Below are 72,089 nucleotides of genomic sequence, written 5' to 3' on the forward strand. Positions count from 1 at the left end.
TTTTTTCACTCAATGCCACCACATAATATTCTTGGTATTGTTTGACTAATACAGCATATTTACAGACAATACAGAGATAAATAAGACGCAAACTTTACTGGAGGACATTTTACTCTGGCTATATCTTACAATGATGTTTCAGAAGCAGGAGAGCAAGATCATGTGATATTGCTCACTTCCTGTGAAGCTGTACACAGGATCTGACAGCATTAACCCCTTATAGTACTGTCATAACTAATATTACTGTCATAATAAACGCATGAGTTGGCCATGCGACTCCTTCGGCTTGCACCGCAATTCAGTAAGATCATGGCTGATCGGACTGTGGCATTAACTCCACTTTTCTGACTGCCTGCATAAACCCTCCATGCCCCCACCCCTCCCTTAACATCACCCTTAACCCCTTGTTGATCAAAGCCTATCCAACGTAACCTTGAATAGATTCAATGTCTTAATTGCTGCCTGGAGAAGAGTATTCCAAAGACTAATGACCCTCTGAGGAAAGGAATTTCTCCTCAACTCCATCTTTTATATAAAACCCTTCATTTTTAAACTGTGCCTCCAATGCTCGTTTGCCCCAGAAGTGAAGGCATCCACTTAGCATCTCCCCTAGCAAGTCGCTTCAGAATCTTAAGTGTTTCTATAAGACCAGCTCTCATTTTTCAAAACTCCAGTTGGTATAGGCCGAACTTGCTCAACATTTCCTCATAAGAACACACTTTCATCCCAGGAATAAACCGAGTGAACATTCTCTGGCCGCTTTCTATTGCAAGTATATATATCCCTCCTTAAGTAAGGAGGCCAAGCTGCGCACTCCACTCTCAGTATATGCTCATCAATGGACTGTGTAGTTGAAGCAAGACTTGTTTACATATATACTCAACATACTCAATCTTTCCTGCAATAAAGACAAATGCTCTATTTGTCTTCCTAATTACTTGCTGTACACACACCATCTCCTTTGCACACGTGAGGACACCATCTCGGTCACTAGCGCCCAGTGGCAGAACAATGTTCTAGCTACAAGGTGCGCTATAGCAACTTGCTTTTAATCATGTGGCTTGCCGGCAATACCCATATCTAGGAATGATTTAAACAAATTTTTGTCCATTTTTCATTTCTGTTGCTTTACCAGCAAATCAGACAGTAAATTCGAGCTCTCAAGTAGCAGAGGTATGATTTAACGACCAAAAAATCGAAGTCCTGCTTTGGGCGTGTGTAGTGGGTGCCAGCAATGCCAGGAATGACCCAAAAATCAAAATGGGCTCTTTTATTTTTCGGCCTCAGTCAGGAGCCCCCTGACAGAGACTGGGATGCCATTTCTAAATGATGCCCCGATCTCTCAAACCCCTTGGACGCCCCACCACAGCCTCCTGACTCCTCCAATTTACCTCTCAGATGGTCCTTGAGCACCCTTTACCCCAACTCTTAAGAACAAGACGTCCCAAGACCGATCCCTGGCAATGCCACCATGACACCCTCCCAGTTCTATGTGGTAATGCCAAGGTGCCAGGCTGGCAGTGCCAATGCGCCTGGGTGCCAGAAGTGCCAGGGTGTCACCCTGCCCAGAGCCTGACCACCGAGGCCTCCGATGGTCTGGTAAACTCCCCCGATTGCCATTACGTCTGGTCCACGTTTGTATGGACCAGTGGTAAACGGTAACATGGAGAGGTTTCCTAAGCATGGGCCTCTGGAGAACTGGGCACCAATCTATTTAAATGAGCCTAGGCTCACTTGATTGTGTAAATATGGATCTCGCCCAGTGAGTGCCCGACCCAGACTGTGACTTCTCTCAGTGTCGCAAATCTCGTGAGAGGCCTCTCATGAGAATTAACGGCCTCGCCGCATCACCGAGCCGGGCGTGACGAGGCCATTCGATTGTATCTCTGATCTCTGTTGTTAAAACAGGAGGTTGTGGTAAAGTTGAACCCAGCTAAGATTCAATTCCAAGACTTGTTACTTTGAGTCCTGGCTTTGTCCCTCAAAGGCCGTTCAGAAGGATTTTTCTGTGGATGACAAATGTTTTAATCATTACTATTTAAAACAACTGAAAATAACCTCAAATTTCACATGTTAGAATATTCTGAAACTATTACCTGTCTGCACAATGTCAAACTGCGGAGCCAGCAGTAAGATGCTGCAGATCACAGTGAGAAGCTGAAACTCCATGATTTGGACAGAGTGGGTTGAGTTGTTTCACTGTTGATTTCTCGCTGTGACTCGTGACTTCAGTCTCCTCCGGATCAGCGGAATCAAGTGGACTCTTCACTCTCTGATTGAACCTGGTACATTTATAGTGGGTGTTCCAGCCACTGCACTCTGTCTGACTCAGAGATGCGCCAATGTGACTCCAACTGGAAAACCAAAGGCGTCAACCTTAACTATGTTATCAGTTTCTCAAACCAAAATAAAGTGCAGTCACTGATGCATATAACTTACAAAATGTTTAATATCACTGGTGCATGTTTTATATCACTGCAAAATAATTTGCCCAAAATAGATATTTTTGCTCTGTACTATTATTTAGCCCACAGTATGTCTATTCATTTCAGTTAGAAGTTTAAGTAATTTTTGAATATTCCTGCCACATAATTTGATAGCTGTAAAAACCAAAAACAGTGTGGACATGTGAAAACAAGCAGTTGCATAGGTTATGTGAATTAGGCTGCAGAAATACACACAGTTCCTGTGTTTGTATTGGTTTATGAATAGAAAGGCATCTAACACTCAAAGGGTACCCACTGGTTGAGCTGATCTCAAAATGGGCTCTTGAATATTTTTTAATGGAAGAAACTATGGGCGGGATTCTCCCATCCTGTGGCAGAGTGTCCACGCCTCCGTAAACATCGTCGCGTTTTACGACGGCGTGAATGGGCCGCTCCCACGACTAATTCTGGCTCCTACAGGGGGCAGCACAGTGCTGGAGCGGTTTGAACTGTGCGCCACGGGATCCGGGCATGCGCAGTGGTGCCGGCGCCAACGAGGACATGCGCTGTGGCACCGGAGCCAACGTGCGCATGCGCAGTGGCCTCCTACAACGCACCGGCCCTGACGCAACATGGATCAGGACTACAGGGGCTGGCGCGTAAGAAAGGAAGCCCCCAGTCACAGAGGCCGGCCCGCCGATCAGTGGGCCCCAATCGCTGGCCAGGCCACATCGGAGCCCCCCCCCCCCCCAAGGTAGTACCCTCCCTTCCCCCCGCAAAGACTGCCACCCGATCCTTTCACGCCGAGGTCCCGCTGGCCCAGAGCAGGTTAGAACGGCGCCGGCAGAACTCGACTCTTTCCTTACGGCTGTTCAGCCCATATGGGGCGGAGAATCAGTGGCACCGGCCGCGTAGAGCGACCCGTGACCCGTGCCACACCAACTACGCCGGCTTCAATGGTGCCGATTCTCCGCGGAGAATCGCATGCCGTCGTCAGGGCAGCGTGGCGGAATTCACGCGGCCCGCCGCCGATTCTCCAACCCGGCGCAGGGTTAGAGAATCCCGACCTATAGCTTTAAATCCAAGGGGGTAGAAATTGGTCCCAGATGGGACAGAGCAGCAAAATGAGTGATGTTAGAGTGGTGGTTAGCACTGCTGCCTCACAGTGCCAGGGACCTTGGTTCAATTCTGGCCTTTGGTGGAGTTTGCACGTTCTCCTGTGTCTGCATGGATTTCTTCTGGTGCTCCTGTTTCGTCCCATAATCCAAAGATATGCAGTTTAGGTGGATTGGCCATGCCAAATTGCCCCTTTGTGTCCAGGAATGTACAGGGTAGATTACAGGGAGAGGGCGGGGGCATGGGCCTAGGTTGGGTGCTATTTTGGAAGGTCAGTGCAGATCCTTCAAGCTGAATAGCCGCACCTGTACTGTAAGAATTCTGTGGCTCTATGAATCAGCTAATTATGATACTTTGTGTCCAATATTACTTTTCATTGCAGTCTGCGGAATTGAAGATCAGGCCAAGTGTATGATAACTGATCTGATCTGAAGGGCAGCACGGTAGCATGGTGGTTAGCATAAATGCTTCACAGCTCCAGGGTCCCAGGTTCAGTTCCCGGCTGGGTCACTGTCTGTGCGGAGTCTGCACGTCCTCCCCGTGTGTGCGTGGGTTTCCTCCGGGTGCTCCGGTTTCCTCCCACAGTCCAAATATGTGCGGGTTAGGTGGATTGGCCATGCTAAATTGCCCGTAGTGTCCTAAAAAAAAAGTAAGGTTGGGGGGGGGGGGGTTTGTTGGGTTACGGGTATAGGGTGGATATGTGGGTTTGAGTGGGGTGATCATTGCTCGGCACAACATCGAGGGCCGAAGGGCCTATTCTGTGCTGTACTGTTGTATGTTCTATGTTCTATGATGTCACTTGTCTTGCAACATGGTCAGTGACAAATGTTGACACCAATGAGGTGGAGGTTATAATGCGTTAACTGTTACTGATCTTATATTATCTTCAAAGATTAATGTGGTATTCTTTGTGTTTCTAACTTCAGGTTGGTTGGCGTAGTGTTCACAAAGACCACAAAATAGCTTTAACTTGAGCAAAGCTATAAATTTATTATTACTACTAATTTGGATTTGACACATACTCCTAATACACAGTTTATCATTTGCATATAATCTACACTCACCTAAAACAAATCTCTAAACTATTATAAACTATGATCTTCTCTCACTCACACTATCTTTTCTTCAGTCTGTACACAAGCTAACTCCTTCACTTATATACTTGTAACACTAGCTCCCTCCAGTGGCTAATCTAGAAATTTTGCTAACCCTTGCAGTTCTTACATTTATGATCATACCACATCCCCTTTCTATGGAAAAGAAAAATTATTATAAACATTGTGACATTTTCTTTGAACGTTACATGAGCTTGTGTTAATCATGAACTTGTTACCACTTTTTACATTCAGTTGCAAAGAGGTTTGCTGATCACTTTGTTGATGATAAATGTATAATTATATGGTCATTACAAATATTAATCTGTTTGTTGGTTTCCTTGTTCTTTGATCTCAGTGGTGTCTTCAAAGTATGCAATTGATTTTCCATATTGCCTTGCTGTATAGGTGACAAGTAAGGCTTAGGAAAGTCAATGTCCTTGAAGATGTTATCTTGATCTATATCATTTTGAGGTTGAGACATAACATGATATTTTATCCACGACAGGGCTCTTCTGTTTCATCTGAAATTAGAATCTTGTTCAGTCTGAACTAAGTACGCTCTGGGTGCAACTTGTCTTCGAACTTTAGCTATGTGTTGCCATCCACCATCAGGGTTTTGTATACATACATTGTCTTCTTCTTTCAATTTTGATCGAGGTTTTGTTTGCTTGTCATAGTTCTCTTTCTGTTTCTGTTTTCTTGATCTGATAAATTGTTTATCTCTTGATTATCCTTATCTGGAATAGTTATCTCAGGTAACATGGTGCAAATTATTCTACCCATTAACATCTGAGCAGGTGATAATCCAGATGACAGTGGTGTTGCTCTGTACATCAACAATGCCAAAGATAAATCTTTGTTGTTATCGATTGCTTTATGGAACAATTTTTTGATTATTCCTCCACCCTTCTCTGCTTTACCATTTGATTGAGGATACAGTGGGCTTGATGTGATGTGATTAAAGTTGTACTTTTCTGCAAACTGTGTCTACTCCCAGCTTGTGAAACAAGGACCATTCTCAGAGACAACGTGTAATGGTATCCCATGGCGTACAAAAATGGATTTTGCTGCACGTATGACAGATCTTGCTGTCAAATCATTCAGCGCATCACCTTGGGATAGTTGGAATATTAGTTGATGATGACTAGTTTGTCACGACCTTGAACGTAGAACAAATCCATTCCAATTTTGATCCATGAATTGGTGATGAGTTTATTTTCTTCCATACTTTCTTTGCACTGCAAAGGTTGATGGATTTAGCAGATTGTGCATTCCTGTACATATTGATCAACACCCCTGTTGATTCCAGGTCAGTACACAGATTGCCTTGCCCGTCTAAAACATTTTTCTATACCCTGATGACCCTTGTGAATCTGTTTCAGAATTCCTTGTCAGAAGCATGCAGAAATGACTATCCTATCTCCTTTGAGTAGGAAACCATCTATTACTGTCAGGTCATCTTTGATATTTCGAAAGGTGGAGCAACATCCATTGGGCCATCCTTCTCTGAGTTTTTGATTACCCTCTGATGCGTCAAATCCTTTGCTGTTTCTTCTTTGATGATTCATAGTTTTCGGTCAAATGCTGGTAGCATCTCGGCAATAAATGAAGCTTGTGCTTCCACTATGTGTACTATATCTGTATCTGGTGTGCCAGTATCAGTGGTAGCTCTGGATAAGGTATCCGCAACAACTAAGTCTTCCCTTGGCTCTTCATGCTGGTCAGCTGGAGTCTTGGTTGTGTGACCCCTTTCAACTAGGTTCAATCTTTTGCAAACATCCACCCAATTAGCAATGACTTATCATCTTCCTCTATCGCAAAGCCAATTGGCATTTCGATGTTGTGTCGCCATTTCTAACAACATGATGGCAATATCCTCTTGTGGCTTTAGTGTTACCATTATAATCAGTCAGCCAACAAGTAGATTTCTGTGTTAGCGATGTCCTATATGTTCGTCTTAAATTTGTTTCTGTGAATATTTGCATCTGCTCCTGAATCAATTTTAAATGGTATTTCTGGGCCATTTATTTCTAATTATACAGTCCACTGTTTAATTATCTTTGAGAACTGTTGTACTGGTTTGTCATTACAATCCAGAAAATTAATCCTAGTGACTGCTTCAATCTTGAAAGTATCCTTTAGTGTGTATGGCGAGAAATCTTCATTTTCTGTTCAGATACTTGACTTTTTATCTTCACTCTGAACACTTTGGATCCTTCTTTTGTCATGGTAGGATTTTAAAAAATTTGGTTACTGGAGAAGCTGCTGCAAAATGACAATGTGCTGCAATGTAGTTGAACTTGCAGCATTAGAACATTGTTTGTCTCTTGCCAGACTATTTTATTTTACTGTGGGCGTGGCCACAGCGTGTACATGTCATCTCGCTCGTGATGTCGCAATCAAAATGGCTGCCAACCATTGTACGCAGTTTTCTGTGTTGCGACACAGCATTAATGGTGTCAGCCACTGTCGTGTTAGGTACACTGGTCCAACACTGGCTGCAACTTAGATCAGAAAGATCCTCCAGACCTTGAAGTTAGTTCAATCAGGTTTATTGAACTAATAGCACAGTTAGCACAGTTCTCTCTGAGCTCGACTCTCTGCTAACTTAAGTGTGGTTACACTGTCTGACTGAACCAGACTAGCTCTTAACCATGTGGTGGAGGTGTAAGATTGTAACAACACCCTTGACTGACTCTCTAGATGTTCATCAGTGGAACGAGGCGGAGTGTGAGTGCCTCGTGTCTTTTATAGTCAGATCCTACCTCTGAGTGCCCTGCCTGCTTATTGGTCATATCCTGCTCTCTATGTCCATTAGCTGCTTGTCTGTATATAATTATGTGTGTGTCTGCATATCATGACAGTCACATTTTCCGATTTCGCGCTCTTTCCGTTTGCCACAAACTCCGCATATTCAGAGGATGCTTGTTCATTCGCTTTGCACATATCAATCACGTTTTCTAGCAGAAAAATCGGTCATCTTAGCATTTTCTCACGCAAACGTTTGTCATTTATCCCAAATACAACTTGAGCATGCAGCATTGAATCGACAGCGGAGAAAAAGTTACACAATTGCGTTCTGAACTTTAAAGCTATTATGTCAGAATCTACCGACTCCCCTTTTAGCTGCAGATTTTACCTGAACATGTCGCGCTCACTCACCTCATTCACCTGCTCCTTGCTCTCTGCATCGAACTTCTGCAGCCATCTGTTATATTTTGTTGTGCCCTCATCAGCAGTAAATCCAAAGGAATTATAAAGCTCTAATGCTTGTGTTCCAACCGAATTTAGAATAGCACAGTTAGCACAGTTCTCTGTGAGTTCAACTCTCTGCTAACATAAGTGTGGTTACTCTGTCTGACTGAACCAGACTAGCTCTTAACCATGTGGTGGAGGTGTGAGATTGTAACAACACCCTTGACTGACTCTCTAGATGTTCATCAGTGGAAAGAGGTGGAGTGTGAGTGCCTCATGTCTTTTATAGTCAGTTGCAGTTTCCTCTGAGTTTCCTGCATGCTTATTGGTCATGTCCTGTTCTCTGTGTCCATTAGCTGCTTGTCCGTATATAATTACGTGTGTGTCTGCATAACTTGACATCTTCCCTTTTTTTATGTTTGGATGACAGATGTGAAAGTATTTACAAGAATAAGCCAATATTAACATATTTACATGCAGTGGATGTGAACATGACGTACATGTGAAAACAGCTGTCTAATGCAAGAACACAGAACATAGCAAACAGAACAAATGTTCATAAGTCCAGTCTCTGTGGCTTGCATCTGATCCTGGTCGACCGCCGGAGAGATAGTGGTGGGGACGACAGCGCCTTGATGGGCGGGATTGAAGCCTGACCGGTGGCCTCGTGAGTCGAGGTATAAGGAGGTAGCAAAACAACAGAAGGAAACGGAGAAGAAAGGGGTTGCAGGCAGGCAACTTTGTGCAGTGCCCGTCTGTTTCGTCGCACAACAGAACCATCAGCCAGACGCACAACATACGAGCGGGAGGCAGCCTGTCGAACAACGACAGCTGGAGCTGACCAGCGTCCATCAGGGATCTTGACCCGAACAATGTCTGACAGGGATAACACGGGCAAATCGGTGGCATGAGCATTATAACCCTGTTTGTGCCGGTCTCAGAGCTGCTGCACCTTCTGCAGCACCAGGAGGTAATCCAGGTTGGGCATGTGTATGGCTGGAAGTGTCATTCGCAGGTCCCTGTTCATCAGGAGTTGAGCCGGCGACATGCCAGTGGACAGTGTACGCAAGCAGCGCAAGATGAATGTCAGACGCAGAATCCACGGCCTTGCAGATGAGCTGCTTCACTATGTGCACCCCTTTCTCAACTTTTCCGTTTGACTGCGGATAGTGTTGGCTAGACGTGACATGTTTGAACTGATACGACTGGGCAAACAGAGACCATTCATGGCTGCTGAAGCACAGGCCATTGTCACTCATGACAGTGAGTGGGATAAATGCTTGGAGAACATTTGAAGATTGAAGAAACAATCACGCCGCTACATAGAACAGAAATTCCACACAGAAGACAAATCATAAGATGGAGACAGTCCAGAAGCCTGACTACTTCAGGACAAACAGTAAACTCTGTCAAAATGGAGCATTCTTTAAACAACAGCTTCTTGATGTTTTCCTATATACCTCCGCAGTAGAAAATGCTTCCGATCAGAGAAAACGGCCGCAAAGTGCCGTTCTGGGGAACCAAGGCACCGATTGGCACGGCCGCACCACGGCCGTGCCAAGGGTGCCATGGGCCCGTGATCAGTGGGCACCGATCGCGGGCAGCGGGTCCAAACCCCGCGCACTCTTTGTTCCTCTGCCGCCCCGCTGGATCAGTCCGCGGGGCGGCTGAGGGGCATAACGGCCCGCGCATGCGCGGGTTTCACGCATATGCGTGATGACGTCATCCGCGCATGTGCGGGTTGGAGCTGTCCAATCCGCGCATGCGCGGCTGACATCATCATTTGCGTCAGCCATCGTTAACTTTGCTAAGTTCAAAATTCGCTAAGCCCGCTATGCCGAGGTTCACGGGGCCCCACTGCTAGCCCCGACCGGAGAGCAGAATCGGGTCCCGGGAGGGGGTGCGGAGGCTGCCGTGAGACACGGCCCGGTTTCACGGCAGCCTTCACGACTCTCCGCATTTGCGGAGAATCGCGCCCGAACTGTTTGACAAATTTATCAGATTAACTTGAGGTTGTGACAAACAAATTGGATAAAGTGTAACCAGTAGATGTATTGCATTCACATTTCCAAAAGACATTTGATAAGATTCCACATAAAGTATTACTATACACTGTTGGAGGTGTTTGCATGGATTTAGGACGAGTTAACTACAGGAAGCAGAGAGTTGAGATAAATGGTCATTTTCAGGTTGGCAAACATTGCTCATTCCTGGGGCTTCAAATATTTATGACCTATAATACAGACTTTTATAAAGGGACCATCATGTTTCTCACAACCAAATTTGCTGATGACGGGAAACTGAGCAGGAACATAGACAAAGTTACATAGATGTTTAGTGTGTCAGCAACAAAATTGGCAGATGGAGCACAATATGGGAAAAGGTGAGGTTGTCCACTTTGGCTGGAAGAGTGTAACAGCAGAGTATTGATTAACTGGAGAGAGACTGCAGAATGCTGCAGAGGCGCCTGGGTGTCCTTGTGCATGAATCACAAAATGTGAATGTACTAGTACAGCAAGTAATAAGGAAGGAAAATGGAATTTTGTCCTTCTTTGCAAGAGGGATGGAGTAGGAATGTAGATAATATTTGTTCCAACTATACAGGGATTTGGTGAGACCACACATGGGGCAGAAAGGTGCGAGGCTGCTGGGTGTAGGAAGTGAGGCGGGCACAGCTAATTCACTATGCGGTTGGGGGAGGGGGCAAAGGTCAGCTTCCCAACAACAGAACAAATCTACAGAATAAGTTGTTGGTAGATTGATTGTGAGTTCAGCTTCTTGGTTACAAATGTTATGAACTCCTTTTCAATACATTTATCTGTCATGCATATGCATTAAAAGGCAAACTCAATATAATAGGGTAACAGAGAGAATGTCAATGATGCTAGACAGTGTTCTTCAAACTTATTTTCCGCTGAACCATTTTTACCAACTGGCCAATCTTCGGGACCCAACCCGGCCGACCTTCGGGACCCAACCCGGCCGACATTCGCCACCCATGCCAGCCGACCTGAGCGACCCACCATTTTCTCTTACCTTGTTTGCTGCTGATAAAAATGGAGGAAATGGTTTTGGGTCCCTTTGGCCCTCATACACGCTCCTCCAATGGAACCTGCTGGATGAAGGTGAAGCTTTTCGGTGTCAGAAAGTATGGAATCTCCATCTGTCCAAAGTTCTGCATTTTCTTCCTGTAAAACCTAAACAAATAAAGCCCCCCGAACTTGTCAAAAATAAAATAAAATGACTAAAATAAATGAAAAAATAAAAATGAAATGAAGAAAATAAATGAATAAAATGCCCCAGAACTTGTAAAACAAAAATCTGCGACCGTTCAAAAAAATAGAGGCAGCACTGCACATGCGTGCCTGATTATCGGTGCGCATGCGCAATGAGGCCAAATTTTTCTTTCATGTTCGCGGCCATTTTGAAGGCCACTTGCAGCCGGCGTTATTAAAAGCCGGCTGCTGCGCGGGGATTTGCGCGATCGGGAGTGCCGCGAAGGATGGCTCCGCGACCCTCCCGACACCTGCCCGCCACCCACCTGCGGGTCGCGCCCCCGAGTTTGAAGAACACTGTGCTCGACAGAGTGTTGCAGTGAAAAATGGCTGATTGAGGATAATGGAGGACAGTTCCACTCTGCCAGGGGAAACCGAGTAAGTATCTGTTTCAACTGGTCAAAGTAAAGAGGGTTGGATCAAAAGTTGCCAAAGGCAAGGGAAGGGTAAAAGAGGGCGTAGGGCAATAAAGAAAGCGGATACAATAAAAAAAAAGTTTGGACCAGTATTCTTTCATGCCGTTTTTATTGTTGTTTTCCTTCTGAGTAAATAATGATTGAGGGAAATTGTAGGGTGATGGTATCCATTTCCAGGGTCAGTGTGCAAACTTCAACATTCATGGATGAGTGAACCTCTAGGGTGGAGTTGACCACAGTGAGGCCAAGGTATTGCTGATGCAAAGCTTATAGCTTCCCTTTACCCAACAATGCTGAGTTCACAAGCAAGGGCCGCAAAGACTGTGTTGACCAGATCTTTGCCCGATTTATGTCACACGTGCTATCGCGCAGCTGCAGAGGATCGAGACAAGGGTGTCCCAGAGACAGACACAAGCAATGGCCAGAATACCAACAAGTGGCACTAGCAGAGCATTAGGCAGCCCAGGATACTGGCAACCAGGGTCTAAAGCAACGTCGAGCATTTGTGTATTATCAACTACATGGCTGGTGGTTTAATGACCTGCAAATATCAGAGATGTCACAGTCTGGTGAGGATGCCATGATCTTCATTTATATACTAATGTAGCTCCTTCAAGAAAATTGATTTCCTTGTGGATTGGGAGATCGCCCAATGCCGATAATTTTAAACGTCACTGTGGCATTGAATTTCTATACCTGTGGGATTTTCCAGGGCTCTCCAGGGGACATGTCTGGTATCTCAAAGGCAGACACTCACATGTGCATAATGGAATTCAGCAATAACTTGTTCACAAGAGCCAATGCATTTGTGCGATTCTCCACCGACACTGAGAGCCAGGCAACCAGGTCTGTGAGATTTGCTGCCATTGTGAGAATTCTTCTGATAGAAGAGGCAATTGACTGCACACATGCTTTCATTTCAGCTTTCATTTTCCAAAAACACTTTTGCTGTTTAAATGAGCTGTTGCTCTGTGATCACCACAAATGAATCTTTCAGCTGTGTGCTCACATCCCAGGACATTGTCATAACTCATATCCTCAGTCACTCTCCGACACCAGGGACGGGATTCTCCGCCGTCGGGATGCTCCATTATGCCAGCACCTGGGGGTTTCCCGAGGGCATGGGGCTGTCCCACAATGGGAAACCCCATTGAACGGCCGGCGTTTCAGAGAATCCTGCCGGTGGGTCAGGGTAGAAATGTGGCGCAGTGGTGAGGAGAATCCAGCCCCAGGGATGGGATTCTCCGTCGGCCGATGCCGAATTCAGGAAAGGCGACTGGGCAGAGAATCGGCCTTGAAGTTGAAATTGTGGTCGCATTCACGCCAAATCACAATTTTCTGTTGCCTTGACAGCCGTGTCAATGCATTCTACTCTGTACGTTCAGTTAACACCATTTGCATATCATTAGTTGGCTTGACCTGGTATTCTCCGGGGCCTCCGTGATCCTCCCCTTGTGAATTTGTAACGTTGAAGTTCACTTGTGCATTTAAAAATCAGGAAACAGGCACCGTAGCTGATGATGGAGAGTGAGGAGTTAAGAGATGCAGAGTTGCGACCGTGGGCTGCCGGTCCTGACCCTGGCCGGGCTGGCTTTGGATGACTCCTGTGAGGGCCAGCAGGGAGAGGGGTAGTGAGGGTGATGGGTTGACCAGGAGATGGGCTGTTGGTTGGGGTGACCCCCCCCCCCCCCCCCCCCGCCCCAACAGGGCCAGGATGTCCATCAACACTGTCATTTCTGGGCAGCACGGTGGTGCAGTGGTTAGCACTGCTGCCTCACGGCCCTGAGGTCCCAGGTTCGATCCCGGCTCTGGATCACTCCACGTGTGGAGTTTGCACATTCTCCCTATGCTTGCGTGGGTTTCGTCCCCACAACACAGAGATGTGCAAGGTAGGTGGATTAGATGTGCTAAATTGCCCCTTAATTGGACAAAATGAATTGGGCACTCTGAATTTATTTTAAAAGAAGACTGCCATTTCCATGGCCTTTCAGCCGCCATCTTGCTGCTTGCTTGCTGCTCACCCCATTGACCACCCACCTTGGCCCCTGGTTCTGCAGAGTGTCACTGGCCATATGGTGCCGACACCCCACCACCCCCGCAACCTAGCGCTACCCTCCACCCCACTGTCCCCGCATAGGGGCAGCAGGGTAGCATGGTGGTTAGCATAAATGCTTCACAGCTCCAGGGTCCCAGGTTCGATTCCCGGCTGGGTCACTGTCTGTGTGGAGTCTGCACGTCCTCCCCCTGTGTGCGTGGGTTTCCTCCGGGTGCTCCGGTTTCCTCCCACAGTCCAAAGATGTGCGGGTTAGGTGGATTGGCCATGCTAAATTGCCCGTAGTGTCCTAATGAAAGTAAGGTTAAGGGGGGGGTTGTTGGGTTACGGGTATAGGGTGGATACGTGGGTTTGAGTAGGGTGATCATGGCTCGGCACAACATTGAGGGCCGAAGGGCCTGTTCTGTGCTGTACTGTTCTATGTTCTATGTTCTATGTTCTATCCCATTCTCCGCCATAACAACCCCCTCCCCCAAACGGCTGTCATCCACCAGTAGGGCATCACGCACCACACCCAAGGGCAATACCCACAGTAGCCCCTACAGGGGGATGCCGGATGAGGGCCATTGTACTATTGACAACTGACAACGGTAATGCCATCCAACAGCAACCCTGGTAGCAGGAATGGGCTTCAAGGCCAGAGGCCCCCATGGTATTGGGCACCAACAGAGCCGGGGGTGCGGAGATGGGGATGGGAGGGATATACGGGGTCGGGGGAAATTATGTGCAAACCAGGGCCACCATATAGCCCATTGAACAATGTTTGGCGTGGGGGTATGCACCATGCTAACATGTTGGCCTTTCACCCCCTGCAGAGAAAATCCAGGAATGGCAGCCTTCGTCCGAGTGCCAAAGGCCTGGGGGATGCACTGAGTCTGTTTAAACTGGAGCTGGTCAAAAAAGGAGGACCATGCAGCAGCGGAGCGTGTCCCAGCAAAACAGAAGGCAGCAGAGGAGGAGGTTGGAAGGAGGCACCGCATCAGGCCTTGTGTGCACTGGCAAAGAAGGACCTGCCGCACCAGGCATGCCATAGAAGATTCCGGCTGAACAGAGAGACAGTGCGACTTATCTGCCAGATCATGGCTCACCTGACATCCCAAGGGAATTAGCATGGACACCCGCCTTAAGTGGCCATCAAGGCGACGGTCGGCATGAACTTCTCCGCCATGAGGTCCTTCCAGTGGGGACTTGTCCCGCGATTCCACAGTGCTGGGTGTACAGCTTTCAGCCATCACGTAGGCCCGATATGCCCGGTTGCCACAATACATAAATTTCAAAGTGGACCGAGCCCACCAGGATGCATAAGTAGTCGGCTTCGCAACCATCGTTGAGATGCCCTGAGTCCAGTGGCTGATCGAAGGGTGCATATCCCTGTACGAGCACCTGCAGATAGCAGGCAGGTTTTCACAAACCGAAAGGGGTTCCACTCGATGAACATGCAGCTGCCGTGTGACCATGAGATACACATCAAACACTTCTTCACCCTTTACCTGGGCAGTGTGCATGATGCCTTCACCCTGGCACAACTTGACAATTCCTGGCCTCTTCAACACCCCCCCCCCTCCCCCCCGCCCAGCTGAGGGGTTGGCGTCTGGGCCTATCAACTGCGGTCATGGCTGCTGACTCACCAGAAGACCCACACGATGACAGCCATGTCGCGACCAGGGGCATGATTGTGTGGTGCTTTGGGAACCTTGAAGATGTGGTTCAGGTGCCTGGACCACTCGGCAAGGGCCTTCCAATGCAGCACTAGGGAAGTCTCCTACATCGTGGTAGCCTGCTGCATCCTCCACAACATCGCACAGCAGAGTGGTGATGTGCTGCAGGAGGAGGATGAACATCAGTCCTCGTCCAATGAGGAGGATGCTGGGGAGGGAGGGGATGGGCAGGGCATGGGGCCTGGGCAGGAAGTCGCGTCCGCACAATGTATGCACCTGGGACGATGCACACGGGACGCTCTAATTACCTCCAGCTTCACTAGGGTTCTGGCCGAGGCACAGACATTCTATCCCAATTCTACCGGTCCCATCAGCTCACCACCCCCTCGCATGACCTCCTCCCTTGCAGCGGCCCCCATTTCCCCGCCCCTTGCAACACCCTCCGTGATTCCTACCATCCTTATTATGGATTGCGGGCACTGGGTTGGCTGTGACAGTGGGTCTGGTCCATGGGAGGGAGGGTGATGATGACCAGCGATGAGCTCTTGTGCACCACACATTTGGCACTGTTTGAGCCCCGCCCACAGTGGCATTTTCCATCATCCACCTGGGTGATCCCTGCATGTGAACTGGCCATTACCTCACGTGGTTCCCCCCAAACCCGTGGGGTGCAGAGGTGGGGGAGGGGGGTGGTATGGATGTGGGGCACGGGAACAGTGACCGCTGGCTGTACTGGAGTCCATGGCCCAAGCCCCCGGTGACTCTCTGGTCAGCACCTGACAGAGCACCGAGGCAGGGTGTAACACAGCGAACATGTGTTTATTCTGAACATATATGAACAGGTTTGTGCCCCAGCCACTATCAATATCTTATGTGCCGCACCCATGCCGACCTAACTGGTGTCTACCTTTCTGGTCTTACAGTACCTAACCCTTGGTCGAGGTGGATCCTCAGGCGGTACATTAGGAGTGAAGGTGGCCTGCAGAGATTACCGCCCTGTGATCTGGGTCCCATTCGGCAGCTGTCTTCTGAGGTGACTGGGATGCTGCCCAGGTAGCGTGGTGCTGCACTGTTCTGCCCGCTGTCCATGTGATGTGCCAGGGACAGGACGGGGGTGTCTGAGGCCCTGCGGCGATCTATCACCTCACCTGCTGCCATCATCAGCATGGACCCCATCACCTCCTCCTCCCTCAGTGTGCCCGATGGCCCCTGGGCTACTCCATGGGGCGGAGGTGTGAGCGGAGGTAACCGCCATCTGGCACTGCCAGTCCTCGAGTCCCGCTCTTGGCTCGACCAGGGTCTTCCTGCTCATGGTCAAAGAATAGACCACTTCCCTCTGGGATTGCGCTGCATCACACAGTGACCGTGCCACATGAGCCATCTCCATCTGAGATTGGGAGACCTCCCTCTGTATCTGTGCCACGTCGGCCAATGTCGCCTCTCTCAGCCATGACCCACTGTGAGTAGGCCAGGTTCTGGAGTTCTACTGCAATGTCCAAATGGTTCTGCTACTTGGCTGCCTGTGGTGGTGCAGCCCTGTCCTGGCCCTCAGTCACTGCCTGCACAGTTTGCCCCAGGTCTTGGACATCTTGACCCGTGGCTGAAAACTACACCCCCAGGGCCTCACCGCAGATGTCACCCATGCGGTGTTGGCCTGGGTAGCATGCATGGTCAGCACTACCACCTGCTCCTGCTGATGGTTGGATTCCTCCAACTTTGCCGGCAGATACTGAATGGTTCCGACACCCATTTTTCAGCCCCTGGCTCTGTGGTTTCATCTCCTCTATCGATGGGACCATCCATTACAAAAGCCCAAAACCCCTCTGGTCGGCAGCTAGTCCATGGGGTGAGCCCACCCTCCGATTGTCTGTCCACTCGGGAGTTCCTACCTCCACCTGCTGTACCGGAGCATGTGTGTGGTGCACATCAGATAGTGTCCCTGAAGCATTTTCAATGAAGGGCCCAACCATGGTGAGAGTCTGGGATGGTGGAGGGGGTTGGAGAAAGCTGTAATGTAAAGCCAGTGTCTTCCCCGGAATTGATCTCCAGGCTATTGCGGGAAACGAGTTGCGGGCTTCTGTCACTGTCCGTGCCCTCAATCTCGCTGTTATCTGCTTGTGATTGGAGGGGGTTGGGTTGGTTCACACCAGAAGGCCCCGTGCCATCACCAGGAGCACCTACAAAACACAAGACAGGACAGATGATTGCTTTGTGAGCCAGGGAGGACTTGGGAGAGGTGGGGTGGGTCAAGGGGAGGCAGACGGAGGGGGGGCGGGTGTGTGTGGGGAGATGGTGGTGATGGAGAGGGTGTGTGGGGTAAGGTGTGTGTGTGGTGTGGGGAAGGTGACACATGTGCCATGGAGAACCCCATCGTAGAGGGGTCTCAGTTCCTCATCGAATACCGACCTTTGACTTGGCGACTGCCCTCTCTACGAGAGTACTGACCATGTCCACTGCTTTCTTCCCACTGCATCGAGGGGCCACAAGTCCAGCGGTCTCCCACCAATCTTCGTCCCCTCATGGCTATTATAAAAAGTAGCTGAGTAAAAATAGAGAGGTGTTGTTGCAAATGTATAGGGTGGATTGTATCTGGAGTACTGGAGTGTATGGGGAGGAGTAAATCTGGAGTACTGGAATGTGTAGGGTGGATTGTATCTGGAGTACTGGAGTGTATGGGGAGGAGTAAATCTGGAGTTCTGGAGTGTATAGGGTGGATTGTATCTGGAGTACTGGAGTGTATGGGGTGGAGTGTATCTGGAGTACTGGAGTGTATAGGGTGGAGTGTATCTGGAGTACTGGAGTGTATAGGATGGAGTGTATCTGGAGTACTGGTGTGTATAGGGTGGAGTGTATCTGGAGTACTGGTGTGTATAGGGTGGAGTGTATCTGGCATACTGGAGTGTATAGGGTGGAGTGTATCTGGAGTACTGGTGTGTATAGGGTGGAGTGTATCTGGAGTACTGGTGTGTATAGGATGGAGTGTATCTGGAGTACTGGAGGGTATAAGGTGGAGTGTATCTGGAGTACTGGTGTGTATAGGGTGGAGTGTATCTGGAGAACTGGTGTGTATAGGGTAGAGTGTACCTGGAGTACTGGTGTGTACAGGGTGGAGTGTATCCGGAGTATTGGAGTGTATAGGGTGGGGTGTATCTGGAGTATTGGAGTGTGTAGGGTGGAGTGTATCCGGAGTATTGGAGTGTATAGGGTGGAGTGTATCTGGAGTACTGGAGTATATAGGTGGAATGTATCTGGAGGACTGGAGTGTATAGGGTGGAGTGCATCTGGAGTATTGGAGTGTCCAGGGTGGAGTGCATCTGGAGTATTGGAGTGTCTAGGGTGGAGCGCACCTGGAGTACTGGAATGTATCGGGTGCAGTGTAATCTTGAGTACTGGAGTGTATAGGGTGGAGTTTATCTGGAGTACTTGAGTGTATAGGGTGGAGTGTATCTGGAGTACCGGAGTGTATAGGTGGAGTGTATCTAGATTACTGGAGGGTATAAGGTGGATTGTACCTGGTGTACTTGAGTGTATAGGGTGGAGTATATCTGGAGTGTGTAGGGTGGAGTGTATCTGGAGTACTAGAGTGAATAGGGTGGCGTGTATCTGGAGTATTGGTGTGTGTTAGTGGAGCATATCTGGAGTACTGGAGTGTATAGGGTGGAGTGTATCTGGAGTATTGCAATGTACAGGGTGGAGTGTTTCTGGAGTACTGGAGTATATAGGGTGGAGCATAACTGGAGTACTGGAGTGTATAGGGTGGAGTGTATTTGGAGTACTGGAGTCTATATGGTGGAGTGTATCTGGAGTACTGGAGTGTATAGGGTGGAGTGTATCTGGAGTATTGCAATGTACAGGGTGGAGTGTATTTGGAGTACTGGAGTCTATATGGTGGAATGTATCTGGAGTACCGAAGTGTATCGTGTGGAGTGCATCTAGAGTACTGGAGTGTATAGGGTGGACTGTATCTGGAGTACTGGAGTGTATCTGGAGTACTGGAGTGTATAGATTGGAGTGCATCTGGAGTACAGGAGTGTATAGGGTGGACTGTATCTGGAGATCTGGAGTACTGGAGTGTATAGGGTGGAGTGTATCTGGCGTATTGGAATGTATAGGCTGGAGTGTATCTGGAGTACTATAGTGTAGAGGGTGGAGTGTATCTGCAGTCCAAGAGTGTCTTAAGTGGAGTGTATCTGGAGTACTGGAGTGTTTAGGGTGGAGTGCATCAGGAGTATTGGAGTGTATAGGGTGGAGTGTATGTGTAGTATTGCAGTATACATGGTGGAGTTTACCTGGAATACTGGTGTTTAGGGTGGAGTGTATCTGGAGCACTGGAGTGTATAGGGTGGAGTGTATCTGGAGTCCAAGAGTATCGTGGGTGGAGTGTATCTGGAGTGCTGGAGTGTATAGGGTGGAGTGTATCTGGAGAACCAGGGTGTATAGGGTGGAGTGTATCTGGAGTATTGGTGTGTGTTAGTGGAGCATATCTGGAGTACTGGAGCGTATAGGGTTGAGTGTATCTGGAGTATTGCAATGTACAGGGTGGAGTGTTTCTGGAGTACTGGAGTATATAGGGTGGAGCATAACTGGAGTACTGGAGTGTATAGGGTGGAGTGTATTTGGAGTACTGGAGTCTATATGGTGGAGTGTATCTGGAGTACTGGAGTGTATAGTGTGGAGTGCATCTAGAGTACTGGAGTGTATAGGGTGGACTGTGTCTGGAGTACTGGAGTGTATCGGGAGTACTGGAGTGTATAGATTGGAGTGCATCTGGAATACTGGAGTGTATAGGGTGGAGTGCATTTGGAGCATTGGAGTGTATAGGGTGGAGTGTATCTGGAGTACTAGAGTGAATAGGGTGGAGTGTAGCTGGAGTATTGGTGTATATAGGTGGAGTATATCTGGAGTACCGGAGTGTATAGGGTGGAGTGTATCTGGAGTACTGGAGTGCATAGGGTGGGGTGCATCTGGAGAACTGGAGTGTATATGTGGAGTGTATCTGGAGTATTGGAGTGTAGAGGGTGGAGTCTATCTGGAGTATTGGTGTGTGTTAGTGGAGCATATCTGGAGTACTGGAGCGTATAGGGTTGAGTGTATCTGGAGTATTGCAATGTACAGGGTGGAGTGTTTCTGGAGTACTGGAGTATATAGGGTGGAGCATAACTGGAGTACTGGAGTGTATAGGGTGGAGTGTATTTGGAGTACTGGAGTCTATATGGTGGAGTGTATCTGGAGTACTGGAGTGTATAGTGTGGAGTGCATCTAGAGTACTGGAGTGTATAGGGTGGACTGTGTCTGGAGTACTGGAGTGTATCGGGAGTACTGGAGTGTATAGATTGGAGTGCATCTGGAATACTGGAGTGTATAGGGTGGAGTGCATTTGGAGCATTGGAGTGTATAGGGTGGAGTGTATCTGGAGTACTAGAGTGAATAGGGTGGAGTGTAGCTGGAGTATTGGTGTATATAGGTGGAGTATATCTGGAGTACCGGAGTGTATAGGGTGGAGTGTATCTGGAGTACTGGAGTGCATAGGGTGGGGTGCATCTGGAGAACTGGAGTGTATATGCGGAGTGTATCTGGAGTATTGGAGTGTAGAGGGTGGAGTTTATCTGGAGTACTGAATTGTATCGGATGGAGTGTATCTGAAGTATTGGAGTACAGAGTGTGAAGTGTATCTGGAATACTGGAGTGTAGAGGTTGGAGTGTATCTGGCGTATTGGAGTGTATAGGTGGAGTGTATCTGGCGTATTGGAGTGAATAGGGTGGAGTGTATCTGGAGTATTGGTGTGTGTTAGTGGAGCATATCTGGAGTACTGGAGTGTATAGGGTGGACTGTATCTGGAGTACTGGAGTGTATCTGGAGTACTGGAGAATAGATTGGAGTGCATCTGGAGTACTGGATTGTATAGGGTGGACTGTATCTGGAGATCTGGAGTACTGGAGTGTATAGGGTGGAGTGCATTTGGAGTATTGGAGTGTATAGGGTGGAGTGTATCTGGAGTATTGCAGTGTATAGGATGGAGTGTATCTTGAATACTGGAGTGTATAGGGTGGAGTGCATCTGGAGTGCTGGAGTATATAGGGTGAAGTGCATCTGGAGTACTGGAGTATATCGGGTGGAGTTTATCTGGAGTACTGGAGTGTATAGGGTGGGGTGTATCTGGAGTACTGCAGTGTATAGGATGGAGTGTATCTGGAGTACTGGAGTATATAGGGTGGAGTGCATCTGGAGTACTGGAGTGTATAGGGTGGAGTGTATCTGGAGTTAAAGAGTATCTTGGGTGGAGTGTATCTGGAGTGCTGGAGTACTGGAATGTATAGGGTGGAGTGCATTTGGAGTATTGGAGTGTATAGGGTGGAGTGTATCTGGAGTATTGCAGTGTATAGGATGGAGTGTATCTTGAATACTGGAGGGTATAGGGTGGAGTGTATCTGGAGTGCTGGAGTGTATAGGGTGGAGTGTATCTGGAGTACTGGGGTGGATAGGGTGGAGTGTATCTGGAGTACAGGAGTTTATAGGGTGGAGTGTATCTGGAGTACTGGAGTGGATAGGGTGGAGTGCATCTGGAGAACTGGAGTGTATAGGTGGAGTGTATCTGGAGTATTGGAGTGTATAGGTGGAGTCTATCTGGAGTACTGAATTGTATCGGGTGGAGTGTATCTGGAGTACTGGAGTGTATAGGGTGGAGTGTATCTGGAGTACTGGAGTGTATAGGGTGGAGTGCATCTGGAGTACTGGAGTGTATAGGGTGGAGTGTATCTGGAGTACTAGAGTGAATAGGGTGGAGTGTACCTGGAGTATTGGTGTATATAGGAGGAATGTATCTGGAGCACTGGAGTGTGGCGGGTGGAGTGTATCTGGAGTGCTGAAGTGTATAGGGTGGAGTCCATCTTGAGTATTGGAATATATAGTTGGAGTGTATCTGGAGTATTGGTGCATATAGGTGGAGTATATCTGGAATACCAGAGTGTATAGGGTGGAGTGTATCTGACGTATTGGAGTGTATAGGGTGGAGTATATCTGGAGTGTATTGAGTGGAGTGTATCTGGCGTATTGGAATGTTTAGGCTGGAGTGTATCTGGAGTACTATAGTGTAGAGGGTGGAGTGTATCTGCAGTCCAAGAGTGTCTTGAGTGGAGTGTATCTGGAGTACTGGAGTGTTTAGGGTGGAGTGCATCAGGAGTATTGGAGTGTATAGGGTGGAGTGCATGTGAAGTATTGCAGTATACAGGGTGGAGTTTATCTGGAATACTGGAGTGTTTAGGGTGGAGTGTATCTGGAGCACTGGAGTGTATAGGGTGGAGTGTATCTGGAGTCCAAGAGTATCGTGGGTGGAGTGTATCTGGAGTGCTGGAGTGTATAGAGTGGAGTGTATCTGGAGAACCGGGGTGTATAGGGTGGAGTGCATCTGGAGTATTGGAGTGTCTAGGGTGGAGCGCACCTGGAGTACTGGATTGTATCGGGTGCAGTGTAATCTTGAGAACTGGAGTGCATAGGGTGGAGTGTATCTGGAGTACCGGAGTGTATAGGTGGAGTGTATCTAGATTACTGGAGGGTATAGGTGGAGTGTATCTAGATTACTGGTGGGTATAAGGTGGATTGTACCTGGTGTACTTGAGTGTATAGGGTGGAGTATATCTGGAGTGTGTAGGGTGGAGTGTATCTGGAATACCAGAGTGAATAGGGTGGAGTGTATCTGGAGTATTGGTGTGTGTTAGTGGAGCATATCTGGAGTACTGGAGTATATAGGGTGGAGCATAACTGGAGTACTGGAGTGTATAGGGTGGAGTGTATTTGGAGTACTGGAGTCTATATGGTGGAGTGTATCTGGAGTACTGGAGTGTATAGGGTGGAGTGTATCTGGAGTAATGCAATGTACAGGGTGGAGTGTATTTGGAGTACTGGAGTCTATATGGTGGAATGTATCTGGAGTACCGGAGTGTATCGTGTGGAGTGCATCTAGAGTACTGGAGTGTATAGGGTGGCCTGTATCTGGAGTACTGGAGTGTATCTGGAGTACTGGAGTGTATAGATTGGAGTGCATCTGGAGTACAGGAGTGTATAGGGTGGACTGTATCTGGAGATCTGGAGTACTGGAGTGTATAGGGTGGAGTGCATTTGGAGTATTGGAGTGTATAGGGTGGAGTGTATTTGGAGTACTGGAGTCTATATGGTGGAGTGAATCTGGAGTACTGGAGTGTATAGATTGGAGTGCATCTAGAGTACTGGAGTGTATAGGGTGGACTGTATCTGGAGATCTGGAGTACTGGAGTGTATAGGGTGGAGTGCATTTGGAGTATTGGAGTGTATAGGGTGGAGTGTATCTGGAGTATTGCAGTGTATAGGATGGAGTGTATCTTGAATACTGGAGTGTATAGGGTGGAGTGCATCTGGAGTGCTGGAGTATATAGGGTGGAGTGCATCTGGAGTACTGGAGTGTATCGGGTGGAGTTTATCTGGAATACTGGAGTGTATAGGGTGGGGTGTATCTGGAGTACTGCAGTGTATAGGATGGAGTGTATCTGGAGTACTGGAGTGTATCGGTTAGGGTGTATCTGGAGTACTGCAGTGTATAGGATGGAGTGTATCTGGAGTACTGGAGTATCTAGGGTGGAGTGCATCTGGAGTACTGGAGTGTATAGGGTGGAGTGTATCTGGAGTCCAAGAGTATCTTGGGTGGAGTGTATCTGGAGTGCTGGAGTACTGGAATGTATAGGGTGGAGTGCATTTGGAGTATTGGAGTGTATAGGGTGGAGTGTATCTGGAGTATTGCAGTGTATAGGATGGAGTGTATCTTGAATACTGGAGTGTATAGGGTGGAGTGCATCTGGAGTGCTGGAGTATATAGGGTGGAGTGTATCTGGAGTATTGGTGTATATCGGCGGAATATATCTGGAGTACTGGAGTGTATAGGTGGAGTGTATCTGGAATATTGGTGTATATAGGTGGAGTATATCTGGAGTACCGGAGTGTATAGGGTGGAGTGTATCTGGAGTATAGAGTGTGGAGTGTATCTGGAATACTGCAGTATAGAGGGTGGAGTGTATCGGGAGTATTGGAGTGTGTAGGTTGGAGTGTATCTGGAGTATTGGAGTACATAGGTGGAATGTATCTGGAGCACTGGAGTGTGGAGGGTGGAGTGTATCTGGAGTATTGGAGTACATAGGTGGAATGTATCTGGAGCACTGGAGTGTGGAGGGTGGAGTGTATCTGGAGTGCTGAAGTGTATAGGGTGGAGTCCATCTTGAGAACTGGAATGTATATTTGGAGTGTATCTGGAGTATTGGTGCATATAGGTGGAGTATATCTGGAATACCAGAGTGTATAGGGTGGAGTGTATCTGGCGTATTGGAGTGTATAGGGTGGAGTATATCTGGAGTGTATAGAGTGGAGTGTATCTGGCGTATTGGAATGTATAGGCTGGAGTGTATCTGGAGTACTATAGTGTAGAGGGTGGAGTGTATCTGCAGTCCAAGAGTGTCTTGAGTAGAGTGTATCTGGAGTACTGGAGTGTTTAGGGTGGAGTGCATCAGGAGTATTGGAGTGTATAGGGTGGAGTGTATGTGGAGTATTGCAGTATACAGGGTGGTGATTATCTGGAATACTGGAGTGTTTAGGGTGGAGTGTATCTGGAGCACTGGAGTGTATAGGGTGGAGTGTATCTGGAGTCCAAGAGTATCGTGGGTGGAGTGTATCTGGAGTGCTGGAGTGTATAGGGTGGAGTGTATCTGGAGAACCGGGGTGTATAGGGTGGAGTGTATCTGGAGTACTGGAGTGCATAGGGTGGAGTGTATCTAGAGTACTGGAGTGGATAGGGTGAAGTGCATCTGGAGTATTGGAGTGCATAGGGTGGAGTGCATCTGGAGTATTGGAGTGTCTAAGGTGGAGCGCACCTGGAGTACTGGATTGTATCGGGTGCAGTGTAATCTTGAGTACTGGAGTGTATAGGGTGGAGTGTATCTGGAGTACCGGAGTGTATAGGTGGAGTGTATCTAGATTACTGTAGGGTATAAAGGTGGATTGTACCTGGTGTACTTGAGTGTATAGGGTGGACTATATCTGGAGTGTGTAGGGTGGAATGTATCTGGAGTACTAGAGTGAATAGGAGTGGAGTGTATCTGGAGTATTGCAATGTACAGTGTGGAGTGTTTCTGGAGTACTGGAGTGTATAGGGTGGAGTGTATCTGGAGTCCAAGAGTGTCTTGGGTGGAGTGTATTTGGAGTGCTTGAGTGAATAGGGTGGGGTGTATCTGGAGTACTGGAGTATATAGGGTGGAGCATAACTGGAGTACTGGAGTGTATAGGGTGGAGTGTATTTGGAGTACTGGAGTCTATATGGTGGAGTGTATCTGGAGTACTGGAGTGTATAGTGTGGAGTGCATCTGGAGTACTGGAGTGTATAGGGTGGACTGTGTCTGGAGTACTGGAGTGTATCGGGAGTACTGGAGTGTATAGATTGGAGTGCAACTGGAGTACTGGAGTGTATAGCTTGGACTGTCTCTGGTGATCTGGAGTACTGGAGTGTATAGGGGTGAGTGCATTTGGAGTATTGGGTGAAAAGGGTGGAGTGTATCTGGAGTACCAGAGTGAATAGGGTTGGAGGTGTAGCTGGAGTACTGGAGTGCATAGGGTGAGTGCACCTGGAGTACTGGAGTGTATATGTGGAGTGTATCTGGAGTATTGGAGTATATAGGGTGGAGTCTATCTGGAGTACTGAATTGTATCGGGTGGAGTGTATCTGGAGTACTGGAGTGTATAGGGGTGGAGTGTATCTGGAGTACTGGAGTGTATAGGGTGGAGTGCATCTGGAATACTGGAGTGTATAGGGTGGAGTGTATCTGGAGTACTAGAGTGTATCGGGTGGAGTGCATCTGGAGTACTGGAGTATATAGGGTGAGTGTATCTGGAGTACTAGCAGTGAATAGGGTGGAGTGTATCTGGAGTATTGGTGTATATAGGTGAGTATATCTGGAGTACCGGAGTGTGTAGGGTGAGTGTATCTGAAGTATTGGAGTACAGAGTGTGAAGTGTATCTGGAGTACTGGAGTGTAGAGGTTGGAGTGTATCTGGCGTATTGGAGTGAATAGGGTGCAGTGTATCTGGAGTATTGGTGTGTATTAGTGGAGCATATCTGGAGTACTGGAGTGTATAGGGTGGAGTGTATCTAGAGTATTGCAATGTACAGGTTGGAGTGTTTCTGGAGTACTGGATTGTATCGGGTGGAGTGTATCTGCAGTCCAAGAGTGTCTTGGGTGGAGTGTATTGGAGTGCTTGAGTGAATAGGGTGGGTGTATCTGGAGTACTGGAGTATATAGGGTGGAGCATAACTGTAGTACAGGAGTGTATAGGGTGGAGTGTATGTGGAGTACTGGAGTCTATATGGTGGGAGTGTATCTGGAGTACTGAGTGTATAGTGTGGAGTGCATCTAGAGTACTGGAGTGTATAGGGTGGACTGTGTCTGGAGTACTGGAGTGTATCTGGAGTACTGGAGTGTATAGATTGGAGTGCAACTGGAGTACTGGAGTGTATAGGTTGGACAGTATCTGGAGATCTGGAGTACTGGAGTGTATAGGGTGAGTGCATTTGGAGTATGGAGTGAAAAGGGTGGAGTGTATCTGGAGTACTAGAGTGATAGGGTGGAGTGTAGCTGGAGTACTGGAGTGCATAGGGTGGGGTGCACCTGGAGAACTGGAGTGTATATGTGGAGTGTATCTCGAGTACTGAATTGTATCGGGTGGAGTGTATCTGGAGTACTGGAGTGTATAGGGTGGAGTGTATCTGGAGTACTGGAGTGTATAGGGTGGAGTGCATCTGGAATACTGGAGTGTATAGGGTGGAGTGTATCTGGAGTACAGGAGTGTATAGGGTGGAGTGTATCTGGAGTACTGGAGTGCATAGGGTGGAGTGGATCTGGAGTACTGGAGTGGATATGGTGAAGTGCATCTGGAGAACTGGAGTGTATTGGTGGAGTGTATCTGGAGTATTGGAGTGTATAGGGTGGAGTCTATCTGGAGTACTGGAGTCTATATGGTGGAGTGTATCTGGAGTACTGGAGTGTATAGGGTGGAGTGTATCTGGAGTACTGGAGTGTATCGGTGGGGGTGTATCTGGAGTACTGGAGTGTGTAGGATGGAGTGTATCTGGAGTCCTGGAGTGTTTTGGGTGGAGTGCATCTGGAGTACTGGAGTGTATAGGGTGGAGTGTATCTGGAGTACTAGAGTGAATAGGGTGGAGTGTATCTGGAGTATTGGAGTGTGTAGGGTGGAGTGTATCTGGAGTATTGGTGTGTGTTAGTGGAGCATATCTTGAGTACTGGAGTGTATAGTGTGGAGTGTATCTGGAGTATTGCAATGTACAGGTTGGAGTGTTTCTGGAGTACTGGAGTGTATAGGGTGGAGTGTATCTGGAGTCCAAGAGTGTCTTGGGTGGAGTGTATTTGGAGTGCTTGAGTGAATAGGGTGAGGTTTATCTGGAGTACTGGAGTATATAGGGTGGAGCATAACTGTAGTACTGGAGTGTATAGGGTGGAGTGCACTTGGAGTACTGGAGTCTATATGGTGGAGTGTATCTGGAGTACTGGAGTGTATAGTGTGGAGTGTATCTAGAGTACTGGAGTGTATAGGGTGGACTGTATCTGGAGTACTGGAGTGTATCTGGAGTACTGGAGTGTATAGATTGGAGTGCATCTGGAGTACTGGAGTGTATAAGGTGGTCTGTATCTGGAGTACTGGAGTGTATAGGGTGGAGTGTATCTGGAGTATTGCAGTGTATAGGATGGAGTGGATCTGGAGTACTGGAGTGGATATGGTGAAGTGCATCTGGAGAACTGGAGCGTATTGGTGGAGTGTATCTAGAGTATTGGAGTGTATAGGGTGGAGTGTATCTGGAGTGCATAGGGTGGAGTGTATCTGGAGTACTGGGTGGATAGGTTAGAGTGTATCTGGAGTACAGGAGTGTATAGGGTGGAGTGTATCTGGAGTACTGGAGTGCATAGGGTGGAGTGGATCTGGAGTACTGGAGTGGATATGGTGAAGTGCATCTGGAGAACTGGAGTGTATTGGTGGAGTGTATCTGGAGTATTGGAGTGTATAGGGTGGAGTCTATCTGGAGTACTGAATTGTATCGGGTGGAGTGTATCTGGAGTACTGGAGTGTATGGGGTGGAGTGTATCTGGAGTACTGGAGTGTATCGGTGGGGGTGTATCTGGAGTACTGGAGTGTGTAGGATGGAGTGTATCTGGAGTACTGGAGTGTATAGGGTGGAGTGCATCTGGAGTACTGGAGTGTATAGGTGGAGTGTATCTGGAGTACTAGAGTGAATAGGGTGGAGTGTATCTGGAGTATTGGTGTATCTAGGTGGAGTATATCTGGAGTACCGGAGTGTATAGGGTGGAGTGTATCTGGAGTACTGGAGTGCATAGGGTGGAGTGCATCTGGAGAACTGGAGTGTATGTGTGGAGTGTATCTGGAGTATTGGAGTGTATAGGGTGGAGTCTATCTGGAGTACTGAATTGTATCGGGTGGAGTGTATCTGGTGTACTGGAGTGTATAGGGTGGAGTGTATCTGGAGTACTGTAGTGTATAGGGTGGAGTGCATCTGGAGTACTGGAGTGTATAGGGTGGAGTGTATCTGGAGTACTGGAGTGAATAGGCTGGAGTGTATCTGGAGTATTGGTGTATATATGTGGAGTATATCTGGAGTGTGAAGTGTATCTGGAATACTGGAGTGTATAGAGTGGAGTATATCTGGTGTATTGGAATGTATAGGCTGGAGTGTATCTGGAGTACTGGGGTGTCTTGGGTGGAGTGTATCTGGAGTACTGGAGTGTTTAGGGTGGAGTGCATCTGGCGGTATTGGAGTGTATAGGGTGGAGTGCATCTGGAGATCTGGAGTACTGCGTCCAGTGTTGTTCTCCTTATTTGATGAAAGATGTGGTGACATTGGAGGCAGTTCAGAAAAGGTCCACCAGATTGAATATGGTATGACAAGGTTGACGTATGAGGAGGAATTGAACACTTTGGGCTTATACTCACTGGAGTTTAGAAGGATCAGAGGGAATCTGATTGAGGTTTATAAAATACGAAGAGGGATTGATAAAGTAAACGTAGACCAACTGTTCCCCCTTGTGGGGAAAACTACAACGAGAGGTCACAGATATAAAGAACAATGAAAATTACAGCACAGGAACAGGCCCTTCGGCCCTCCCAGCCTGCGCCGATCCAGATCCTTTATCTAAACCTGTCTCCTATTTTCCAAAGTCTACTTCCTTCTGTTCCCGCCCATTCATATACCTGTCTAGATGCATCTTAAATGATGCTATCGTGCCCGCCTCTACCACCTCCGCTGGCAAAGCGTTCCAGGCACCCACCACCCTCTGCGTAAAAAAACGTTCCACGCACATCTCCCTTAAACTTTCCCCCTCTCACTTTGAAATCGTGACCCCTTGTAACTGACACCCCCACTCTTGGGAAAAGCTTGTTGCTATCCATCCTGTCCATACCTCTCATAATTTTGTAGACCTCAATCAGGTCCCCCCTCAACCTCCGTCTTTCCAACGAAAACAATCCTAATCTACTCAACCTTTCTTCATAGCTAGCACCCTCCATACCAGGCAACATCCTGGTGAACCTCCTCTGCACCCTCTCCAAGACATCCACATCCTTCTGGTAATGTGGCGACCAGAACTGCACGCAGTATTGCAAATGTGGCCGAACCAAAGTCCTATATAACTGTAACATGACCTGCCAACTCTTGTACTCAATACCCCGTCCGATGAAGGCAAGCATGCTGTATGCCTTCTTGACCACTCTATCAACCTGCGTTGCCACCTTCAGTGTACAATGGACCTGAACTCCCAGATCTCTCTGCACATCAATTTTCCCCAAGGCCCTTCCATTGACCATATAGTCCGCTCTTGAATTTGATCTTCCAAAATGCATCACCTCGCATTTGCCTGGATTGAACGCCATCTGCCATTTCTCTGCCCAACTCTCCATCTATCTATATTTGTTGTATTCTCTGACAGTCCTCCTCGCTATCTGCAACTCCACCAATCTTAGTATCATCTGCAAACTTGCTAATCAGACCACCTATACCTTCCTCCAGGTCATTTATGTAGATCACGAACAGCAGAGGTCCGAGCACGGATCCCTGTGGAACACCACTAGTCACCCCTCTCCATTTTGATACACTCCCTTCCACCACTACTCTCTGTCTCCTGTTGCCCAGCCAGTTTCTTTATCCATCTAGCTAGTACACTCTGATCCTCATACAACTTCACTTTTTCCATCAACCTGGCATTGGAAAACCTTATTAAACGCCTTACTAAAGTCCATGTATACGACATCTACAGCCCTTCCCTCATCAAATAACTTTGTCACTTCCTCAAAGAATTCTATTAGGTTTGTAAGACATGACCTTCCCTGCACAAAACCATGCTGCCTATCACTGATAAGTCTATTTTCTTCCAGATGTTAATAGATCCTATCCCTCAGTATCTTCTCCAACAGTTTGCCTACCACTGACATCAAGCTCACAGGTCTATAATTCCCTGGATTATCCCTGCTACCCTTCTTAAACAAAGGGACAACATTAGCAATTCTCCAGTCCTCCGGGACCTCACCCGTGCTCAAGGATGCTGCAAAGATATCTGTTAAGGCCCCAGATATTACGACCCTCGCTTCCCTCAGTAACCTGGGATAGATCCCATCCGGTCCTGGGGACTTGTCCACCTTAATGTCTTTTAGAATACCGCAAAACTTCCCCCTTCCATATGACAACGTGACCTAGAGTATTTAAACATCCATCCTATTCTCAACATCCATCTGTCACTCTCCTTTGTGAATACCGATGCAAAGTACCATTAAGGAATCTCACCCATTCCTTTGAGTCCACGCATAAATTCCCGCTTTTTGTCTTTAAGTGGGCCAATCCTTTCTCTAGTTACCCTCGTGCTCCTTACATACGAATAAAATGCTTTGGGATTTTCCTTAACCCCTGTTAGCCAAAGATATTTCATGACCCCTTTTAGCCCTCTTTATTGCGTGTTGAGATTCGTCCTACTTTCCCGATATTCCTCCAAAGCTTCATCAGTTTTGAGTTGCCTCTATCCTATGTATGCTTCCTTTTTCATCTTAGCTAGTCTCACAATTTCACCCGTCATCCATGGTTCCCTAATCTTGCCATTTCTATCTTTCATTTTCACAGGAACATGTCTGTCCTGCCACTCTAATCAACCTTTCCTTAAAAGACTTCCACATTTCAAATGTGGATTTACCCTTAAACAGCTGCTTCCAATCCACATTCCCTAGCTCCTGCTGAATTTTGTTTTACTCTGCCTTTCCCCAATTTAGTACTCTTCCTTTCGGACCCCCTCTGTCCTTGTCCATGAGTATTCTAAAACTTACGGAGTTGTGATCGCTATTCCCAAAGTAATCACCGACTGAAACATCAACCACCCTGGCCGGGATATTCCCCAATACCAGGTCCAGTATGGCCCCTTCCCGAGTTGGACTATTTACATACTGCTGTAAAAAACTCTCCTGGATACTCCTTACAAACTCTGCTCCATCTATGCCTCCCAACACTCACGAATCCCATTCAATGTTGGGGAAGTTAAAATGTCCCATCACAACCACCCTATTGTTCCTACATTTTTCTATAATCTGTCTGCATATTTGTACCTCTACTTCATGCTCGCTTTAGGGAGGCCTGTAGTAAAGTCCCAACATTGTTACCTGCACCCTTCCTATTTCTCAGCTCCACCCATATTGCCTCAGTGCTCGAATCCTCCATCGTGCCCTCCTTAATGCCCTTTGTGGGCAGCACTGGTAGCATGGTGGTTAGCATAAATGCTTCACAGCTCCAGGGTCCCAGGTTCGATTCCCGGTGGGTCACTGTCTGTGTGGAGTCTGCACGTTCCTCCCGTGTGTGCGTGGGTTTTCTCCGGGTGCTCCGGTTTCCTCCCACAGTCCAAAGATGTGCGGGTTAGGTTGATTGGCTATGCTAAATTGCCCTTAGTGTCCCAAATAATAAGGATAATGGGGTTGCCCTCTGCTGAATATAGGTTGAGAGGTGGTAGATTTAATACTGAGATGAGGAGGAACTACTTCTCGCAGAGGGGGTGGGGAATCTGTGGAACTCGCTGCCCCATAGTTGCAGTGGAGTCTGAATTATTAAATGTTTTCAAGAAGGAGATAGATATATTTCTTATAAAAATCATGGTAATGGGATATGAAGAACAGGTAGGTGGGATTTGACACCAGGAAGAGATCAGCCATGATCTGATTGAAAGGCGGAGCAGGCTTGAGGGGCTGAATTGCCTATGTCTGCTCTTATTCCTATGTTCCTATGCAGTGGCGTTTTTTAAAGACTCCAGATTTGAAAGGTTGGGAGCCAGGGGTGCAATAAAGACATTGAAAAATGCTTGGGCTGATGGAGTTGTGTTTGGATGAAAGTTATTCTGTGTGGAGTTAATTAGATTTCAGCTTGGTAAGATGATGTCATTATTGTGAGGAGCTAATGGTATCAGCCATTGGAGTACGTTGAGGTTTAGATGGAGCTGTGGGCAAATATCTAGCATTTTGCTCTCAACTGCAGTTCAGTCTGTCCACAGATTAACAGTTTTCTTTCCAAGCAGTTCAGAAATGCCTGATGAGAAATTGAGCTGAAACAAACTGAGAAACAACATCTGAAGAAATACAGCTAGAGTTTCTGCATGGTTCTGACAGATTCAGATATTTCTTTAAACAGCCTCAGAGAACATCAGCACAGTAGCATGGTGGTTAGCATAAATGCTTCACAGCTTCAGGGTCCCAGGTTCGATTCCCGGCTGGGTCACTGTCTGTGTGGAGTCTGCATGTCCTCCCCGTGTGTGCGTGGGTTTCCTCCGGGTGCTCCAGTTTCCTCCCACAGCGGGTTAGGTGGATTGGCCATGCTAAATTGCCCGTAGTGTCCTAAAAAGTAAGGTTAAGGGGGGGTTGTTGGGTTACGGGTATAGGGTGGATACGTGGGTTTGAGTAGGGTGGTCATTGCTCGGCACAACATTGAGGGCCGATGGGCCTGTTCTGTGCTGTACTGTTCTATGTTCTATCTCTGTCTAGCAAGTATTCCTGAGCGGTAACTGTATTTAACAGTGGATTGAGAATTAAGATGACTTTTTTTTGTTGTTTGGGTGGGAATAAATATATCAGTTAAAGGGTATTGTGCCGCTGCATTGATTAGCATGTTTTAAGGATTATTGTGAGCTATTTTCTTGTGTGATGTATAATTTATATATTTTATTTTTAATTTGGAATATTCAATTCATTTTTTCCAATTAAGGTGCAATTGAGTGTGACCAATCCATCTATCTTGCACATATTTTGGGTTTTGGGGGGAAAACCCATGCAATCACAGTGAGAACGTGCAAACTCCACATGGACAGTGATCCAGAGCCGGGATCGAACCTGGGACCTCAGAGCCATGAGGCAGTAGGGCTAACCCACTGCGCCACCATGCTGCCCTGATATTTTAATACTGTGTTAGTTATAGAATTTGTTCAAATATCCCACATGCCTATTTTGTGTGAAATTACTCCTGGAGCCTGCTGACTGCACTGCCCTCTATTGACTGAGGTGACCATGGCTGTCACCCTATGATATTTGAGGCCTATGGAGATCCAGTCTGCTGAGGATCTCCTGTACAAGTGCAGGTGCACACTCCCTCAGCCTACCTAAAAGGGGAAGAGGAGAGGCAGGACACCCTTGGAATCCCGAGACACTGGATTGACTTGCCAGTATTCCTTCACCATGTCAGTGTGTGATATCAGCCTCCCTCAATCCAGGATGAGAAGTGACACCTGGACAGAGATCTCATTGTCTTGTTCCCCTCACCAAGCCATTGCTGTCTGGAGTGCATGTCCAAGATGTGGAATGCCAGTCCAAGCACATATCCAGTAACCACTGAGTGTTTTGTTGGACCGTATTCTTCCTAGCTCATTTCTATCTGATGATCTGGATTTCGCCCAGCGAGGGTGAGATGTAGATTGCATCAGGCATAGTAAGTCTTGTAACTCATACAAGGTATCGCGTCCGGCGCGAAGACCGCTTTGGGCTTTGCCTGCTATTCACCTTCAGAACCAGCTCCGGGCTGGGCGTCATGCAGTGGTTGAATCGCGCCAAAGGTCTACATTGGAGCCCCTGTGAAATCATTGAAAACACTTCACCAAATGACGAAACTGTCATGTCGAGTTACAAACATTTCTGTGCAAAGGGTTCTAAAATGTTATCATATAATCTGCAGATATAAATCCATTCACACACGCATCATTTGAAATTCAATCAATTTTAATTTTGTAATTTTTTGGAACATAAATGATTATATGCTGTTTATCACAGTTCTTAACAGAATATATTCCACCAGGGCAACAACTTTGAAATGTATGCTTCACTTATCAGATTTCCCTTATTCAAAATGCATTAAAATAAATCAGTTGCCCTTAAAGCATGATAGGATTTAAAGGGAGTCTAACCATTCAAAACAACATTGTAATTTTACCATTCAGAAACATCAATGGTTTCCTTTTGAAAATATTTTCTATTTAACTCAGAGCTCAGGTTCCCCCTGATGTAACTCTGCTCACAAATGGTGATGAAGGTTTATGACCCAGTTGTAGCACTGACAGTCATAAATAGCCCAAAGTAGAGGGTAGCACCATTCAAATACAGGGCAGGAGGTAAATTACTGGGAGTTTCGAATTTAAGAGGTGATTAATAGAGGAATAAATAATTGGGAGTTCTACACTGAAATGGACTGAAACTAAATCGCCTGCAGGGGAGATTTTGATCAAGATTAAAAATATAGGAACTCAAAACCTTCTTCCCAAGAATAATCTAATTTTCATCACTGGATTTTTTAAGAACTGTTTTCTTTGATTGTATTTCAATAATCATTTCTCTGGAGCAGCAGGAACTTCCTTAATTTTCATTGTTTTCCTGTCACCTGCCAAAATGGAAACAACGTGTCAATAATAATAACTTATTGTCACAAGTGGGCTTCAATGAAGCTACTGTGAAAAGCCCCTAGTTGTACATTCCGGACCCTGTTCAGGAAGACCGGGTGCGGGAATTGAACCTGCACTGCTGGTCTTGTTCTGCATTACAAGCCAACTGTTTAACCCACTGTGCTAAACCAGTCCCAAGGAAAGAGATGCTAGTCAGGGCATTGCACATTCCTTGTATCCAACAATCCTGAGTTCGGGATTTTTTAACGTGGAATTGACTTTTAAATATTCTCTCATAATGTGCAAGGATTTTTTTCAAAGAAAAATTCATTCACAATAAAGCATATTTTATTTTTAGGCATTTGAGTCCAATATTATTCAAGAAGGATCCAAGCCCAAACAAGCTCCAGCACACACATCTCCTGGAATGTATTTAAATACGTGTCTCTCCGGCAGATTAATAATCAGGGAAGAAGGTTTCAGCGGACAGTAATAAGGAGTAAATTCAACGTGTAAGGCTGCTTAGTTTATCACAACAGTCACAACTATCAGTTATTTTCTGCTTGATGTTCATTGTTTCAAATGTTTATTCAAAAGGGAGACAGACAGAAAACAGAAAATTTCAGGCCAGTTAGACTAACATGTTTCATCAGGAAAATGTGAGAAGCTGTCATTAAAAATGTTATCGGGCACTTAGAAAGATTCAAACCAATCCGACAGAGCCAACCTGGTTTTGTGGAAAGGATGTCATGTTTATCCAATTTAATGAAGTTCTTTGAAGGAGTGTGTCTAAAGGGGAACTGCTGGATGTACTTCTTATATTTCCAGAAGATATTTGCTCAGGGGCCACATCAAAGGTTATTGCCAAAAATAAAAGCCCATGGTGTGCGGGATAACATATTGGCATGGATAGAAGATTGTCTAGCTAACAGGAAACAGAGTTGACATAAATGAGTCATTGTCTGGTTAGTGGGGTGTAACGAGTGGTGTACCACAGCAATCAGAGCTGAGGCTTCAACCTTTTTCAATTTATGTAACTGAGTCGGATGAAGACTCAAGGTATGGTTGTTAAATTTGATGATTACACAAGGATAGGTAGGAAAACAAGTATGAAGAGGATGTAAGGAGGCTGCAAAGGGACACAAATAGGTTAAGTGATTGGGCAAAAATCTGGCACATGGAGTATAATGTGGAAAAATGTGAAATCGTCCATTTTTGCAACAAGAATAAAAAAGAAGCTTATAGTTTAAATGATGAAAGATTGCGGGAGGATCTGTGTCCTAGTGCAGCGTTTTAAAATTTTTTTTCCCTGGGACCCACTTTTACCAACCATTCGACCTTAGGGACCCATGTTGACTTTTGCGACCCACGCCGTCTGACCTTCGCATGCCATGCCGTCCGACTTTCACAACTCTCGCCACCTAACATTAGCAACCGATGCTGGCTGACCTTCATGGCACACCATTATTGCTTACCTTTAATGCAATAGATGAGCCTGCTTGGTCCTCACCATCCCACTTATTTGTCATCAATGTTACATTTCTGCTAAGGACTTCAACTGCCAATTTAAGGTCTCAATGCATCCTTTGAAAAAAAAAATCAAAACGTTTGGACCTCGCTTGCCATGCTTATTCCTCAAATGCCTTTGATATTTTGAGGGTTTTAAACTTTCATTTGCCAGTACTTCCCTGAATATAACACACGTGGGCTTTGCATTCTGATTTGCAAAGGCAAAATTACTAAGGACATTCCTCCAGAAATCATCTTTATACTGCTTTGTCCCCAATTTCATTCCTTCTAATTATTCACCAGAGGCCCTGGAACTCTCGATATAGCTCACAGAAGCACAGCTTTGTCCTGCCGTGGACTCTACTGAGAAGTCCTCTCCAGCAGATTCAATTGTGAGTTCCTGGCCCTGTTTGTGTCTCTGACCCTCTCTCCCTACATTACAGAATTATCCACCTTCAGTTTTTTTGACACAGACCTGGGGCGAAATTCTCCGACCCCACGCAGGGTCGGAGAATCGGCCGGCAGCGGCGTTAATCCCGCTCCCGCAGGGTTTTTAAATCTCTGACCGGCCAAAAACCGGCACTGTGCAAATCCCGCTGGCAGCCTCTGAAAATAGCTGGCGCCGGCGGGATTTCATTTTTTTTTTAGTTTCCACAAATCTCCGGCCCGGATGGGCCGAAGTCCCGCCGACGTGGCCACGGGTCACGTCGGCGAAAATCACAGTTGCTTTAAAACGGCGTCAACCATTGATGATGGTTGACGCCGTTCAGTGTCGGGGGGGGGGGGGGGTGGGTTGCGGCGTCGGGGGGGGGGGGTGGGTTGGTCGGGGGGGTGGGTTGCGGCGTCGGGGGGGTTGCGGCATGGGGGGGTTGCGGCATCGGAGGGGGGGTTGCGGCATCGGGGGGGGGTTGCGGCATCGGGGGGGGTTGCGGCATCGGGGGGGGGGTTGCGGCATCGGGGGGGAGTTTGCGGCACGGGGGGGGGTGGGTTGCGGCATCGGGGGGGGGGTTTGCGGCATCGGGGGGGGTTGCGGCATCGGGGGGGTTGCGGCATCGGGGGGGGTTGCGGCACCGGGGGGGGTTGGGTTGCGGCATTGGGGGGGGGGGGTTTGGGGGCAGCGGCGTGTAGAGAGGGGGGGCGACGGAGGCCCGGGGCCAACGCACCGTCGCCCCCCCCTCTGTACGCGCTGCCCCCTACCCCAACCACCCCCCCTCACCACCCCTCTACCCCCCCCACCACCCCCTACCCCCCCCTCCCCACCACCCCACCCCCTCCAACGCCGCCCCCCCCCCATCTCTCGCAACGCCGCAACCCCCCACCCTCAACGCCGCAACGCCCCCCTCATCGCCGCACCCCCCCTCTCAACGCCGGGTCCCCCCCCTCTCAACGCCGGGTCCCCCCCCTCACGCCGGTACCCACACCCCGTCCCCCTCCCTCTGAAGGCCGGTACCCACACACCCCCCCCTCTCTCCTCCTCCCCCCCCTTCCTTCCTACTCCCCCCCTTCCTTCCTACTCCCCCCCTTCCTTCCTCCTCCCCCCTTCCTTCCTCTGTTTGGGGGGGGGGTGCGGCGTTAGTGGGGGGGGTGCGGCGTAGTGGGGGGAGGGGTGCGCGTTAGTGGGGGGGGTGCTGCGTTGGAGTGGTGGTAGGGGTGGTGAAGGGGGTAGGTGGTGGTGAGGGGAGGGGGTTGGGGTAAGGGCAGCGGCGTGCAGAGGGGGGGCGACGGTGCGTTGGCCCCGGGCATCCGTCGCCCCCCTCCTCTGCACGCTGCTGCCCCCACCCCCACCCCCCCTCACCACCCCTACCCCCTTCACCACCCCCTACCCCTCCTCCAACCGCCGCCCCCTCCAACACCGCCCCCCCTCTCTCAAACTCAACGCCGCAACCCCCCTCAACTCAACGCCGCAAACCCCCCCCCTCAACTCAACGCCGCAAACCCCCCCCCCTCAACTCATACGCCGCAAACCCCCCCCCCTCAACTCAACGCCGCCAACCCCCCCCCCTCCTCTCAAACTCAACGCCGCAAAACCTCCCAACGCGGTCTGTCTCTCTCTCCTCATCCCCCCCCCCCCCAAAACGCCGGGGTCTCACCACTTCCGCAGCTGGTGAAACTGACATACGCGTCAGTCAGATCTGCTGGCCCCTCCGGGAACGGAGAGATAGCGCCTAAAAGAAGGCCCCGACGCCGGAGTCATCTACACCGATTTTTCTCGCCGGAAACCGCGCGTTAACGACGGTCCTTGCAGAGAATTCGCCCCTGTTAACTTGCTTGCTGGCAGCTACAAAATGGATGAATCTCCGGCTATAACTTTGTGCCCAGAGCAATGATGTCAATGTACGGGTGCATGACCTGCTCTTTGCCTCTGCTTCTGGTAGGGAGATTCCATCAATTTGTAAAAACAATCTCACACTTGGACAATGTGCTGGCATCAGAAGTAGGCAGTCTGCTGAGCTGCAGCCCTGCTCAAATGCTAGATGTGCGGGCAGCTGGCATTCCTGAAAGTTGATTGTGGCCATTGGGCACTTCTTCCTACTTTTGGAAGTGGCAAATGATTGCTCTGCAACCCTCCTGACACCTACCCATGACCCAACCTCAGGTCATGACCCTTAGTTTCAAAAGGATTGTCCTTGTGCATAAATCACTTGAAGCTGGTATACAGGTACAACAAGTAAATAGGAAAGCAAATAGAATGTTGTTGTTTATTGTGAGGAGAATTGATTACAAAAGTAGGGAGGATATTCTTCAATTGTACAGACATTAGTGAGACCACAGAGTATTTTGTAAAATATGGTCTCCAGATTTAAGGAAAGATGTAAATGCTTCAGAAGCAGTTCAAAGACTTATCAGACGAATGTAAGGAATAGGGGGCTTGTTCTGAGAAAAGATTGGAGAGGTTAGGTTTGTATCCAGCAAAGTGTAGAAGAGAAAGAGGAAATTTGTTCAAAACCTTGCAGATCCAGAGGGGTATTGGCAGGGTGGACATAAAGAGGATATTTACCCTTGTGGGAGAAGCTTGAACTAGGGATCACTGTTTAAAAATAATTGGGGACTCATTTAAGATAGTGATGAGGAAAAATATTTAGTGCGTAATTCAACGGCCTCGTCACTCCCGAATTGGTGTCAAGACAATCTCACAAGAGGCACGTTGTGGAGTTCGCAACACTCAAAACATCTCACGATATTCAACAGAATCTCACGCGGCGTCGTGATTTGGATTGTGCTCTCGCTGTGTTAGATCCATGTGCGCATATTTAAATGAGCCAGTGAGCTGGTCTGGGATTGATCGGCCTTCAGTAAGGCCTGAACCAGGTGCCGTTTAATACTGGTTCACAAAGTCGTGAACCAGTTGGGATGGTACCTGGGGGTGTGTGTAATTGTGGTGTTGAGGCCTCTGACTGGTCAACACAGAGCAGAGTAGTACTTGGCACTACCCCTGGCATCTGAGCACACTGGCACTACCAATTTGGCACCTTGGCCAACTGCCAGCCTTCTACCCTGGTGTTGCCAAGGTGCCCAGGTGGCATGTCCAGGCTGGTACGGTTACTGCCAAGCTGGCAGACTGGCAGTGCCAAGGTGCCAGGTTGCCCATGTCAGGGTTGGGCCCTTGGGGGCCATGCAGTCATGAGATGGGGTGGGTTGCTCAAGGACACTGGAAAAGGGATTTCTGATGAGGTGGTTGGGGTCCCAAAGCTGCGGTGTTGGAGCTGCGTGGAACAAAAGATCGGGGCTGCCTTTACAAATGACGCCCCAATCCACGAGTTGTCTTCCGTGAGGAGAAATTACTTAAAAAGTGGCCTTGACAGGGAGTTCCCCGCCAGGCCAAAAAAATGGCAAGGGTCCTTTGAGTGGCGAGGTCTTTCTCAACCATCCAGGCACAGAGAGACACCCCGATAAACGTGCCGTTCAAAATCCACTGAATCCCACCCTTACGGTTATGAGTCTCTGGAACTCACTTCCTCAAAAAGCAGTGGAAGCAGAATCTTCGAATATTTTAAAAGCAGAGCAATATCGATTCTTAACTTACACGGGGTGAAAGGTTATCGTGGAGGCAGCAATATGAGGTTAAGATTAGAGTCAGACAGTCATGTTCAGGTTATTCTCCATTTGTAGATACTGATCAACATGGAATAAAAAAGGAGTTTCCTGGGTATGTGCAATTACTTAAAGCATTTCATAGAGGAATGTGCAGAAACAATTGAAATTTGCAAGAACCACAAAAACAAATATGGTGGAGACAAGTCAGACAGCACTGAAAGAGAAACAAATTATATGATGATTGGGTTCTGATGGAGGGTCGCATGTCAGAATCATTGACTGGCTTGTGCTCTCTCGATAGATGCTGCCTGACCTGCTCAGTGTCTCCAACTATTTCGATTTTTCTTTCAGATTTCCAGCACCTGCACAATTTTGGGTTTTTGTTTATCGGTAAAGCTGCATCTGGGATTGGGGGAAGTGAACAGATTGATGCCTGAAAATAATTTTTAAAAATCCTTCTTCAGCGAGTCATGACAGGATTAAGAAACCTATGTTGAGAAAGGATGGCGCGATTCTCCGCTGCCCACGACGGGTCGGAGAATAGCGGGAGGGCGTCCCCGTCATTTTTCACGCCCTCCCGCTATTCTCCCCCCCCCCCCCCCCCCCCCCACGGCCGCCCCACGACACGAATCGCTGCTCGCCATTTTTTACTGCGAACAGCGATTCTCCCCAGGCCGATGGGCCGAGTTCCCAGCCCTTTACAGCCGTTTTTATGACAGCAAACACATCTGCTTGCTGCCGTCATAAAAATGGCCGCAAAATGCCCGTTCTGGGCATCCAGGGCCCCAATTGGCACGGCAGTACCACGGCCGTGCCAAGGGGGGCATGGGCCCGTGATCGGTGCCCACCGATCGCGGGCAATGCGTCCGTAACGGATGCACTCTTTCTCCCTCCGCCGCCCCGCAGGATCAGTCCACGGGGCGGCCGAGGGAGATGACGGCCCCGCGCATGCGTGGGTTGGAGCCGTCCAATCCGCGCATGCGTGGCTGACGTCATCGTGCGCGTCAGCCGGCGTGATGCTTGGTGCGCGGACTGAGCGATGGTCGCTAAGGCTGCGATGCCGTGCTTCACAGGGCCCCGCTGCTAGCCCCGCCCGGGGGGGGAGAATCAGGTCCCGGGAGGGGGCGCGGAGGGTGCCGTGAAACATGGCCAGTTTCACGGCAGCCTTTACGACTCGCCGCATTTGCGGAGAATCGCGCCCGATGTACATGAATAGAATCGGCAGAATTCTATCCCGAAAAAGCAACAAAAACTATCGGGTTATTAATTAAACAATAAATACCTTCAGTGACTTAATTTTGAAACAGAAGAATCAAGACCATAATGGACTTAGTGAGGTTAAAGTGGAATCTTCAGAAATCAGTGCATCTTCCCACCTACCAAGCATGATGTTTCTCAGGCACAAATTACTACTGCTTTTTAAAAACAGGAACCAGGCATCATGACCTTTGAGAGGGAGGAAGGAGGTGAGCACCTCTCTCCACCTAGTATCAGGGAGTCCATGGGGTCAGAGCCACTGCCAGCTCCAGAGTGTAATGTTCTAGTGCATGGGAGTGAAGAAAAGTGAAAATGTCACAGGATTTCTGAACCAATAAACATTTTTGGAATATTGTTCACAGACGACGAATCAAGGGGAAGTGTTTTTCCAGAGCAAATATATTCTGCTGATACAACTCGAAATGTGGGATAAATAAACTCTAATGCTGCATCTAATGGTTTGTTGACCTCTTGTACTATTGAAGGCTGATGCCGATGGGACCATCAGAAGGGAACATCATTAACAGGGTAGAGATAACAATGAAAAGGCAATTTACTCCAGGAATATTAAATGAAGGATTATTGGAGGAATGATAAAGTTTACTCAGAACCTCTGGTTACACGAAGAATGAAATCAGTAAAATTGTTGATTTGAGAGTGACAAAATAAGATTTCAGGTTGGACATATTTCTGGAAGTGATGGTTACAGGAAGCAAAACAAGGCACATCTCAGGGACATTTTGTTTTCATAGGTCAAGGTATTCCTGATGTGGATTTGTTGAAACTCGCAAAGGAAACAAGACGGTAAGTAAAATACAATTCACATTCCACACCCAGGCTGCAATTTAGCATCTGTGCTAGCCATGGGCACAAATCCCGTAATTGCTGTGAAATCTGGTGAGTGACCAAAGTAGGGTTTTGCATGGCGAGATTTTGCTTTGGGATCTTTGATGTTGTGATCAGGATCACTTGGGAAGGTTGCATCCCCGTGTTATGTCCTAACATATGCAGAAGATTAAAAGTCAATTAGGAATTACACATAATGTTGAAAGTAAAAGACAGTTTCAGATTCAAAATATTTTACAAAATGAATAAGTTTCCATGTGTCGTATTCAATATTTTCCCCGCTTCTTGACTGTGATAGAGAAATTCAAACAGCATTCATTAGGTAAGCAAAACTGAACTTTATTTACGAATTACAACTGCTAGCAATAATGGCTGAGACTTGAAGTCGAAAAGCAGTCAAGTACAAACTGCTGAGTCCGTCCCAAGTCTGCGATATTACAGAAGAATAAGGCAATTTTTATACATTATAGGATCAAGATAACATGAATACAGCTTGGTCAGGAATTTGATCGAAAGTAAAACATAAGTAATAATCGTTACAATGGCGTCACCTTCCTGACCTTTAGGGGACTGGAGTCTCATATCATTATCTTGTCTTTGTTTTAATAATTGGACAAATTTGTTTACGTACAGGAAGAGACAGTTTTTCAGCTTGGTATGTATTGAGACTACTCTGGTCTCATGATGAAAATGCCTTATCCTAGAATTTCAGAGTCACCCAGTTCTCAGGTCAAGTTGACCTCGGCTGTTTGTATCTGTGTATTTTGTATCTGTGCCTTAGGTTATGTGAAATCAGTTTAAATTCAATTGTACCAAGAAGACTTGACTAGTTTTCCCATCATGCCATTATTTGCTTCACACAATACCACAATGTGCCATGGGAAAGTAATATTACCGTGCTTCAACTGTAAACAGACCACATGGACAGGACAGTGACATTTACTGAGTTTCTAAGTGAACCATGTGTCGGCCCCGCATGTTCCAAAACATGGAGACCCACATTCAAGTGACCCTTTTGTGGTAGTATGACTAGAGGTACTATGGTACCTGGGAGTGTGAGCTACCATTGGTGGAGAAGGCTCACTGCTCATTGGCCCAAGTGTTTGCATTTCATTGGTCGGAATGTAAGGTAGCTCCACATAGTGAGGTGGGGTATAAGAACCCGTGTTTCCCAGCAGCCGGCCTCTTTCTGTACTCGAGCTGCTGGGGAAACATCTTGTTGATTAAAGCCTTCAATTCGGACTACGCCCTCATTTCAGCAGTTATTGATCATGCATCACCTTTACAACACAGTAAGTCGTCTTTTGGTCATATTATATAGTTAGACTGGTTTAGACATGTGATCAAATATGCAAAAGTGAATAAGTATATTCTTATGGTTAAAGCCATTTCACTGAATGGGTAGAAAGATTTTCCACATCTAAATAACCTTCAGAGATCACTGTCATCCTGCTAATTAATCTCATGTCCAGGAGATGGGAGCAACCCCAGCACATAGAATCTGACCAGGTTCAGATATCCAGCAATAAATAAAAGCAAATTATTGCAGATGCTGGACTCTGAAATAAAAACAGGAAATGCTGGAAAATCTCAGCAGGTCTGACATCATCTGTGGTGAGACAATGGAGCTGCTGTTTCAAGTCTGGACGACTCTTCATCAAAGCTGTATCCATTCTTGTATCAGGTTTGGGACGACCTGAAGCTCTGAAGCTAAAACAAAAGCTTCATATTGAATTCTCTGGACAGGTTGTGTACATTAATCACACAGTAATCAATCATCTTAAAAAATCAGATGAACACAGCTGTGAAAAGAATGAAGATATTAATTACCTCTGGTTTGAATGAGGCCAACTGGGGTTTGTATCTGGGCAGATTTCATCTCCTCTCACCGATAATTACCTGGATTAGCTCCTGTCCCATATGCCTCAAATTCAAAATTCTCTTGAATCCCTTCACAACTTAATACCTCTCCATCTCTGTAATCTCTTCCAACCTTAACCAGCAACCAGCCAATACCAACTGTGAGTCCTCCAATCCTGACCCTTGACTCTTGTTCATTTCCAGCACATTTACCCCATCATTGGCAGCCATGCCTCAACCACTGAGGTTTCTTGTTCTGAACATTTCCATGTAAATCTGTTAAAATCCACCACAAATTACTTCTGAAAATTTCTCCTGGCTTTGCCATTCAATTATTTTGACACACTCCTGTGAAAGATCTTGGGGCATTTTTCTGCTTTGTTGATGAACAGAATTTTTCCTTCCTGCAAGCGGTGTTATCTTTAGGTCTACCTGAGCTTGCCGATGAAGTTAAGATACATGTTAGTTTAGTCCATAAACCTGAACATTATTAGTGCTTGGGATTCCACTGGGACCTACAGTAATGCAAACAAACCGACTTCAATCTGAGAACAAAATTTCCTCCAAGGTTACAGTTCATATAATAACACAGCTAAGAGGTTCTTAGTAAGATGTTCTTACCTTGTTAGTTGACACCACTGTTTAATCACTTTTCTAGGAAAGGAAAGAAGTAGCGATGCAGATTAATACACATCGATCATTTAAAACATTTATGAATTAACAGTTGGTCACGTGTTAGAAGGACCAAAGTTAACAGGTATATTAATCATGCTGCTGTCTCTGTTCAAACACCAATCTCCATTCTGCTCAATGCAACACACCTCCATCAATCACTCAGCAACACTTCACAGCATAGGGGACTTACACCGAACAGCCATCTCCACCTTACACACCCACCAATTCTATCAGCCTCACATTCATCTGATTAAATGGATCCAAGCCAGATAAAGTAGGAAAAGACACAAATCTTTTCCTTCGTTGGCACATTTATTCACATGCATTCAGCATTACAGAATTCAGCCTCCAAACTATGAATCCAATATCCAGCTAACTCATTTTATACTCTTTTTGAGTACTAATGAAAGAAAATAAACTAATGAGCAAATATGGAAACTGTCAGCTCGAGATCAATAATTGCAGGGAGACCATCGTGTTCGCTGCTGTACATAATTTATCACAGTAAAGGTATGAGAATTCCACCTCTGCAACACTCCTATTGCCAGTGGGAGTACATTACCGATTCTCCCCTGGCAGGAGCACTTAATTTTGAAACCAAGAATCGAGACCATAATGTCATGAGTGAGGTTAAAGTGGAATCGTCAGATCTCAGTGCATCTTCCCACCCACCAGGAACCAGGCATCATGACCTTTGAGAGGGAGGAAGGAGATGAGCACCTCTCTCCACCTCGTACCAGGGAGTCTAAGGAGACAGAGCCACTGCCAGCTCCAGAGTGTAATATCCAAGTGCATGGACAATGATTGAGTCAGTGCACCAAAGAACATCGAGTTCCAGACAAGGCAAATTTATTATTGTATAACAAGCTGTGGGTTGGAAACTAATACTAACAAACTGGAACAATCACAAACAAAATTAACCACAAATACTTTTCTAGACTCTCCCTAGTTTGCAGTGTTACATGGCACAACTTACCTGCCATCTAGTGGTCAGAGGCCAAACATATTTCCGTGTGCAATTGCTTATGCATATCAGGGGACGGGGAATGGGGGATGGGAGGGGGGTGGGGAGGGGGTTAGGGAGAGAGCGGGGGAGGGGGAGTGGAAACACCACAGCTGTAAATAATGAATTATGTTCTAAATACAGTAGCTGGCGTATAATGCCACAATTCTGACCAATTGGGAAGACATCACTGGTGCCGTCTCCTTTTGCATGAGTGCCGGAATTCACCGACCGTTGGGATTTCTTGGTGGTGTGAGGAAGCTGCAATGGGAAATCCCATTGACAAGCGGAGTGCAGAGGGAATCATGCAAGTTAGCATAAAGCATCCTGTTGCTCCTGTCATGCGCATTGGATATTAACTCACCTCTACCTGTTCCCTCATAGTCTCTTACCATGTGACTCTGTACATCTTGCAGTGGGCAGTGCTATTCTCCAGTGCCACATGAATCCGTGCTATTTCAAACACCTTGGGCTGGATTCTCCATTTTGGAGACTAAGTCCCCATGTTGTCGGGAAAACTGTGGTCTTTTATGCCAGGAAAATTGGTGTCAAAAGGCCACAGATTCACCGTTTTATTGGGGGCTAGCAGGGAGCCGTCGTAGAGGTAGCAGCTCAAGCTGGTGATACAGCCCCCCACACTTCCGGGTCAGAGGCCACGCATGCCTATGGCGGCAGCCTGCAGCGGCCGCGCCATACTCGATGGCGGACTCAGCCTGCGGACCTGGACCAGTAACATAGTGCCCCGCATTGGCCGCTCGCGAGCCGCAGACCGCCCGCACACATTGTCCCCATCCCAGAATGAAGACCCCCTGCCCGCTGATCGGCCCTCCCCTGACTGTGGCAGACCCGGACTGAGTCTGAAGCTGCCTCACGAGGGTCATGTATGGCTGGGACTATGAGAGTCACACGCCATCAGGAATTCGGCCGATCGGGGACAGAGCATTGCGAGGCGGGCCTCAGGCAATGGCGGGACTGACGCGGTGGATACTCAGCGCGGCGTCCTCCACGATTTTCAGGGGAGTGTAGAATTTAAAAACAGCGCAGTCCCGATTTCGGCGACAGAACGGATTCTCCGCCATGTTGCCGAACGCGATTTCGGTGTTGGTGTGTGGAGAATCCAAACCCTTTATATTAGAATTGTATCAGGAAGTCAACACAGCAAAGGACTTACTGAAGAGATTATACACAATGAGTGATGAGCAGGTATCTGTTACACTTGGATGACCTGGCTGCATTGCACCAGATGGAAGAGCCATTCACTGGGTGAGACTTTCAGAAAAGCAAATATATTTACAGATGTACAAATTATATACAGTGAATGTGCACTCAAACCACCACTGTGCTCTCTGCATTTCTTAATATTCCTAATCCTACTGGAACGTCGAGGTGCATTCCCAACATCCGGAACTGAGGTGGATGCAGCCAGTTGACTGCTATGCCCTGTTGCCTGAGGTTCCTTTGGAGGGCACCGTCTGGAGGCAGCGAGAAATCACAAGGAATCGGCAATTGAATTGCCACAATTATTTCATAATGTTGTAAAGTCCCTTCAAGAGATTCCTGCATGATTGCCGAGCCTCAAGAAATGAATCCACAACATGTTTACCACATCCCTTATGAGCGATTGGTGCCTTTGTCTTGGACAGTAAATATGCACAAGGTATTATATCATAACAACACAGCACATAATAGGCCTCTACTGAAAGGCAGACAGACCTGCGACTTTCAACCCAACTCCTCTTTTGTAATATTTGAGTAGAGTGTGATGAAATTGGAGACTGTCTCAATGGTGCCAGGCCTAATTGTATGGCAGCAATAGAACGTCATTCACCCATTGTGCAAATGTAATATTCTCTCTTTAAAATATGGACATCATCAATACAGGTGGAGTTGGAAGCAAGTTCCCACTTAGAATAAATCCCAATGAAAGGATGGAATTTTCCAAATTTAAAACCTCTTGGATTTGTGAATTCAGAATAGAAAATTTAAAGTTTGAGGGACCTGGGGCTGGTCCCGAAAGGAGGCCCCAAGGACGCGAATTAGGGCCCGAGGATTTCTGTGGGAAGGAACGCCGAATGTGCCTGGACTGCTGCTCAACGGTTTGCTGGGCCAAAGGTGCCAAGCGGAACATTTGGGACTCTTTCCTTTGTTCATGGACATTGGTTTGGGGGGTTAACCCCCCCTTTCCCCACCCCCCTTTTTTTTTGGTGGTCTTTCTTGTTTCTTATGGGGGGGGGGGGGGGGGGGGGGGGGTTGGGTATATATTTTTGTGCTTTTTCTCTTTTTTCTGTTTTTTTTTCCTGTTTGGGCTGGTTTGTGCTTTTTGTGCAGCTCGCGGAAGACACTGGAGCCGGCTTGCCCCAGTGGGTGGGAGAGGGGGATGGGGCGCCGGGGAGGAGGACGGGGAAACAATGGGAATGAGACAGGAAGGCGCCGGAGTGTTGAGTCACCGGGCTAGCAGATTGGCTAGTCAAGGGAGTCAGATGGGGGGGGGGAAGTTACAGCCAGTAGATGGCAGGGGTGGGGGTATAGGGGGATGGGGTTAGGGGAGGGGGGTTGTTCTGCTGATGGGAGAGGGACTTGAAATAGGCACTGGAAAGGAGGTCGAGGGTGGAGGCAGCCAAAGGGCGGGCCAGGAATGGCGCGACGCACGGGCCAGGGGCCGGCCCGAGAAAGGCTCTGGCTGACCGGCGGGGTGGGGGGGGATGTGCCCCCCGACCAGGCTGATCACCTGGAACGTCAAGGGACTGAATGGGCCGGTTAAGAGGGCGCGGGTGTTCGCGCACTTGCGGGCCCTGAGGGCGAACGTAATTATGTTGCAGGAGACACATCTGAAAGTGTCGGACCAGACCAGGCTAAGGAAGGGCTGGATTAGCCAGGTCTTCCACTCGGACTTGGACTCGAAGTCCAGAGGGGTGGCAATCATGATCAACAAGCGCGTGCAATTTGAGGCAGAGGGCATATCCGCATACAGGGGGGGCAGATACCTGATGGTACGGGGCAGAATGGAGGGGAGAAGAGTGGTGCTGGTGAATATATATGCCCCGAACTGGGATGACGTGGACTTCATTAAAAGAGTGCTGGGGAAGATCCCGGACCTGGATTCTCGCAGGCTAATAACGGGAGGGGACATTAACATGGTCCTTGACCCGACTTTGGATCGGTCGTGTCCCAGAACGGGTAGACTCTCAGCAATGGCAAGGGAGCGGAGAGGATTTATGGAGCAAATGGGGGCAGTGGACCCCTGGCGAAATAGACAGCCAACAGGAAGGGGCTACTCATTTTACTCGCACGTCCATAAAGTATATTCCAGGATAGATTTCTTTGTACTAAGCAGGGACTGTATGGGGAAGGTAAAGAACACGGAATACTCAGCAATTACCATTTCAGACCATGCCCCACATTGGGTGGACCTGCACTTCGGGGGAGCGAGCTATCAACGCCCGCAATGGAGGCTAGATGTGGGACTGCTGTCGGAGGAAGGGATCTGCGAGAGGCTTCGGAAATGTATAAAAAATTACCTGCAGGTGAATGACACGGGGGAGTTCTCAGCGGCGACCTTGTGGGAGGCGCTAAAGGCAGTAGTGCGGGGGGAGCTGATTTCAATTGGGGCCCACAGAGCCAAGGCAGACCGGGCAGAGATGGATACATTGGTCAGGGAAATGGGTCGGATAGATGAAGAGCACGCGGAGTCCCCGGGAGAGGTTTTATTCAGGGAGAGGCAGAGACTACAGGCGGAATTGGGGGCACTATCCACGAGCAGGGCCGTGGAACAGCTTAGGAAGGCGAGGGGAGTGGTGTACGAGTATGGGGAAAAGGCTAGCAGACTGTTAGTGCAGCAACTCAGGAGGAGGGAGGCAGCCAGGGAATAGGTAGAATGAGGGACGAAGGGGGGCGCAAAGTGGAGGACCCGGCAGAATTGAATAGGGTATTCTGGGACTTCTATCGTAAGCTGTTATACTCGGAGCCGCCGGAAGAAACGGACGGAATGAAAAGGTTTCTGGACGGGTTAATATTCCCAACAGTTGGTGGGGAACGAGTGGAAGAGCTGGGGGCCCCGATTAGAGTAGAGGAGGTATTGGGGGGCCTTAAAGCTATGCAGGCGGGGAAGTCCCCGGGGCCGGATGGATATCCAGTAGAGTTTTATAGGAAGTTTCTCTGAGCTGGTGGGGCCGGTCTTGGCGAGGGTTTCAATGAGGCAAGGGACAGAGGGACCCTGCCGCCGACGATGTCACAAGCCACCATATCTCTGATATTGAAGCGGGGTAAAGACCAGGAGGCGTGCGGGTCCTACAGGCCAATCTCCCTGATTAATGTAGACGCCAAGCTCCTGGCAAAGGTACTGGCGGGTAGAATGGAGGACTGTGTACCGGAGGTGATTGGGGAGGATCAAACGGGGGTTCGTGAAAGGTAGGCAGCTGGCGGCCCATCTGAGAGATTACTCAATGTGATAATGATGCCCCCGGTGGGTAGGGAGGTGGAGGTAGTGGTGACAATGGACGCCGAGAAGCCTTTGACCGGGTGGAGTGGGACTATCTATGGAGGTGCTCGGACGGTTTTGGGTTCGGGGGAGGGATTGGTGGATTGGATCAAATTATTATATCAGGCCCCGAGGGCCAGCGTCAGGACCAACAGAGAAGTGTCGGAGTGCTTTAGGTTGTACCGAGGGACCAGACAGGGCTGCCCGCTCTCCCCGCTGCTGTTTGCGCTGGCCATAGAGCCGCTGGCGATTGCGCTGAGAGCCGCAGAGGGTTGGAAGGGTGGATGGTGAGGGGCGGGTTGAACACACAGGGTTTCTCCTTTATGCAGACGACCTGCTCCTGTACGTGTCGGACCCAGTGGCCGGGATGGGAACTATACTGGGAATGCTGAGGAAGTTCGGCCAGTTTCTCAGGATACAAAATTAAATACGGTCAAGAAGTGAATGTTTGTGGTCCAGGCAAGGGCAGGAGAACAGATTGAGAGGGCTACCGTTTAGGCTGGTTGAGGAAAATTTCCGGTATTTGGGAATCCAGGTGGCACGAGACTGGGGCAAGCTGCATAAGTTAAATTTGGCCAGGGTGGTGGGAAGCAAATGAAGGGAGAGTTTCGGAGAGGGGATGCACTCCCGCTGTCGCTGGCAGGGAGGGTGTAGACTGTAAAAGATGACAATCCTCCCTCGATTTTTGTTTATTTTTCAGTGCCTCCGATCTTACCCCCACAGTCCTTCTTCAAAAGAGTTAACGAGCTGATCATGAGCTTTGTCTGGGCGGGAAAATCCCCGTGGGTGAAGAAGGCGATGTTGGAGAGGAACCGCAGCGAGGGGAGGGCTGGCTTTGCGAGTCTAGAACATAGAACATAGAACACTACAGCGCAGTACGGGCCTTTCGGCCCTCGATGTTGCGCCGACCTGTGAAACCATCTGAAGCCTATCTGACCTACACTATTCCATTTTCATCCATATGTCTATCCAGTGACCACTTAAATGCGCCTTAAAGTTGGCGAGTCTACTACTGTTGCAGGCAGGGCGTTCCACACCCCTACTACTCTCTGAGTAAAGAAAACTGCCTCTGACATCTGTCCTATATCTATCACCCCTCAATTTAAAGCTATGTCCCCTCGTGTGGTCATCACCAACCGAGGAAAAGACTCTCACTGTCCACCCTATCTAACCCTCTGACTATCTTATATGTCTCTATTAAGTCACCTCTCAGCCTTCTCCTCTCTAACGAAAACAACCTCAATTCCCTGAGCCTTTCCTCATAAGACCTTCCCTCCATACCAGGCAACATCCTAGTAAATCTCCTCTGAACCCTTCTAAAGCTTCCACATCCTTCCTATAATGTGGTGACCAGAACTGCACACAGTACTCCAGGTGCGGCCGCACCAGAGTTATGTACAGCTGCAGCATGACCTTGTGGTTCCGAAACTCAATCCCCCTGCTTATAAAGGCTAGCACACCATATGCCTTCTTAACAGCCCTATTAACCTGGGTGGCAACTTTCAGGGATTTATGTACCTGGATGCCGAGATCTCTCTGTTCATCTACACTACCAAGAATCTTACCATTAGCCCAGTACTCTGCATTCCTGTTACTCCTTCCAAAGGGAACCACCTCACACTTTTCACACATTAAACTCCATCTGCCACCTCTCAGCCCAGCTCTGCAGCTTATCTATGTCCCTCTGTATCCTATAACATCCTTCAGCACTATCCACAACTCCACCGACCTTCGTGTCATCTGCAAATTTACTAACCCATCCTTCTACACCCTCTCCAGGTCATTTATAAAAATGACAAACAGCAGTGGCCCCAAAACAGATCCTTGCGGTACACCACTAGTAACTGAACTCCAGGATGAACATTTGCCATCAACCACCACCCTCTGTCTTCTTTCAGCTAGCCAATTACTGATCCAAACCGCTAAATCACCTTCAATTCCATACTTCCTTATTTTCGCAATAGCCTACCGTGGGGAACCTTATCAAACGCCTTACTGAAATCCATATACACCACATCAACAGCTTTACCCTCATCCACCTGTTTGGTCACCTTCTCAAAAAACTCAATAAGGTTTGTGAGGCATGACCTACCCTTCACAAAACCGTGTTGAGTATCGCTAATCAACTTGTTCTTTTCAAGATGATTATAAACCCTATCTCTTATAACCTTTTCCAACATTTTACCCACAACCGAAGTAAGGCTCACAGGTCTATAATTACCAGGGTTGTCTCTACTCCCCTTCTTGAACAAGGGACAACATTTGCTATCCTCCAGTCTTCCGGCACTATTCCTGTCGACAAAGACGACATAAAGATCAAGGACAAAGGCTCTGCAATCTCCTCTCTGATCAATTATTACTGATTGTAATGCCAACATCGCTATGATAAGGAAGTGAATGGTGGGTACGGGGTCTATTTGAGAGCAGGTGGAGGCGGCTTCGTGCAGGGGCTCCAGCTTGGAAGCCCTGGTCACGGCTCCTCTACCGCTGCCGCCGGCCAAGTACACCACCAGCCCAGTAGTGGTGGCGACCCTGCGGATATGGGGCCAGTGGAGGAGGCATGTGGGGGAGATGGGGGCGTCTGTCTGGGCGCCAATCTGCGACAACCATCGGTTTGCCCCCGGCAGTATGGATGGGGGGTTCCGAGTATGGCGGCGAGCGGGGGCGGGAAGGGTGGGTGATATGTTCCTGGAAGGGAGCTTCGCGAGTTTGAGGAGCTTGGAGGAGAAATTTGGGTTGATCAGGGGAAATGATTTTAGATACCTACAGTTGCGGGACTTTGTTCGTAGACAGGTCCATCTTTCCCACGCCTCCCGCCAATGGGGATCCTGACAGAATAGTCTCGAGGAGGGAAGAAGGGGAGGGCAGTCTCGGGTATATATAAGGTGCTCATGAGCGAGGAAGGGTCCCAGACAGAGGAACTGAAACTTAAATGGGAGGAGGAGCTAGGCGGGGAAATGGAGGATGGGCTGTGGGCAGAGGCCCTGAGTAGGGTAAATTCGACCGCGACATGTGCTAGGCTCGGGCTGATCCAATTTAAGGTCGTTCACCGGGCCCATATGACGGTGGCTCGGATGAGCAAATTTTTCGGGATAGAGGACAAATGCGCTAGGTGCGCGGGATGACCAGCGAATCATGTTCACATGTTTTGGGCATGCCCTAAGCTGAGGGGGGTACTGGAGGGATTTGCGGGGGTCATGTCCCAGGTGCTAAAACAAGGGTGGTGATGAGTCCAGGGGTGGCAATTTTTGGGGTTTCGGAAGACCCGGGCGTCGAGGGAGAGAAAGAGGCCGATGTTTTGGCCTTTGCTTCCTTGATAGCCCGGCGACGAATATTATTGGCGTGGAGGGACTCGAAGACTGAGTGGTGGCTTGCGGATATGTCGAGTTTCCTGGGGATGGAAAAAATTAAGTTCGCCTTGAGGGGATCTGTGCAGGGATTCACCCGGAGGTGGCAACCATTTATTGACTTCTTTGCGGGAGAGTGAGCGTCAGCAGGGGGGTGGGGGGGAGGGGTGGGGTAGAGTAGAGTAGGAGGGAAAATATGGCGTGTAGTACCGGTGGGAGGGGAGCGGTGTAGCCACCTAAGATGGACACTGGGCTAACAAAATGGAGAACTGCTAAGACTGTAGGGAGAAAACAGTTTTAGCCAGGACAAGCATTCTGCAAAGGCTAATTAGCATTCTGCACGTAACAAAACTAGTTTATGGCCAGGTGGAAGATCTCAACCAAAGGTATAAATAGCAAAACGCTTTGCATAGTAATGAGGCAATCCAGATCTGGGCACATACAATAGCAACATTTGGGTTTGAATGGATACATTGAGTGGAGGCCCAGGCGAAACGGCACCAGAAGTATCCATCACAAAAGACCCTAGAGACCGCCCCACCCATCGAGAAGAGACCCTCAGATTGGGGGATTTGTAAGACATCAATTGGGAAATGATCCAATCGATACATGGCAGGTAAAGGCCCGCCCCGAAAAGGCACGGACATTGAGGGCCCTATAAAGATAGACCCCGCACATGGTTCTGTCTGTTTTTGTGCTCCGGCTTGGACTGCTGTTTTGACTCCGGCCCAGATCTGCTGTTGTATCCTGACTCCGACTCCAGCCGTTGATCCTGTTTCCCATCACCAGCCGTTGAGCACCAGCCATCGTTCAGTAAGTGCCAAAACGACGCTCGCTACGTGAACAGAACGTGCAGCCAGGAAAGGAACAAAGGCCTTGTCCCCTGACCTTGCTGGTTCCTACTTAGATAAGTATTTAGTCGTTTAATAGTAGAAATAAGTATTAGTCTTTAGCGTGTGCATGCGTATTTATTATATTTGTATAATAAATATTGATCGTTTGAACTTACTGATCGGTGTATAGTTTTATTACTTTGAACCTGACCTTGAAATACTTGTGAGGTGTCTATATACGGCACCTGGCGACTCCGAGCTGAAAATACATACACAGAGCTGTAGCAGTGTTAAGCACATGGCCTTTAAACGGAGGCGTGTTAATACACTCCAATAAATGCGTAATACACTCAGTAAAACGTGCAACAGCGGGCTTGTGCAATATGTTACGATGGAAGTATTGAAGTACGTGGATGTTTGCACATTTTTGCCTTTTTACTTTCTTTCTGATGATGTCTGTAACTGTTTAGAAAGCCAAAAACTACTTCAATAAAATTGTTTATTTAAAAAAAAGAAAATGTAAAGTTAGCTTTTACAAAATATTAAAGCAGTATTGTTGGATATAAACTTGTCGACTGAATTATCTAGCAAAATATTTTTTAAAAGCTGGAAAGATCATATTGACAGAAATCCATTTGGACGAGAATAAATGCAATTTTATATTTTCTTCTCTTAGTAGAAACTCTCACGATTCCTGTTACAAGTGCTTTTTCTCAAAAACATGCCCTGTTGAAAAATTGTACATTATTTACCAGGAAAAAATGTTGGAACAGAAACTTACCTTCAGCTGGGCAAGCAAGTCGGCACAGCCCTATATTTCGAAAGTTGTTTGCATTCCCCCCACAGCCTCCATACCAAAATGACTCACATTTGTTCTTGGCTTGATTGAAATAAACACGCTTATGATCTGCCCTACATTGTCCGTGAACAGATGGTAGAAGACATATTGGATCTCCTGGAAGAATACATGTTATTGCATGTAAAGTCTGTAAAATGACATAATAATTGATTTAATAAACAGTGATCTTGGTTACCATAAAAATAATAAAATGAGGGATATGGGGTGAGATTCTCCGAGCCGGGGCCGGGTCGGAGAACCTCCGGGGACACGCGCGAATCTTGCCATGCCATGCGATGCCGGTCTGCCGATTCTCCATGCTCAACGGGTGAGTGCCTGCCGAATCCATCCGGTGTCATCCACGTATGGTCTTACCCGGCGAGACCTCGGCGTTCGTGCTATGGGGGTCGTCTTAGAGGGGGGTGCGGTGGTAGCCGACTCAGGTGTGCCTCAACGGTGGGCAAATCCGCGATCGGGGGCTACCGATCGGCGGGCACGCTCATTCCGGGAGGGGCCTATGTTCCTCCGCGCCGGACCCCTGTAGGGCTCTGCCACGTTGCCCGGGGCTGGCGCGGAGATGGCCGTGGTGCGCAAGCTCGAACCCGTGATGTCCATAGCGCGCATGCGAGGACCCTCTCCGGCTGTGTTGTGCGAATGCACGGACCTGCGCCGGCCATGTAGGGCCGGCTTTCGGTGCCGGAGGAGCACATAGCACTCCGGCGCGATTTTAGCCCCGAGGAATGGGAGAATGACTGGGCCTGGAGGTCCGTTGACGTCGGTGTCGCTCGCGTCGGTTTTGACGCCGGCATCAACACTTGGCCAGGATTTCGGAGAGTCCTGACCATGGTCTATTGGCCGTGTTGCACCTGCACGATGGCAAGGCATGGCCGGTAAAAGCCGGGGGATCCCTCGACTGGGATCTACCCAATTCTCGCGAGATATCACAGGATCCCATTGCGCGCGGAATTACTGTCTGGCAAATCTGCACATTAGCGTGAGACAACTAATCTCACTCTATAATGCATTTGCCGGATCTACTGAGCACCCAGAATCTCGGTAGCACAGTGGTTAGAACGGTTGCTTCACAGCGCCAGGGTGTCGGGTTTGATTCCCGGCTTGGGTCACTGTCTGTGCGGAATCTGCATGTTCGCCCTGTGTCTGTGTGGGTTTCCTCCGGGTGCTCCAGTTTCCTCCCACAAGTCCCAAAAGACATGCAATTAGGTAATTTGGACATTCTGAATTTCCCTCTGTGGACCCAAACAAGTGCTGAAATGTGGCGACTGGGGGCCTTTTCACAGTAACTTCATTGCAGTGTTAATGATAGCCTGCGTTGGCAATAAAGATTATAATTATAAATATTATAATCTAACCCTTTTGCCTCGGAGACCTCGGGCGAGCACGGTTCAGTGCTGGTCGCCACACATGCAGAGCTGATGGAATGGCACTTGGTGGCGTCTCCCAAAGGAATTGGAGGCCCCCAGGTGGTTGCCCTCTGGGCAGAGTGGTACCCTGGAATTGCAGATGCTACCTCGGATACTTGCACTACCAGCCTGGCATCCCACTGATGCCACCTGGGTGCCAGCCAAGCACTGTCAAGGTGCCCAGGTGGTGTTGGTAGTGGCACTGCCTTGCTGACATTATTCCCGTGATGGGGGTTGGGCCCATGGATGCCCTACGAGTGTGGAGTGCGGGTGGAGAGGGATGGGGGAGGCTGGGAACCCCATTCTAGGTGAGTTGGGGCTTTGGATGGTTGTGGGTTTACTGATAGAATACCTTCTAAAAATGGCATCCCAATCTCTTCCTGCACTGAGGAGTTCTGGTGGAGGAAGGAACATCCAAGGGACACAACTGTCGGAGGTCTGCGGAATCCCAGCATACAGCTGGGTCACAACCAGATGCCCAGCCTTTGGACAAGGTACTTCCCCAGCTGATACAGATAATACCCCAAAGCTGTGAGATTGAGAAGGGGCTGTCAGCGACATTCCAGCGTTTGTAATACCGATTGGAGGAGTCCCAAAGACTTCAGGCTCATGGGATGGTGCTAGCAATGCGTGGCACCCAGGCTAACACTGCTCGGGTGGCCATCACAATGGAAAACCTGGAGCACGGCATCCATGTCTTGAGTGGTGGTGTCCAGGTCATGGCTCAGTCCTCGACAACCATTGCTGAGGGCCTCAACATCATTTTCCAGTCGATGGGGGGCATGCCCCAGACACAGGTAGACATTGGCGAGCACTCCAGAGCGTGGCCCAGTTAGTGAGGACCATCACTGAGGGTGTCAGCACCATAGTGCAGACAATGGGGAGCCTCCAGGACTGACACAGCCAGATGACTCAGAGGCCTCTGAAGCTTACTCCAGATGCTGCTCCCTCCCATGGAGTCCCACAGGGCCCTACGGGCACCCTTATTTCTTCTGGGTTCTTCTCAGGTTTGTCCCACTAGTCCGGAAAGACGTGCTGTTAGGTAATTTGGAAATTCTGATTTCTCCCTGTGTGTTTCCGAACAGGCGTGAGAATGTGGCGACTAGATCATAGATCATAGAATTTACAATGCAGAAAGAGCACATTCGACCCATCGAGTCTGCACCGGATCTTGGAAAGAGCACCCTTCCCAAGGTCAACACCTCCACCCTATCCCAATAACCCAGTAACCCCACCCAACACTGAGGGCAATTTTGGTCACTAAGGGCAATTTAGCCTGGCCAATCCACTTTACCTGCACATCTTTGGACTGTGGGAGGAAACCGGAGCACCCGGAGGAAACCCACACACACACGGGGAGGATGTGCAGACTCCGCACAGACAGTGACCCAAGCCGCAATCGAACCTGGGACCCTGGAGCTGTGAAGCAATTGTGCTATCCACAATGCTACCATGCTGCCCTCTAGAGGCTTTTCACAGTAACTTCATTGCAGTGTTAATGTAAGCCTACTTGTGACGCTGCCATATGGGTTCCCCCACCAGATCATCCCCCACTCCCCAGCCTCTACCCTCCACCCCGCCAACCGCAGACAGCAGCCCCACCCCCTACTCTACCAACTCCCCTCACAACCAGCCGTCACCCATCGGCAGGGCAGCACGCTGCCCACTCAAGGGCAAAGCCCACAGTAGCCCCAACAGGAGAGCACCAGACATGGGTCGTTGAGAATATTGCTGGCATGGGTAGCTCCAGCCAACGGTACTCCTGGCAGCAGGTATAGGGATCAGGGCTAGAGGCCCCCCATAGTGCAAGACACCAATGGGGCCATGGGTGCACAGTGCCAGGGGCAATGGCCAGGAGTGGGTGTGAGGATGGGGAAGGAGAGGAGGGTGTGTGGGACATGGGGGGGGGCAGTGTATGAAGTGCAGACCGAGCCTGGTTGAGCACTGGGGTATGCTCCATGCTAACATTCACCCCAGCAGACAATAGCTCTTGGAATCCATCCGGGAATGGTGGCCTTCATCCTGACTACCACATCCCCAGGGATGCACTGAGGTTCCACAAGCTGAAGTGGCTTGGGGAGGAAGCTGCAGCGGTGGAGCCTGCCCCAGAGGAACAAGAAGCAGCCGGTCAGGATGGAGAGCTGGCTGCCCAACAGGCCGAAGAGAAGGTGGGACGGAGGCGCCGCATCAGGCCTCAAGTGTACCAACAACGTCTGTCATTTGAGGACCTGCCGGAGTGGGAATGTTGTTGAAGGCTTCGGCTGAGCAGGGGGACCGTACAGCTTATCTGCTGGATCAATGCACGTTCCTGGCACAGCTGGAGAATTGGGGGAGGCACCCGCTCCCAGTGGCCATCAAAGTGTCGGTTGCGCTGACCTTTTGCACCACAGGGCCCTCTGAGGCGCCATGTGGGGACCTGTCAGGGATCTCGCAGACCTCGGTGCACAAGTACATTCACACCACCATGGAGGCCCTATATGCCTGCTCAGCACAATACCTCAAATTCAATGTAGATAATAGAGTCCACCAGGATGCATGGGGAGTTCGCTGCCGTCCCCAAGATGCCCAGGGTCACACTCTGAGCACCTGCAGAAGACAAGCCACTCTGCACAAAGCGAAAGGGGTTCCACTCGATGAACGTGCAGCTGGTGTGTGACCATGAGATGTACATGATGCACGTCTCCCCACGATATCTGGGCAATGTGCACGACACCTTTATCCTGGCACAGTCAATGGTGCCTGACATTTCGAGGTGCACCCCCAGCTGAGGGGTTGTCTCCTGGGCGACAGGGGTTATCTGCTGTGGTAGTGGCTGATGATGCCTATCCGGAGGCCACAGGCTGATGCAGAAACCCGCTACAACGATGCCCGTGCCGTGAGCAGAGGCGAGATCGAGCCGTTCTTCGGCATCCTGAAGATGCATTTCAGTATAGCGCTAGGAGTCTCCCACATTGTGGTGGCCTGCTGTGTCCTCCACAACATTGCGCAGCAGAGGGACACTGGAGGAGAAGGATGATCTTTAGACTTTGTGAAATGAGGATGCGGGGAGAGGGAGGACATGGGGCCCAGGCAGGCACAGGGGACTGCACAACATGTCCACCTGGGCCAAAACACACATGACTCTGTAATCGCCTCCATGTTTACTGATTAGGGGTCCTGTCCAGCGACATGGACACCCCATACCACACCCACACCCCTCCCCCCGGGTCGACGACCCATTCCCTTGAACACCTTTCCTGTGCCATCTTCCCACTCCCTCGCTACCCCCTCTGGGATACATACCTGTCCCACAGGAGCTTGGACCCTGGGTTATCAGTAACAGCAGGTCTGGTCCATGCAATGAGCTCTGGTGCTCTGCATCATATGACAACGTCTCACTCCTGCCCATGGTAGCACTTTTCACCATCCACCTGTGTGCCCTACTCCCTCATCCCCACCCCCAGCCATTCCACTTGACACCCTGCCCACCGCACCCCTGACCATGTCGGTGCCTTGCACCATGGGGTCTTCTGGTCCTGCTGCTAGGTGTACCAGGTGATTGACACTCCCCATGCCAGTGATAGGCCCCATGGCCCCTGTCCAGCGCCTACCTGCAGAGGCTACTGCTACTGCTACCCTTGGGTGGGCCATGTGTTGCCCCGCTGTTGGGTGGTGGCCAGTTGGCTTTGCAGCTGGGCTACGGGAATGGTGGGGTGGGGGTGCTCTGCATGAGCAGAAGGCACAGTCTATCATCAGTGAGTTGTGCATAAAGATGGCCAACTTGCTGGCCGCAGAAATGGCGGCCTTGACACCCCGGTCCCCTGGGGGTTTACCCCGACCCCACGACCGATTCCCTGGCCGCCCCTCATCAACCCTCATCACCCCGTGGGCCCAGCGGAGGCCCCCCTCCCCCAGCCAGCCCTGCAGGCAGCAGGACCGGCAGCCCATGGTCATGCCTCTGCATGTCCTACCTCCTCGCTTTACCTCATCAGCCACGGTGCCTGTTTACCAACTTTTAAAAGCACAAATGAAACTCGCCATCAGTAAATCCCACCAGAGAATACCGAGATGGGCAAGCTGAAGTTATGCAAACATTTACTGTACGTGCGGAGTAGAACACATTGACACTGCTGTCAAGGCACCGGAGCATGGTCATTAGGCTTGTGCCCGGCAACTACCACGATTCTCCACCCATTCCGCGATTCCGGCTACGTCCGACGGAAAATCCTGCCCTTAGCCTCTGAAAAGGAGAATCTCGTTCAATAGAGCAAACAACAAAGAACAATACAGCACAGGAACAGGCCCTTCGGCCCTCCAACCCTGTACCGGTCATGATACCAACGTTGGCCAAAACCCTCAGCACTTCCTTGTGCCGTATCCCTCTATGTCCATCCTATCCATGTATTTTCAATGTCGTCAATGTATCTGCTTCAACAACCTCACCTGTGTTCCAGGCACTCACCACCCTCTGCGTAAAAAACCTGCATTGCACATCTCCTCTAAACTTTGCCCCACGGACCTTAAACCTATGGTCCCTGGTAACTGACACCTCCATCCTTGGAAAGAATGCCTGCCCATCCACTCTATTCATGGCCCTCATAACCTTGTAGACCTCTATCAGGTCACCCCTCAATCTCCATTGTTCTAATGAAAACAATTAGAGTCTGCTCAGCCTGTCCGCTTAGCTAACACCCTCCAGACCAGGCAACATCCTGGTAAACCGCCTCTGCACCCTCTCCAAAGCCTCCTCATCATTCTGGTAGTGTGGTGACCAGAATTGTGCACAATATTCCAAGTGCAACATTACCAAGGTTCTATACAACTGTAGCATAACCAGTTTTTATACTCAATGCCCCGTCCAATAAAGGGAAACATTCCATATGCTTTCTTGACTATCTTGTCCACTTGTGTTGCCACTTTCAAAGATCTGTGGACCTGCACGCCCAGATCTCTCTGACTTTCTATATTCCAAAGAGTTTTGTCATTTACAGAAATTTCTATGTTAGGCCTAACAAAATGCATTATTTGTCTGAATTAAACTCAATTTGCATTTCACTTCCCAAGTCTGCAACCTACCTGCTGTATCCTCTGAAATCCTCAACTCTATCTGCCACTCCATCAACCTTGGTGTCATCTGCGAACTTACGAATCAGACCAGCTACATGTTCCTCCAAATCAATTATGTATACTGCAAATAACAGAGGCGCCAGCACAGAACCCTGTGAAACACCATTAGAACTTTCCATTCTGAAAAACAACCATCTACTGCTACCCTCTTCTGTGACCAAACCAGTTCTGTATCCATCTTACCACCTCACGTCTGATCCCGTGTGACTTCACCTTTTGTACCAATCTGTCATAAGGCACCTTGTCAAAGGCTTTACTGAAGTCCATGTAAACAACATCCACCTCCCTCCTTCATCAATCGTCTTTGTCACCCCCTCAAAAAACTCAATCAAGTTCGTGAGGCACGACCTCCCCTTCCCAAAACCTGCTGTCTATCACTAATGTTTCCAATTGGGTATAAATCCTGTCCCTGAGAATTCTCTCCAACAATTTACCTATTACCAATGTGAGGCTCACCAGCCTATAGTTTCCTGGATTATCTCTGCTACCTTTCTTAAACAGCGGTACCACATTAGCTATTTTCCAGTCCTCTGGGATCTCACCTGCAGCCAATGAGGATACAAAGATGTCAGACAAGGCCACAGCAATTCCTCCCTTGCTTCCCTCAGTATTCTGGGGGAAATCCCATCTGGCCCAGGAGACTTGTCTATCTTAATGTCTATTAAAACACCCAATTCCTCCACCGTTTCGATATCAACATGACCCAGACTGTCCACATGCCTTACCCAAGAATCATCTTCCACAAAGTCCTTTCCTTTGGCAAACACTGATGCAAAGTACTCATTTACTACCTCACCCAGTTCCTCTGTCTCAACACTGTCCTTAAGTGGTCTAATCCTTTCCTGGCCACCATCTTGCTTTTCGCATGTGAAAAAAAGCTTTGGGTACATCTGGTTCTTTGAAATTTTCACAAGCCCATTTATCAGCTAGTGCTTCTTTTTCTATCACTGAATATCTTTATTCAGCCTCTGTCAGTGAACCCGATGCACAGGTGTACACTATCCATCCATATTTTTGTGAAAGATTACAGTTCCCAATCCCGTGAAAGATGCATTGTATTGTTAGTGTGAAGCTCTGGGTCTATGAACTGTGACAGCCTCATTGGGCAGGAACTTTGCGACTTGGTTTACTATACCCAGGACTCTTTGGATCACAGTCATGTTCTGAGGAGCTGAAAACACTTTGATTGCTCTTGTTTTCTGTGGATCAATTCTGATCCATCTATGATAACCCACTTGAAAATTGGTTGTAAGAATTCACATCTGTTGTTGAGAATAAGCCTTGCTTCCTGTAGGTGACACAGCACAGCTCACACTCCAGCGTCATATTCTGTCTGAGTGGATCCATGGATCAGGAAGGACATCATCCATGTGACCTCCAGCTACATACAGTCCCTCTCGTATGTTTGGCATTGTCCTCTAGAAGGTTTCTGGTGCTGATGTGATGCTGAAGGACAATCTGGAACATCAAAATCTCCCAAATGGAGAAATCAAGTTTGTAAGAAAGGTAGATTCTTCATCGAGGGGCAGATCCCAAAGACCACTATCAGCATCTGCCTTTGTGAAGATGGAACTATTTCTCAGTTTAGCTAAGATTTCATCCACAGTCAACATAGAATGAACTTCGGGTCCTACTGCTTTGTTTAGCTGTGTAAGATCTATATATATTCTGAAAGATCCATTGGCTTTGGTATTGGAACCATCCCCAAGCATCGATGTGTTGGTTCTGTCACAGTAAAATAATCCCTCACTTCAACATAGAGTCAATTTCCTTATTTACCTTTGGCAGAAGTGGATGAGGAACTTTTCTGGGTTTAAACAGGCCCACTGACTTCTTTTCAGAGAGATGCGATATGTTGATATCAGCTTTCCTCGTCCCGTGAACAGGTATGGAAATTCACCTCTGAGGCTGATCTTCTTAGTTTTCCCGTTCCTCCACTCGGTCAATCGGAGGCAAACTGCTGCAGACATTCCTGGTTAAGAGTGAATAACTCTGGTTCTGTAACACACAGAGGCCGTAATTTTCCACTTGGGAGACTAAGGACAGGATTCTCCGGTCCACCAGGTGCAGGTCCGGAAGCGGGATTCTCTATTCCCGCCACCTTCCAATGGGTTTCTCAGCAGTGTGAGTGGCCAGGAGCCTGTAAGTAGCACCAGAGGGTTGTGTTTAAAAGAAATACTGCAGCAATAGAGGTCTGAGCCATGCTACCCCCATCCTGAGGGGGACACTCTGAGTCCACAGACCTGGCACCAATTCATTCCTACCACTACCTATTATGTTCTGTGTTGTGGCCATGGTAAAGATGCACACAGAACATCTAGTTGTTTACTACTAAGATAATGTATTGACAAACTGAACACGTGGAACGATAACTAATTATAATGTAAATGGTAACGAATAAGTCAATTCTCCTAGAGCTGCTACTGATGCAACTGTCTTCTATTATGACTTACTACCAACTGCCAATCTGTGGAGTCACATGATGGATCACCATCCCCACCTGCTGGTCAGAAGTCATACATCCAACTATATACATTGCTATGCATATGCATATCACCACATCCCCCTTCCTTTGGAAATGTGAATGTTCAACAAATCTAACTGTGCTTCACAAAAAATGATATGCATAACAATTTCAGACATGTCCCTTGTATGTAATTCATTGCATGTTCAGACTTTCAGGTTAACGACAGCTTCTTGTTGGTCTCCTCAACCTTGATCAAACACGTGATCTTGTTTCATCTTTTGAAAGACCGGGGACTGGGTTCTCCGCAGCCCGTTTCGAAATCGCGGCCGGCGGGGGGGCAGAGAATCCACTTTCACGCTGTAATCGGACCCGGCGCCGGTTCAGCGATTCTCCGGGACCCGAAAATCACCCTGACCACGAAGTACGCCGCACGGCTGGGGGCCCATTGACAGAGGCCAGCCCAGCAGTCCTCCGCACCCGACCGGCCAGGTTCCCAAGTGTTTTCATGGACGTGTCTCGGTACTTGGAATCTACTGCAAGAATTATTCCGTGGGCATAGGATAATTCATTGTACGTCTCTAAAGCCAATTTCCCCATAATGGGAGTTATTTCTTCAATTACCAGTTGTCTGTTCATATTTGATTTGCTCTTAGATAATTTTTCTGTTCTTGCAATTTCACTTTCAGCCTCTGCACACTCCATTTTAGAACTGTTACATTCATCATTGTCTTGAACAGATTGGATGCTTTGTATTAGCACCTCATTACTCATGCCACATAAAGTAAATAAACTTTCATAGTCTTTCTCTTCTGGCTCATCATCTGATTCTTCACTTTCCTCATCGTAAGCATCATCAATGTAAGCATCATCGTCATAATTATCGTCATCACAATCATCATCATGATCATCTGCTGTAGCTTCTCCTGTGTATAACCCCATACCTGGTACCATGTCATCTTCTGTGCTGTGGCTGTGGTAAAGATGTACAAAGAACATCTGCCACAGGCACAAACTCCCACCCCCAGGAAGCCAGTCAATGTTTGCGGCTTTCTTAGAGTTTTTTAGCCTCCTGCAACCGACCTCCCCCCTCCCCACATGTGCAGCCATGGCGCTCATTCCCGCTTGCAAATACTTGCACTAATTTGAGCCCACTAGACGTCTGCCTAAGTGGGACAGAGTATCGCAGAAGGGTGGAGCATGAAGTGTTCAAACCGTTATCGATATTAATATCCATGCAAATGTCAGTTTTGCATGGGCCTACCGGCATGGGACGCAAACTTTGATATTGCCTCCAGTGAAGGATTGGAGCATGGCGTCAGAATCGTGCCGGTCGCAAACCTGACTTTTTTCATTTTGTGTGATTCTCTGCTCGATCGCAATTCGCATTTCCGGCATTGTGAAGTGGAGAATTCAGCCCATAATGTTTCTGTGATTTTTCTCTCTATACCGGAGGGTTGCATTCAGTTGTCCTCTGAGGTTGAGGTCTATCCCTCCCAGACCATGTAGTTTTTTTGCCTGATGGTAAAATTGCAATTCAGCATGAGAATGAACCAAAACTGCTGTACCTGTGACTCATTTAAAGTGTGTCTTCTTTATCTCAACAAAGATATAAGCATTCCAGTAGCTTCTACTTCATTCCTGGATCTCTCCAAGGAAAGGCAGTGCAGTATCAGTCCGATCAACTGTATCATTGATCTTTTTACCTTTCAGAAGAGTCCCTTTGCACATATTCTCCATGGCTTCTTGCTGCAGCATTTAGTCTGGAAGTGACCTTTCCTTCTACATTAATGGCATTCAGACTTTCTGGCAGGATAATGTTCATGCCTATGTTTGCTCTGCTGTTCCAATTTTTCTTTGCTGGGTCTGCCGTGGGCACTTTTGCTATTTATTTTTCCTGTTTGCGATTGTTTCTTAATTTCACATTCTCTAAAGAGTCAGTTACCTTTGAGATCGGGTTCTCCTTGTCATCTTGAATCATGGATCAGTTTTGCTTCCTAACCTCAGTTTGACTGATCAGTTGGATTGACTTTGTTAAATTTAGATTTCAAGATTGCACGTGGTCAGAGAAGGCTTCATCCATAACTCCGACGACAAATCTGTCTCTGATTTGTTCATCATTCAAGTTGCCATATCCATAGTTCTCTGAAAGCCTATACTGATTGTTGATAAATGCATCAACGCTTTCCCCTTGGCTTGGGTATGGTGTATTGAAATAAATCGGCTCAGCAATTACATTGTATCTCAGGATGAAGCAGGTATTCAGTGCATTGATTACTTCCTCATACCTAAATTTTCATCATCAATATCCTGACTAGGATATTGTCTGCACAGTCACTCATGGTATATAACTATGTACTGACAGATCACTGCTCACCTTTGCAGCGAGGCCTGATATAGTGTGTCATCAGGCAAATCCCCAGTGGAAATTCAGAAACACTTTTCCTGTCTGAAGCCTGTGACCTGCTCAAAGATTTCCAGCAATAGTAGACTTGTTCATTGTTGAACTTTCACTGACTGCCACCAGATAATATTCTTAGCATTGTGTGACTAATACAGCCTATTCACTGACAATACAGAGATAAGTCAGGCACTAACTTTACTGAAGGACATTTTACTCTGGCTATATTTTACAATGAGGTTACACAAGCAGGTGAACAAGATCATGTGATGTTGCTCACTTCCTGTGAAGCTGTGCCCAGGACCTGGTAGAATTAATCCCTCATAGTACTGTCATAACATCATAAGTAATAAACGCAGGAGTTAGCCATGCGACTCGTTGGGCCTGCTCCACAATTCAATAAGATCATGGCTGATCTAAATGTGTTTTAGCTCTACTTTTCTGACAGCCTCCACTGAACCCTCCATGCCCCCACCCTACCTGAACATCACCTTTAACTCCTTGTTGATCAAAGTCTATCCACCGTAATCTTGAATAGATTCAATGTCTTCATTGATGTCTGGAGGAGAGTATTCCAAAGACTAATGAGGAAAGGAGGGAATTTAGAGCAGCCGGTCATCTATGGAGAGTCCTAAGTGGACTATCCAGGAGCGTCCAGCTGATATTCTCCATGTGAGTGCCTGAGGGTGCCTGAGAAGAAGGGCTGCCTGAGAGAAATAGAGGTGCTCCACCCCAATCAGGTGTAGCCACTGATGGATCTCACTAAAAGTGGTCGAGTGCATGTGCTGGATTCAAGTCCTGGGCCAAGGTAAAAGGCAGTCACCATCCTTCCCATATTTATTTTGGTGTTTCGGTCTGTTGGCCCAATGACAATAAACTCACTTTGGGCTGGTTCTTCCATTCTCCCTTCTAATCTGCTGATGGCCTCTGACAACCCTGCCTGATATGCCCATGTCTGTCTGGGAGGGTGCAACATATCAGGAAGGCACAAGTCAACAGGCTCATCACCTGACTCGGACTCAGTAGAAGCCTGACCTACAGCCGTCGTCCGAGTGACGGTTACTTTGGATGTCCCCACCTCTGCCATGCTGTGGACCCTTTTTGGTGCTGTGCACAAGATGAACCCTGAGCCTGCTCCAGAACTAGGGCTGGGATTCTCCCCTACCCGGCGGGGCGGGGGTCCTGGTGTGTTGGAGTGGCGTGAACCACTCCTGCGTCGGGTGGGCCTCCCCAAAGGTCCGGAAGTCTCCGCAACTTTACGGGCCAAGCCCTCACATTGACAGGCTAGGCCCGCGCCGGAGTGGTTGGCGCTCTGCCGGCTGGCATGGACGGCCTTTGGCGCCACGCCAGCAGGGGCCAAAAGGACTTCGCCAGCCGACGTAAGTCCGCGCATGCGCCGGAGCGTCAGGGGCTGCTGACGTCATCTCGGCGCATGCGCGGGGAGGGGGTCACTTCTGTCTCTGCCATGGTGAAGACCATGGTGAAGGCAGAAGGAAAAGAGTGCCCCATGGCACAGGCCTGCCCACCGATCAGTGGGCTCCGATCGCAGGCCAGGCCACCGTGCGGGGCACACCCCAGGGCCAGATCGCCCCGCGCCCCCCCCAGGGCCCCGGTGCCCGCCCACACCGCCAATCCTGCCGGTCAGGTAGGTATTTTGATTCCCGCTGGCAGGAGAGGCTTGACAGTAGCAGGACTTGAGCCCATCGCGGGCCAGAGAATCGCCGGGGGGGTGCCCGCCGACCGGCGAGGTGCGATTCCCGCCCCTGCCGAATCTCTGGTGGCGGAGAATTCAGGACACAGCAGGGGCAGGATTGACGCCGGTCCCCGCCGATTCTCCGACCCAGCGGGGGGGGTCGGACAATCCTGCCCTAGGTCCCACCGAAGTGTGTGTCGCTGCACTGGTGGGGGATGCAGGTGAATGCACTGAAAACGTATCGTGGGTCCTCAGGATCCACATCCGAGGTAGTGTCTGTTACAGAGAAGTGAAAATGAGTGATTGGCTGCATCATCACCAACATTATAAATCATTCACAGGGGTGGCATGTGGCACAGTGGATAGCATTGGAACTGCGGCGCTGAGGACCCGGATTCGAATCCCGGCCCTGGGTCACTGTCCATGTGAAGTTTGCACATTCTCCCCATGTCTGCGTGGGTTTCACCCCACAACCCAAAGATGTGCAGATTATGCGGATTCACCATGCTAAATTGCCTCTTAATTGGAAAACAAAAATAATTGGGTACCCTAAATTTATTTTAAAAATTTATAAGTTTCTGTGGGTGATCGTGGAGATGTTGATGGATCCTCACTGGCACAATCTTGGTACACACTGGCCAGCTCTGCCTGCATGTATTGCGAGTAGCCTCAGCTCAGACTGGGATCTCTCCTTGTAATTATAAGTGATCTTCTCTTGCATAAAGACATATGGACAGACTGTGAGCAGGATAGATACCAAAGAAGATTATAAGGATGCCTGCTGAGTGGACCTCTGTAAGGGGCGAGGACGTGGCTTGTGCAGTACGTGAGAATTGATGAAGATATGAAAGTGTCTGTGAGAGAATAATGGGTGATATCCTTTATTGTGGTAGTGAGTGAGATCCCTGTGAACTGTAAACTTTCAAATGATTGATGGGCTTGTGAGAGTGTGAGGAGAACGTTGAATTACCCTGGTGGACAGATCTGATCATTCATCAGCTTCCTGTACTGGCTGGTGGATCTCCTCTGCAATGGGTTATCACTGGCTTTCCTGGTGCCCAACTTGCAGTCGTTAGTGGTGAAGTTGGTAGACCTCCAGTTCCCATCACGGGGAAAGATATGCTGGAGGATTGCCTCCAATGCATTTTTAATAATTCATTCATGAGATGTGGGCATCATTGGCTGGGACAGCATTTATTGGCCATTCTTAATTCTCCTTGAACAGACTGGTTTACTCGGCCTTTTCAGTGGGATTCTTTCTGCTGCTTGTCACGACGAGTCTTGGGCTTTGCATTAGTGTTTACCAAAGAGAAGGAATTGGTGGATTTTGAGTCTGAGAAGGGTGTGTGGATAGCCTGGGTGACATTGAGATCCAAAAATGAAAATTAAAATTTGAAAATGGCTTATTGTCACGAGTAGACTTCAATGAAGTTACTGTTAAAAGCCCCTGGTCGCCACATTCCGATGCCTGTTTGGGGAGGCTGTTACGGGAATTGAACCGTGCTGCTGGCCTGCTTAGTCTGCTTTCAAAGCCAGCGATTTAGCCCAGTGTACTAAAAGACGAGGTGTTGGGTGTCTTGAAAATTATTAAGGTAGATAAGTCCCCAGGGCCTGATGGGATCTACCCCAGAATACTGAAGGAGGCTAGAGAGGAAATTGCTGAGGTCTTGACAAACATCTTTGGATCCTCACTGCCTTCAGGTGATGTCCCAGAGGACTGGAGAATAGCCAATGTTGTTCCTTTGTTTAAGAAGGGTAGCAAGAATAATCCAGGGAACTACAGGCCGGTGAGCCTTACGTCAGTGGTGGAGAAGTTACTGTAGAGAATTCTTCGAGGCAGGATCTATTCCCATTTGGAAGCAAATGGATGTATTAGTGAGAGGCAGCATGGTTTTGTGAAGAGGAGGTCGTGTCTCACTGACTTGATAGAGTTTTTCGAAGAGGCCACAAAAATGATTGATGCAGGTAGGGCAGTGGATGTTGTCTATATGGACTTCAGTAAGGCCTTTGACAAGGTCCCTCATGGTGGACTGGTACAAAACGTGAAGTCACACGGGATCAGGGGTGAGCTGGCAAGGTGGATACAGAACTGGCTAGGTCATAGAAGGCTGAGAGTAGCAATGGAAGGGTGATTTTCTAATTGGAGGGCTGTGAATAGTGATGTTCCGCAGGGATCAGTGCTGGGGCCTTTGCTGTTCGTAGTATATATAAATGATTTGGAGGAAAATGTAACTTGTCTGATTAGTAAGTTTGCATACGACACAAAGGTTGGTGGAATTATGGATAGCGATGAAGACTGTCAGAGGATACAGCAGGATTTAGATCATTTGGAGACTTGGGCGGAGAGATGACAGATGGAGTTTAATCCGGACAAATGTGAGGTAATGCATTTTGGAACGTCTAATGCAGGTAGGGAATATGCAGTGAATGGTAGAACCCTCAAGAGTATTGAAAGTCAGAGAGATCTAGGTGTACACGTCCACAGGTTACTGAAAGGGGCAACACAGGTGTAGAAGGTGGTCAAGAAGGCATGCGGCATGCTTGCCTTCATTGGCCGGGGCATTGAGTATAAGAATTGGCAAGTCATGTTGTAGCTGTATAGAACCTTAGTTAGACCACACTTGGAGTATAGTGTTGAATTCTGGTCGCCACAATACCAGAAGGATGTGGAGGCTTTAGAGAGGGTGCAGAAGAGATTTACCAGTATGTTGCCTGGTATGGAGGGCATTAGCTTTGAGGAGCGGTTAAATAAACTCAGTTTGTTCTCACTGGAACGACGGGTTTAGGGGCGACCTGATAGAGGTCTACAAAATTATGAGGGGCATAGACAGAGTGGATAGTCAGAGACTTTTCCCCAGGGTAGAGGGGTCAATTACTAGGGGGCATAGGTTTAAGGTGCGAGGGGCAAGGTTTAGAGTAGATGTACGAGGCAAGCTTTTAACACAAAGAGTAGTGGGTGCCTGGAACTCGCTGCCGGAGGAGTTGGTGGAAGCAGGGACGATAGTGACATTTAAGGGGCATCTTGACAAATACATGAATAGGATGGGAATAGAGGGAAACGGACCTAGGAAGTGCAGAAGATTGTCGGGCAGCATTGTCGGCACGAGC

The sequence above is a fragment of the Scyliorhinus canicula genome, chromosome 5 (genome assembly GCF_902713615.1).
Source record: "Scyliorhinus canicula chromosome 5, sScyCan1.1, whole genome shotgun sequence".
NCBI classification, from domain to species: Eukaryota; Metazoa; Chordata; class Chondrichthyes; order Carcharhiniformes; family Scyliorhinidae; genus Scyliorhinus; species Scyliorhinus canicula.